Source organism: Hakea prostrata, chromosome 3, assembly GCF_041222555.1.
Source record: "Hakea prostrata isolate BN-2017 chromosome 3, UWA_Hpros_2, whole genome shotgun sequence".
Classification (NCBI taxonomy): Eukaryota; Viridiplantae; Streptophyta; class Magnoliopsida; order Proteales; family Proteaceae; genus Hakea; species Hakea prostrata.
Genome location: NC_142602.1, coordinates 73232754 through 73294102, shown reverse-complemented (window position 1 = coordinate 73294102; position 61349 = coordinate 73232754). Strand labels below are relative to the sequence as shown.

Genomic DNA, 61349 nt, shown 5'->3' with positions numbered 1-61349 from the left:
AGAAGAACCATGCAATGAGATTTCCAAAACAAAATCTAACATTTTCAACGATTCATTGCAGATAAATATACTACATGCAACTGAATAGGTCTTACTATGGTAGGAAAATTTTAAAAAAAAATAACTAATAGGCAGTAACTAAAGCTATCTTCAGTTCAAAATTTATCTATATAAAGCATACGAAAGAACCATGCAATGAGATTCCCCCGAAAATAAATCTAACATTTTCACGACTCATTGCAGATAAATATACTACATGCAACTGAATAGGTCTTATTATGGTATCAAAAGAAAAAATGATAATAAAAAAATAACTAATAGGCACTAACTATAGCTATTTTCAGGAGTGAGTGTTAACAGTAATCACATGGAATACTAAGAATAACAAAGCAAATGTACGAGGATTCTTTTGAATACAAATAAGGATGCAGGAACTGAGACAGCCATATTAGCCTTTCATGCCAGAGAAGCAAAATTATTTGGTCATGATGGACGGGGTGAAATTTCCCCCACCTTTAATACAATAGATTGGCTTATGTCTTTCTTTCTACTCTATATGTATATCCAATAGTTTAGCATTTGTGTTTAAGTAAAGGAACTTTCAGTGTTATCATCCCCCTCAAGCCTCCTCTTTCAATGAACAACCTGTCATAAAAGAAAGGAAGTTTCAAACTAAAACGAACAAAGGCCCACACTCGATGGCTCCATCAGATGTTTTCTTTTTCTGAATTTCTAGAAGATAAGAAAGCAACCCTCAATGGGAAACCTAAAACAGATATATTGTTGGGGGGGGAGAGGAAAAAGAACAAAGAAGAAAGGAAAGAGAGAGGCTTACTTCTTCCATTACAAGTTTCACAGAATCACTTATAACTTTCATCAATCTATCATCTTCTACACCACAATCTCGAATCTCTTGAACAGGAACATCTCCAACGTCAGTTAAAACACGAGGATCCTTTAAATCTTTCCCTGAGATTCCATACCACGTATAACATTGAAATAAGAAAAGCTCACACATACGAAATGGATAAGAAATACAAAGTCAAACATGTTGCTACAAAAAGATAAATAAGCACGAACAAATTTTGGACTTCTGTATACCCTTGTCAGTCTCCAAAGGTCATACAAGCTCTCCAGGAGGCTGACTCGAGATCACATATCAGTGAATTTTTTAAAACGTGACACTACCCTTTTTCTATTTATGATCAGAGCATCATATCATCCTGGATACACAAAATTGATTAGAAAGCTAATCCCTTGATGTCATCCTCACCTTTCCTCCAGCTTATCACTGGAAGACTTTGGATGGGGAAATCAGACAGCTGCTGGCACTTTGGTTCATTGAAATACTCAAAAATTTTGTCTTTCTTTTCTATGCGCTAAACCCCTAAAATTCAATATTATTTTCTTCATGAAATTTTGAGAAGACACTGGCTCAGAAATTGGGAATCTAATTATTTCTAGTCCACAATAAAATAAAAATCCACAGTTAGAATCCCAAACTATCTAGGTGGAAATGAAGTTTCTATTGATATATTAACAATCTTAGAAATATAGTGGTACTTTTTAACTGAAATGACTAAGGGTTTCACCTAAGAATTGTATTGCTTTCACTTTCTAGTATCCTTGCCAATACTCCTGAATGAGTGGGAACAAAGTCACATAACTTTTTACAGATACATTCCTAAGCAGTCAGTGAGTAGCAAATCCTTGTTAATTACTAGTCAAGTATACAATGTGGATAAGACAATTGAACGTATATCCCTTCTTCACTGAGAAGTTGCAAAGACTTGTTTTCCCAGACTACACCGAATGGTAAAATAAACAATATCTGCTTTCAACTTCTTCAGTCTACCAAAACAATACAACAACTAAAAGCCATCATAATTGACAAACATATGAAATGTACAACATTGGTGAGTACGTCACAAGCTCTTCTGTCAAATGAAACAGCATTGCACTTACCTACTTCTGTTGTAGAGTTTGTGCTGCCACACCAGATTGCCTCTCTAATCCGTGGAGGAGCAAATGCAGGTCCTTGAAGAAAAGATGAGTTATGCCCCAAAGGAACCCCAAGAAGTGATGCTGATGCCTTAGCACCTCCTAATGCTCGAACGAGCTCCCCCTGAAGAAATCAATATTAACCCTTCGGCTGTAGCTTATGGAGTCATATTGTAGATGGTGAAAGCTCAATGTCTCTTAAATGAAAGGCAAAATATACATGTATTAATGAGTATATACGCATGAGAAAATTAGAGAACTGAGTCTTTGAATAATATAAACATCCTTTATATCCAGCAATTACAAGGAACATGCCAAAATAGAAGTAATTGCAGAGTGTTCTATCAAATTTGTGATGCAGAGTCCAGTATCATGATCTTTTATCTAAGGGAAAGCCTCGCAGGATCTTTTGTAGGGAAAAGCTTAACTAAAGAACCAAATTGCCCCCTTTGTGATCAAACCACTAATAGGTAGAAGAAAATTAATATGGAATTTCAAAGCAAGAATTCATCATGCACTTCAATGCTGGGTAAAATCATAATAGCTCTTTAGTTAAATAGGGGCATTCAGTTCAGAACAAAAATTTGCACATAAACTCTATACTCCAGTAACTTTAGAACAGTCAGTGATTGTTGCACTAACGGCTGCTAACTGTGAGCTTCGCAAAATTAGAGAGGAGAAAAAGTCTAGTTTTGAAGTCTATTTGTTTTTAAGTTGATTGGCAGGCTAACAGAGATGCAAAGTGAGTGAACAAGACTAGAGTACATTAAAATTTTGTATATGCACCATCTTTCTGTGATCATTCTTCAAGTATATTTTTCCAGGTACAATCACATCTTAGTCATTATTAAACAACAGCTAATATGAAACTAGATGTCATAAAATAATTGACATAATGTGCAGAAGACAAAACCACAGACAGATATGTGTCACAGATCACTCCACAAGTTAAAGGAGGAAAGGTTTGTTGAGATAGTAGTATATTACATGGAACAAAATCGAACCTTGAGTTTTGCCCTCTCACGGATAAGAGTAAGAGATGCTTCAACAACACGATTCTGGCCCTTCTCTGAACTCAGTTGATGTAAGTAGTTAATCCCCTGCTTCCCAGTCTTCCACATGACTGTGAACTCAAACTAAGGCCCTATGACAATTTGATTATTTGATTGTTAAATGTATCTGCAACAAATAAATTAAAGTTCATGCTTCTTTTCTAGGTATTCAATAAATTTAAAGAAATCTAAGGCATAATATTAGCTGAGCTCCTGTAAGAGATACTTAGGAATATATGGTGTATTCTATTATACAGTGCAAAGTTGTACCTTAACTAACTTAGAGAGTTTATAAATATAAGTTCTCATACCATGTGAGATTATAGAGTTGGAAAGAATATGGGACTATATCAGATTGTGTGAGATCAGTCTTTACATTTAAAACTCTCTAAGTTTAGGTACAACTATACACAATATAATAGAATACATATTCCTAAGTTTCTCTAACACTCCTTCACATCATACAAGCTAACAGAGATATTAATAAATCAATCAACATAGAGATAGGATTTTCTACTGAGCTTCTATCTATAACAGAAATTAATCAAAAACAAATCACAAGAAAGTCTTGAAAACCAGTCTCACATTGAAGCAACATTTGACCAGTGGATAGCGAATCAGATCTGAGAGGACAATAAGGAGAGTCTACAGAATTATGTTATCTCGCCACCTTAGATGCAGTTGTCAGTTTTGATATGTTTATATAGTTTAAATAGGTTGCAAGTTTTACTAGATTAACCTATCTGGTAATACAATTACCTTTGAATCGTACCATCTAGTTGCAGGAAGTAGGATCTTAATGAGGAAGTAAAACCTTGATTGTAAATACATATCGGGAAGAAAGAAAACAGAGTACAGATTTACAAGGTTGCACAGAATACTAGTAACCTGTATAATGCTATTTCTTTCAGAAGGCTACCCAAGAGTAGCAGTCTGAAGGACTTGTTTTAAAATGCAACACGATTTTACAGGACATCTGCTTGGTTGGATGATTCAACTTTTCCATAAACGGGTTCAGTCAAGAAAAACCCTAGTATAGAGATGCACAAATAGTAAATCAGAACGAAAATGAGATGCACAATTTATTTATTTACTTATTCGAAAGCGCAGTACTTAAAGCAGCACATTCCAATCGAGTTCCCCAACGAGAGATCATCCATCATTATATTAGTAAAGCATGCAATGGAAACCTCAAAGCATCATAACAACATTAATAGCAGGAAAAACAAACATAAAGACAATAATGGGGCAGATATCTCGGACTCGATTAGTTAGGCATTGTTGTCATCACTAAATGAAAAATCAACAGACACGAAGGAGTAAAAGTTGAAAAAGAAGAAAATTTCCGGAATTGTTACCTGAAATGGTTAGGGGGATTGTCTTAAAACAGAGAAATTTTGATCAGAAGATCGAGAATGGGAAGAGAATATCACAAAACGAAGATGCAGGAGAAAGTAATGAAAGCAAAGATTGAATTAGTACCTGAAAAGACGGCGATAGTTAGGAAGAGATGTGGATGCAGAAGAAGAAGCAACAGCAGCAACCTATTTCGATGCTGAGAGTGTTGGAACAGAACAGTAGTCGATAATTGAAAACACATTTTTCGATGCCCTTTTTCATGGTTAGGTTTTAGGCTGCGTGTGGTTGAAACAAGTGTTTAGTTTACCATTGCTGCAAATCATGAAAATGTGATCAGCTGCTTTGGAAGTTGGCCTCGAGGGAAGGAGAGGAGCACATCGGATGCATGCATGATGCATGGTTGGTTTGTGTGGGCAAGGATGGTCTCAGATCCACGTCATTCGTGAAGAATTGAATCTTTCAATGATTTTATTTCAATCTTTTTTTTTTTTTTTTTTTTTTGGTGAAAAAGAATTGAATCTTTTTTTTTTATTTCAATCTTTCTCTGTGCTTATAAAGAATTACCCTAACCTACCAACTCTAAAGTTGGGTCCAAACTCCAAAAGCAAGAGCTTCAGCTAGATTGGTGCCAACTTTCCTATCTTTTGCTAATAAACAACAAATTACAAGAGACTTGTGCCCAAGTCACTATAAATGGCAAAAAAAAAAGGATTTCATTCAGATCAAATGAATGAATTAGAAGAATTATGGATGGAGTAAACCAAAGATAATAGTGGGAGAAACAGTGAGAAAGGGTATGTATAGCTAAAGCCTTATATGATTGTATCAAGTAATGACCTAGAAGATCCTTGCAGACGACAAAGCCGTCAATGCAGGGTTGGTAGAATGGTAAGATCCATACTTCTCAGTGGAGAGGTCATGGGTTTGACTCTTGCGGACGACAAAGCACCCCTGAGGATGTAATCAAGGTGCACGCAAAGCCGCCCCGATAAATCTCAGATACCAAAAAAAAAAGTAACGACCTCAGAACTAACTAGAAAACAAGAAATCCATGCTAATAGACGGTTAACTCTAATGAGACCAACAAATGCAAGCCTAGCCGAAGCCCAATCCCTACCTAGTAACTTTGTCATTTAATGCCCAGGCTAGCTCAGATGGGTTTTAGGTTCACATAAATAATGTGCATTCTTTTTTTGCTTTTTTTTTTTTTTTGGGATAAATAATGTCCATTCATGTAAAAAATAAATCAAGTTTTTTTTTTCATGCACACCCCAGACTTTAAACTTTTTGACCCCTCTCCTACCAAAAATTACAGATGGATCCAAATAAGTGAACGTCGTCCCTCGGCTGTAAACAGCCGTGGCAAAATGACCATATATAGTCTCAATTAGAAAGAAAAAAGAGAAAAATTAAACTATTACTATACCCCTTTGGCCCTTTCTCATTGCATTGAAAATTACATATACACCCCCATTACCCTATTCTCAAATATTTAAGGTGCGAAATCTCAGCTGAATTCGCCAGTTTCTTATCAGGCGAATCGGCGAAATCTCGTCGATCTCCTCATTCAATTTTAATCCCAAATCCTGATTTCCAAACCAATACCTATAATACCCTATTATCATGAGGTCATGACACGCAATCCCAAGGTCCCATCCACTTTTAAACTTCAAAATCCCAACCCATTTCTATCGTCACGCAACCTCTTTTCATTTTTCAAAGTGGTGTGTCACTTGCATGTGGGATAACCGGATAAGTTTGAATCAAACTTCAGTCTTCACATCTTCGCCCTTCATTGAGATTTTAAACAAATAAAAAGAGAAGAAACAGGCGGTGGTTCCGGCGAAGGTTTATATTTCAAGAAGTGGTTTCAATGATTCCGGCGTTGAGAAAAGAGAAGAAGTGAAGAACAAGTGAACAACAGAAGATGGAAGGGTTCAAGCATATTTCACACTTTCTAAAATGCTACTTGAGTTTGAGTCGTAAAGTTTGATTGTTTTGAGTTCGTCATCGTCTTCTTCTTCAGTTCTTCACTTCTTCAGTTTTCTCCATCAAAGCAAGGATTTCGCTAATGATGGAAGGATTTCAACCATGAAGCTAAACACAGTTGGCAACTTTGCAGGTTCACTGTCAATTTTTGCCAATTTTTTCAATTCAACATTTTCTGGCAATATTTAGCAATTTTCCAGCAATATTATTTAACTTCGTTTTACGGTGCAGCTTTCGGGGCAAAATTCGCCGAAGCGTTTTACCATGCAAATAGTAGCCGGATAAAGAAATTCCCTCTTTATCCATCTTCATTCAGCTTGCCGAAAAACACACACCATCGCCCCCACCATTGCCAGAAAGCGCTCCCAACAAAAGAAAGAAAAAGGAAAATGATACTTGTTGATGTATCTTTAAAACTTCTCAACATATACTTTGGTCATATTTGAAAATTTATTTGAATTCTAACAATCATCTGAATTCTAATAATGGTCTTAAAGATGACTATGGAAATGAGGGAGTTCAGCTTCTGATCTCTTAGGCTACATTTGTTTGCAAAGGTGGGGTGGAAAAAAATATATATATGGGTCCCATGTGTGGTGGAGTGAGGGAAAAGGAAATGAAAGAATTTTGTGAAAAAATAATAATGATGGATCTCACTTTTTATTATTCCAAACTTTCCCACAAAATCCCACCAAATTTATAGGGTTTTAAAATGGCTTGAGATGAGAAAGTTGAGGTGCCACATCACCAGACAACTTGTTTCTCACTTTACCACCCTAAACAACCAAACAATCTACAATTTTGAGATTAAAGGAAAAAGTAAAAAATCTACACTTTTTTCAAGAATTTTCCCACCCCACCTTTATTCAGCAAACAAACACAGCCTAACATTTTTGGAGCAGGAGCCGGGAGGAGGAGCCGGGAGGGGAAGGAGTGGGGGATTAGAAATGATCTCTTAAATTCACGAAAGAAATTTAATGATCCTATATACAAGATTCTCTTTTCTAAAATATGGTAAGATTGCAATGTTAAACCATAATAATATACGTTGGGTAAGGGAAACAAGGGGACCGAACAAGATCATGGATTAGAAAGGATTAAAACAAAAAAAACTCAATTACAGAGATGCCAATAAATTCGTCAAAGTAAACATCTTCCTTGAGCCCAAAATCTTGATTCCGTTGGTTTGGCACCACCAATCCGCTATCCTGTTGAAACCATTTTCATCAAAACTAAAACTAATTAATTGAAATAGGATACATGACATGCTCACACCGAACTCAATAATTGTATTAAATTTGCCCATCTCCAGAGTGAACAGTAACTCCACCACCTTCGAGCACTATACCTTCATCAGGTTTTAGAACCCAATGCCAGAAGTATCTTCTTCCTAGGACCCTGAGATTGCACAAGTGAATCAAAAAAAAATTATGCATAAGATGAGGAAAGGTCAAAATGTCAAAGGTACAAACCATCATGTTGATGATGACAAAGCAAGGGCAGATAAAACCGAATCTGGATCCTCTACCCATGTCTACAGCCTCCACCGTATTTGTGCGGGGAGACTCGAGGGTAGAGATAAGGAGATCTCAGACTCAGATAGACCTGCTTGAGAACACGAGTTCACGTCTCTCCCAACCGATGTGACACAAAAAAAAAAGGAAAAAGGAAGAAGAGTTAATAAGCTCATCAAGGATGGAACTCATAACACAAACCTCTCCCATGAAAGGAGATATACTCCCAAGAAATCAAACTCTTTCCGGCGCATGCAGGGGACAAATGTTTACCTAGTAAACATCATTCTGGGTATATATTCCTAACCAGGCAACACACCATAAAATTCTAAGGCAGGGACAATTAATTAAGAGCTATGCTACTAGTTTGATAGTGCAAGAAATAGATAATTATATCAGTTTAGCAGAAAACTGAAACACTTCATGGCAGCTGAAATTCTTCTTGAGCTCACCATTGGAATCCCCATTGCCTTGAGATCCTCATCAGTCATGTGCATCAGAGCCGTCATGTCAACCTGCCAGAAGCAATGAGAGACATTAAGCTAAATACATAAAGCCCCAAAACACAGGGTTCAACACAGGAGGAGGTAAAAGGTACATACTTCTTCGGCCTGAAAAATGATCTGATATTTTTCAAGACCAAGAGACTGCAAAAACCCTTCCATTGATTTTTCATCCTGCATGGTTCAGCATATGAGTTAACAATAAAGGTAAGGCAAAAGGTCATTTGGATCAGTCTTCAGATATTTGCAACCTAAGAAACTGACCCATTAGGGCAGAACTAAAAGGGAAAATAAAAAGTTTGTTCCTATCCTTGTCCTCCTTGTGATTAAGGATGCTTATCGGCTACATGAGGATAAAATACCTATAGACAATCAAGCAGGTATGGAAAATTAATCTATCAAATATAGGTGTACCATCCAATGCACCACATATGTGCACAGGGTGGTGCATTGACTTGAGAAGATAAGTTTCTGGTACCTGTTATTCCCCAAGTGTAAAAGAATAAAAAATAATAAATAAACAATCCAAAGGGCCAACCATCATTGCATTTTAAAATAAAAAAGAAGATCTTAATAAATCAAATACCGAAGTTTACAGTCTCACAGGGATTTCCCCAGACAAATTGTTCATTGTTCTAACATGTACAAGCGGAGTTTATTTATAGGGAAACAATCCATTGACATGGGATGTTACATTGACTATGATGAATCAGCAAATGGATCCGCCATGCCAATAATTTGACATGTCTCACAGCCTCAGATCAGAACCACCATCCTGCTGATCATGGCTTGATGATTGAATGGGTAAAACTTCAATATTAGCAAATGATTATTTCCCGCATGATATATAGTAAGAATTTTATGCTTTCTATGAACTTTTTACTATCCAATAAATCAAAAAATAAATAAATAAATGGTTCTGGACAATCATTCTTCATCTCACTTCGTTCCATATATGAACTAATATGTGGCCAGCCCCAATAAATAACGACATCTTTAAGATTTACAGACACCTTGTACACCCCCATCTATACCATTTGGCCTTTGGACAATATAAGTCTGTTACTTCATCAAATAAATAAATGTGCTCACAATGTTCATGCATCCAATGGTAACTATCAATCTCGTAATAAAGATTAACGACAAATAGACAATTTTGGTGCTCCAAACTGCTCTACATGTCCTGTGACACAGAAGGCAAGATCATCTCTATTTATACTTATGCCATCAGGGTAGTTAATCCCTGTATGCAGCCCACATGTCCCGATAAACTAAATAACCAATAACAGAAGCTACAAAAAAGCCAAAGGAATACACATACACTCAGATTCACCATCCTGAGTTCCCAACAAGGAAGTTTACACAAGTTGGAAAACCTGATTTTGAAGTTTAGCAAACAAATTTGATCTTCCTGCTGTTGCACTAATTTGATCTACAAATTTAAGGAACTCTACAAGAAAAACTCCCTGACAATGTCGACCTCAGCATAATGGCAAATTGGCAAGATTATTCAATTCATGGATTTGAGTCGAAAAACAGCACCTACACAAAGCAACTGTAAGGCTTCATGCATTATGAACTCAGATTCCATAATGGAAGAGCCTTGTGCACTAGGTAGGTCCTTTTATAAGAAGCAGTCCAAACATATATCAAACACTGACCTAATGAGAAATCCTCTCCATATGATGAAATAAAAATTATTAAAATCACCAACACTGATGTAGCCAAGCATTGCATCAATTTTCCATGGAAAAGACACATATGTAAAAGAAAACCATAATCATTGTAATTGGCTACATTACCTAGTATCATATTAGGGAGAAACACGGATCTGGGGTATAAGGAATAGAAACCCACAACTGGATCAGTCCCAACCAAAGATTGCCTAGGTTAAGAATCAACTGATAATCTGACCATCACCATCTATAATCTGGATAACTAGAAAAAACAAATCCAGTAAAGCTGCCAAAAGAGAATCTACAAATCAGAGTTGAAAATCATCATATCAGGCTTTAATTAGGGCCATGCAATCAATGAGGTGGGACCTATGAATGGAAATCCTAACCCTCAGACCATTAGACACATAAAACCCATGGAGTTCCACAATTGTTATCTACAAATCAGAGTAGGAAATCATCATATCAGGCTCTCATTAGGGCCATGCAATCAATGAGGTGGGACCTATGAATGGAAATCCTAACCCTCAGAACATTAGACACATATAAACCATGGAGTTCCACAATTGTTATATTGCACAACATATGCAAAGATATGGTTTTCTTATCTTGAAATTATGGTACTATATAATTATTGACAACAATGTAACATTTTGATGCATAATATACAACTCATTAGAGCACAGAAACCAGAAAAGGGGAAACTGGGGAAGAACAAAACAGGATATATTAAGAAACTGTTCTACTTCTTTGAGATAATAAAAGAATATCATACCCAATTCTTTTTAAAATCTTAACAAAGCACAGTCATAACATGGATCCAGTACCAGAGATATTTCTATTAGCAATTGCACTTTACGGAACAGGTGTGAACATGAGTGTGGGAAAGACCATGTGAAAATATTGGGGGGGGGGGGGGTTCTGTCAGATACCTTCTGTTGAGTCTTTTTCCTTGAAGTTGAAGGAGCTTTTTTGGTTTCTGGTGCTGGGGTTTCAACTGCAACAGTTTTTCTGGCAGGTTTAGCAATCTCTGCTGCCAGCTTTGATTTTGGGGGATCAGTATTTGGTGGCTGTGATTGCATTGTGCCAGACAGCTTTTCACGTAGATCCTGGACACCACCTGCAACAGTACTCTTTCCACTTCGATATACTTGCAATGAGTTCTTCTTCTGAAGCTTCAACCTAAGGTCTTTGGCATCAACTTTGCGGTCTTCATATCCCATCAATACAAAGTCAAATATCAATTTAACCTCAAGTGAGAAGGACATTTGTAGTAGAAAATTCAAACAGAAGTAACAGGATCAGAGATAATTCATACTTGCAGCACGAGGTTCATTATCACCCTTGAAGAGATCATGTTCCCATTTGTCATCATTTGGCCTCTGCCTGCAAAATATTATGTAGAAAAAAAGGCCAAAATGTTATCTCCTGAAGTCTTTCTTTAAACTGAATAGACTAAGCATGCCCTAATCATGCTACCCACACCATATTCTAGTCCCTTTTCTTTTTTTCAGAACATTGGGATCCTTGGCAAAAAGATAGGGACAGAAAACTATACATCTGGTTAACACAACTAAGAGAAAACAAATATCCATGATGTACTCCACAAGCAACGTGAAATATGGAGAACCAGGGGAACTAAGATTACAGGGATGATCTAAAAGAGAAAGTCATGGCCTTTGGTAATGGTAGGCAAAAATAGGAAATAAAACAGGTTTTAGAATGGAAAAAAAATTTAGCATCTTGGACTCCTTCAAAAAGAATTAAGTTTCAGTTAAGTGTTGAATTACAGAAGACAGTTTAGGCTCTGGGTCACAGCTGTATAGGACTAGCAGATAAATAGAAAAGAAGATATGAAAATTTGAGAAAATTAGAGAGCAGGACAATCCGAGAATCATCAAAATTAGAATTGCCCTATAATGATGTGAAATGGGATAAAATACATGAACTAAAGGTGGCATCTGAAGTTACAACACTACAGCTTTAGACTCTAGATGGATCTATGGCCAACAAAGATCCGCAATTCTAACCAATGACATTCCGAATGTATACATTTCTGAAGTAAGCTACAAGAACTATAACATGAAATGAGATCCCAAGACACATATACTGCCATAAATTTTGTGTACCATGAGAAAAATAGGATGAGACCATGATACAACAACTCAAACCCCCCCCCCCTTGAATAAAAAGTGTTGTAGTTTAGACCCCCCCCCCCTAAAAAAAAACAGTATCTCTAATCATTTTCTATTCTAAACCACCACTGATTTTATTAAGGAGATAACTAAAAGGACTCCAATCACCAAAAAAGCCATAAATCCTACAACACTGCAGGAAGAGAGCATCATGGGGGAGTCGTTCAGCTGGTTCTTTACTGTTCCTATAGATCTGGCCGGAAACCATTACCATGTTTTTAAGGATAAGGATCAGGCATATCCCTGTTGTGTGTTTTCTACAAAAGTTCTAACCAGTTAATTCTCACTGCATGCCAGGAGTCTTCACAATATGCACATTTCGTATTCCATAAATCCGGATCACAAAGCAACAGGAAGAAAATGGAGATTAGATGGGAGTTGGAACTCATAGATTCTATTTCCAAAATTGGAAACTACAAAGATTCAAACCTAAAAGCCATGCACGTTCCCTAATGCTATCAACCCCAAAGTGATAGCTAACTAAACCTTTAGGATGCTCTATATTCCATGAAGATCCTTGTAGTTCCCTAATGCTATCAGTCCCAAAAGTTATACTTAACTAAACCTTTAGGATGCTCTTTATCCCGTGAAGATCCTTGTAGTCATAGGTTTTAAATACCACAAAGCAGTCACATTACTGGGCAGTCAAACTAAGTTTTTCTGAAGTTGACAATCTTCTGACTTCTAGTTTCCACATCAGATTCCTGATTTAATTTTTCCTTTTCAAGACAAAGTTGTTGCAGCCAAAATAGAAACCAAAACACATCCCCCTTATTGTTTGATGTCAGGTCCAGTGTTTAAAACTTTCTTTGTATAAGTTTCATAGAGTTCCATGTCTTCATGTGAGTAATAACATTGATGGAATACAGAAAGCCCATTCTTCCTTCAGCTTCTTTGGAGTATACTAGCCTTTTTTCCATCCAAGGTGTGTTTCTATTCTACATATGGCCCTGGCATTCCATCTGAAGATTGTTTTGTCCTTCTTCTCACTACCCTTTTTTTCCATCATAAATAATTTTATACATATAGGCTTGGCATTCCATCCAACCTGCCACTCAGTCAACAAGGTAAGCTCTGATGGAGATACACATTGCACATTATTGGTCAGCATTGGAGATGACTGCTGGGTGGAAACAACATTATCTTCAGAAGTTAACTCAGATCCTCAGAGATGATTGACACAATTTTTTAGGACAATCAACTTGTTTGTGATTTATTTGAACTTAAGATCCTAAAAGAATTGGGGATGCAATTCCAGCAACTGTGTTTCAGAATTTTGATCAACCCTCAGAGTCTCACACAGCTCCTGCTTGCACATTGGAATGGCACACTCAGCTAAATCTGAGCTGAGGCTTGGTGCCCACTTTGCCTCTTAAGCTATTCCACTTACAGAGGTAGAGTGATTCTCATCAGTATAAATGGGTGCCTCCCAGATAGAGGATCCAACACATCTAATTATAGGTGCTGAAAAGCAAGATTCAGTAGCTCCTAAGCTGAATGACCTCATTGAGATAGGTTTTGAAATGGTGGGGACATTTAGGAAAACCCCATCTTGTCACATGGTTTTCTCCCTTCTACGAGATTTACCTAACAAAGTTTGGGATCTGGCTTGCGTTACTCTAAAAGGATATACATTCTCCTCCATTCTTTATTCTTTGCTTCAATTAATAATGCCATTATTTTTGCCTTTTAATTTTAGTATCCACATAAGATGGATCCTATATAACAACATTGCCTCTTGAGTCTTCATACATTCCTAAGTAAGAGAGAGGAATCAAAAAGATATTAACAAAAGAAAGAAAAAAATCACACTATGATGAGATAGCATAGACTCCCTGAGAAGCAACAAATGAAACTGAAGAAAAACAAAGCAAACCAAAATTTTTAGAAGAATACAAGGGTCCAAAAACAAATCCAAACACGGACAGAGTATTAAACAAAAGAAACAGAAACACTACGGCCTCCAGAAAACTACAGCAGTAATTAAAACCCACCAAAGAGAAAAAGGAAATTAATTCGCGGATCGAGCGGAGTTCCTAAGATAACGAAATTGAAATCATAGATTATGCCAACCTCAAAGGAAAATTTTAGGGAGAAGAAAACACAAACCTTTTGTTATTGGTGTGCCTACTTCGACCAAAATCTTGTTCGGCGTTTCCGTTGAGCCGCTCCTTCACAGACCTCTTGGTCCCAGCAGTCACCCGATCAGCGTACATGGTAGAAGAAATAACAGAAAAATAGTTAACCCTAACCCTAACCTCAACCCTAGTCTTGCCCACCTACTTCCATGAGATTTTAATCAGAGACGATGAAGCGAGATAGTCGAAACGTCGAATCTCGGAAATTGAATATCTCCGATAACCGGACTTCAGAGGAAGATTGAGTCTGTGAAGAGGGGAAGAGGACTTCTACGTCATTCCGACAAAACATAGGATTTTCTGTGGAAATTAGTTTTGATCGCGACTTAAGATTTTACCCGAAGCTCCCCACCCCCTCGAACCGAAGTTTCAAGTGCCCCGTTTCCCGTTTAGAAAAGGGCATGGTGCCTTGGCATGACTTTGCTTTCTCTCTTAATAATATTTTTATTTTTTTATTTTTTTTTTATGGTCGGATTTCTCTCAATAATTAAGGGCATGTTTGGTTACTTGAATCTGAAGATTTTCAAATTTTAAAGATTTCAAATCTATGGAGTCATGGTTCATAAAATTAACTATTTGGTTAACCTAAATCTTTGGAATGAACTCTGTAGATTCTTCCTAAAAAAACATTTATGGAATCATTGTTCAAATGTTTAACGCTTTTTTAGTAAAGATGAAATCTCTGGATTTCACCTCATATCCATAAATCTATAGATTCATGTGTTTAGTGTAAAAACATGAATCTTTAGATTTCATGAATCCAGGGATTCACACAACCAAACGGGTATAAATCTCCCATTTGTGGAATCCAGAGATTTGAAATCTCTGGATTCATGTAATCAAACAGGCCCTAAACAACTCTAATAGGGTTTCGGGTGACCAGGTCCCGAACCTTCAACTTCCATGAAGGAACGTATGATACTCCCTGCTCAACTCTATTCCTCTTGGAAGCAACATCGTCGTCCAATTCTTTCTTCCTCTTGGCCAAGTTGATTTCATCTTAAGTAGACTCAACAATATCAACCGTCTCTTTCCCTTTGGCAGTGGGTTCCTGCCTAATCTTCAGAGCCCCTTGGGGGCAGTAGGGGTGCTGGCCTTCGGAACTGGCGATTCCTTGGGTGCTTTTTCTTTGCCTTTGGTTTGGGCTGCCCGATCCTCGCAGGCTTCAAACCCTTGCTTGGCCAAGGCTTTTACGGCCTTCGGTTATACCGAGAGGCACTGCAATATAGAAGAAAATTAATACAAGTGCGTAGAAATAAATAAACAACATAAGTGTTCGGAAGCTCACCAGGGGCCAGACCCCATAAACGAAGAACCGCCTCATATTTCATGGCAAGACCATGGATCTCTTGACATGGTTTGATGGCCTTGATTGCTCGAGTGGCCTTGTCCTCAGCAAGAGTAATTGGCAAAGGGCGATTAACCCGAGTATAAGGGTTCAAGCGGCTCAAAGTGATCAGGAAGTTAAGTTCAGAAGGGGGCACTCGGCAAAATAGATACCGTTGACGCCACCCCTTATGATTCGAGGGGCAAGTACCTTGGGCTAGAATGCCACCTAACCAGCCTAACGCGCTTTTGGAGCGCTTGGAAAGAAACACCCACCCAGGGGGGTTGGGCTTACTAAGGAAATAAAATTGAGAAAACAGAGCAAGGGAAGGGGTTATTTGGAGTTCGAGACAAAGCCCTATGAAGCCAACGATATGTCTCCAGCTATTCGGGAGGAGCATACCAGGGCAAATTTCCCAATGGTTAAGAATTTCAGCAAAAAGAGGAGAATGGAAGGGAAACCGAACCCCACTCTTGAATGTATCTACATAGATAGAGAATTCCTTAAGAGGATTGGAATTGACTCTCTCATCTGGGTTTGGGACCCAAAGAAGGTAAGAAGAAGGGAGAGAAAAGTTAGAGGATATTTCTTTTACCTCATTAGGATGAATGTGAGAAACATAAAAGAAAGGGCCAGTAGAAGGCCTTTTTGATGGTCGGGAGCTTCCTACAACTATTTTCTGAGGAGCTTTCTACTTTTGGAAAGGTGAAGAAACTCTTTGGTCCCTAGCTACGTTTACACGAATAGAAGACAACCAACGATCAGTGATCCTTTCATTTTGATCACCAGACAGCTCCATAGAGGCTGAAGGACTTACCTGGTTAGCAAAGTCCTCCCATCGATCATTCGATCAACGGAATCTCCGTCAAAGGTCTTATCACTACCCATTGGGAAAATGAGAAACAATTAAGGTTTGAACTAAGGGTTTCTAAACAAAGAAGAAGAATTAAAGAATTACAAGTCTAAGGAAAATGAATCAGGAACCATAAAGAAAAGAAAGGATTTGGGGAAAACAACAAAGAAATGATGAACTTACTTGTCTGTTTTTTCGGAAGAAGATTTGATGCTTGAAGAACGAAAAGCTTGGAATTGTAGGACAGGATGCCAAAAATCTTTAAAGTGAAAGTAAGTTCGCAGAAGCAAATTCGCAGAGCAAAGAAGTGAAAGATGAAAATAGAGAGTGAGAGGGTTTATTAGACTTTAGCAGCTAACGATGGATGAACCAAATTGAATGTGATCGATGAACGAGAATGGGTGACGATGCGAGTGTAATTGATCATCGAACGAGATCAATGTTCATCAACGGCTGATGATCATTGACGGTTCGAGCCTAAGGGTAATGATGAGTACGGTTGATAGAGACCAAGTGGAGTGAGTAACGCATGATATGAGGAGCGTGGGCGGCTTAAGATGTACCATTGTGAAGGATAATAAAAAATCTAACACTTGAGATTCAAGAGGACGTTTGACCCTCTATATGCCTCGTCTTAATGATCGTGATTGGTAAAAGGAAAACCAAGCCCTCGCTTGCCCCGAACGCTTGGCCTGGGGCTCATGATGAGGATAAAAAAAATACCAAATTGGGTCCAACCCCGTTCGGGTCATGGACTCCATTTCTAGACGCTCAACCATGGTCGGGTCAAGAAACTGATCGGGATTGGTCTAGAGTACAAACCAAGCAGTTACGTTGGGGAGAATGAATGTTGCAGTTATAGAAATAAACGTGATCCCAAAGGATTTGGGATACGTGATTGAGTTATACCAGGTAACTACAATTGACACGAGGGGGGCGATCGTGTTGATTAAGGTAACTGCCCTTATCACCGAAAAGATGGGTAAAACCCTAAGATCCAACAGTCACCAAGGGAAGATACGGATGAATCCAACGGTCGGGAAGGAAAGGTAAACCCTATATAAATCATAGGTCCACGCACAATTGAGGTATTTGAATCATTTCCCTCCATTACTACATTCAATTTAAGCTCTGCGACTAGCCAGAGCTCTGTGGTGTTCCATTTTCTAACTTAGCCTTTGGAGATGGCCTCCCGACCCCACAGTTAGACCACATCTAAACTTGTTTTGCAGGTCATTCTTCAAGGATTAAAAGGTTGAAAAGACTTAGATGCATCAAGGATATTCCTCAAAGCGATTGACTTAAGTATCTTGGTTCAATCATAAATAAAAGAAGGTAATACATAGGATGATGTTTCCCATAAAATTAAAGCAGGGTGGATGAAGGGGAGAGTTGTGTTTAGGGTCAGTGTGATTGATGTATTCCTTCAAAGCTCAAAAGAAAATTTTAAGGACTGTTGTTCGACCAGCTATGATGTATGATGCAAAATATTGGGCTACTAAAAAGAATCGTATAAATAAACTCAGTGCAGCAATAATCAGGATGCTAAAATAGATGAGTGGTAAAATTAAGAAGGATAAGATAAAGAATGAACATATTAGAGTGTTAATCTATGAGTAGTTCCAATAAATGATAAGCGAAAAAGCCGTTTGAGGTGCCACGACCACATTCAGTGGAGCCTTGTGAATGCCCCTGTATGGAAAGTGATATAATCTAGATTGAAGGAATTATAAGAGTTAGGTGTAGACCTAAGATAACCTTAAGAGAAATATTGAGAAATGATATGCATAGCTTAGGCCTTGTATCTAGTATGTCCTTAAACAGAGTTAATTGGAAGGTATGATGTATTCAACCCTATTTAGTTGTGACAAGGCTTGATGATGATGACAATAATGCTCGTCATGAGACGATACATCTCTTAAAATCACCTGACCACAATACTTTAGACCTTGATTTCTCTTTCAAAGTAAACTTACACTGTTAGATGTGTCAAATGATTCATCCAATTCTGTTTCGATTGGGTCGAATTTAGTTTAATTTTGATTTTAGTATGTAGAGGGAATGCTCCAACAATAGGGACTAAATGCAATAAATACCTTAAATTTCAAGAGTTCAATGGTATTGTTGTAACAAATTTTGATTGCCTAGCAAGGCTTAGCTTCCATAAAGAATAACACACCAAGTTAGATACGCTCCTGAGATTTTTCGAACACTTTTAAAGTCTACAAATTCGGCCATAACATTGACCACTGGGGGTGGGGGTGGGAGGGGCTAGCTTGAATTAATGGGAAGCTATGTTAAGTGTCTAATCTTTTTACCTAACGTGGGAAGAATGTTGGTTTAAAATCAATGTCACAACAAAAATGGATTAGAGAACATCGTTTTTACATTTCAATTTAGATCACGATAAAATAAATCAAATTTATATACCAAGAGTTTTGGTTTACATGAGGACTGTTGGGGTTCACTACTTTATGTGGAATGGCTGCTTGGCTAAACTTGCTTACAATAGAGTTTTGAATCAAAAGTATGCAATTTGTAGTAATTCTGATAAAGCATGGTGGATATTCATCTGGAAGTTAACTATTCATCCTAAGTTAAAATTTTTTTTTTTTGGCGTTGTTTGCATGCAGGATCCCTGTTAAGGCACTCATCGGTTGATAGACAACAATCCAATCTGATTGTACTCTATGTGATGAGGAAAGAATAAATAGACCAGAATCAGTTCGGTTTAAACCCAGTTCGGTTAGAACAATTAGACCAGTTCGGTCCAAACTTAGTCCGACCAGATCGGATCAAGTTAGACCAACCAAGTCAAGGTCGGTTGGATAAATATAAAGTTGAATAAAAAGGTAAATCTGAATAAGATTCTAGCCAAAGAAACAGTATTCAACCAGGACTCTACTACTTGTGTTCGAGTAGGGCTCAAGGACTAGGAGTCTAATCACAACCTAATGAGGGTTTGAGTCTCATTCAAACTCGTACATAGAAAATCTATAAAAAGGTAAAGGAGCACAAGAGAAAGGTACGCTGAATAGAATTATCACTATTCGTATTATTATTGTTCATTACTTTCTTGCCTTCCTGAGTCGGATTTCTAACTAGATCGTCGGAGGTGAAAACTCGACCTCCACGGTCGAGCTCATCTGTGCAGGTTTAACCGGCTGAAGGGACGAACAGGATTGTGCAGCAACACTATGTGGCAAATGCGAGGAGACGCTATAGCATATGCTTATGGATTGCGAATGGAGTATACTCATTTGGGCGTCTGGACCATTAGGCATTAGAATAGACCATATCCGTCATAATAGCCTTCATCTGCAACTTTGCCTTTATTTTTTTTTCAGTCTAGACTTGATAAATCTATGCTTAAATGGTTTTTTAACATTCTTATTCTCACTTGTTATACAACTTGGTTGTTTCTCAATGCTGTTGCTTTTAATGATACAAATCCAAACCCAATTAAAGCAATTGAGTTTATAAATAAATGATCATCTGATATGCACATACACTCGACTAACATAGGAGGGGAAGAACAAGGAGTCATTCTTAATTAGTTGTGCATCTATAAGTCTCTCATTCATCATAAAAAATGCAATGGTTCAATTTTAATTTTGTGCAGGGAAGCGACAACACAAGGAAAAAAAAGACTGTATGGACATGGGGACTACTTGAAAAAAACAAGATCACATTCCTAGAATGGGGAAGCATGGATGACATTAACACAATGAAGGCAACATTAGAGGGAATGGCACATTGATTGAACCAAATGGTAAAGAAGAAGATTAAGATTCACACAATTTGGAACAACGATAAGCAGATGGATCACATTCTTCTACTACCAATCTTGACAGTTGACACCATGGCATACACAACACATCCTCAGCTCATTACTTTTTTTTTTTTTTTTGATTACAAAACGGGGTCAAAGACCCAAAAAAAAAAAAAATCAAACTAAAGCACAACTCATGAGATTTTTTCCGTGCCGGTCCTTAGCTCATTACTATTCTAAAGAATTTAAGAGACATAAAAATTACACTCTTTCAAGACCATAACATGCAATATTGGGCAAAAAAAATTGCTGCAATGCACAGATTTAGGGACAAAGATAATGCCACAACTTTGTATTTGTAATACCATCTTTAATGAAAAAAATTTTTAAAAAGGAAAAAAAAATTAAAAATTTTTTTTTTAATTATTTTTATATGAAACCTTTTTTATTTTCGTATTTTAATTTCTAAAATTCTGGGGGTTTCTGTAACGTTATATGAAACTTTTAAAAGATGAGATATTGAATTGGGATACAAGTATACAGTAATACAACCTTTGTATTGCTTGTAAGGATCCTAGGTTTCATGTTTTACTTTTACCCCCAAAAAAAAATTTAAAAAAAAAAAAAAAAAAAATTTGATCAGTAACACAACCGATCCAACATCCTGTCCGTCATTCAATGCTATTTGAGCGAGTCGGAATGTTGGAAAGAATCGTTATCGATGCTCCGGTAGAACCGTAGAAGCATGTGTAAAAGTAAAACCCTCCACTGCGCAAGAACTCCGGAGTCGCTCTTTTTCTTTTCGTCGCAGTGGTTTCAAAGAGTTCCAACCGTTTTAAGACCGTAATCACTCCAAAGGTTCGAACTTTAAGCTTCACGGTAACTTCTTCGGTCTCTCTCTCTCTCTCTCTTCTCTCTCTCTCTCTCTCTCTCTCTCTCTCTGTCTTTCTGTATACGGACTGGAGTGAGTTCGAGTCTACCAAATAGTAGCAACCATTATATGGAATTCAGTGAATTAGCATTTTGCTTGGGGAGCTGAATTCTTAATGTACAATTTCTGAAGCATTTTAACCGTATAATGATTTTGTATGCAAACGCGCATGGTTTGTGATTGATTATTCTGGGTTGAAATCTCTCTATTTTAGAATTTTAAGTTTCAGATGCTAGATGTATGAAAAATTTCCTCACTTCTCAATCAAATTGTTTATGGATAGAGTCGAGTTCATTGAGCATCGGGTTTTTTTTTTGCTTGAATGTGCTTACCCCCTTTAACTTATTGGTTATTGAATTTTCTGTTACAATTCGCGTAGGCAAGAGTACTAGAAGTGGGAAGGGGGTGAGAGATGTCAAACGTGGTGGTTCTTGACAATGGTGGGGGGCTGTGCAAGGCTGGAATTGGCGGTGACAGGAACCCAACAGTGGTGGTGCCGAACTGCCTGGCCCGCCCCACTGCCTCCAAGAAATGGCTGGTTGCCGACCAACTACAAGCTTGCGAAGACCTGACTTCTGCCACTCTCCGCCGCCCATTTGATCGTGGATACCTTATCAACCCAGACCTCCAGAAAGAAGTTTGGGACCGCATTTTCCGTTCCCTTCTCCATGTTGACCCTACAGCCTCGTCCCTCCTCCTTGTTGAGCCTCTCTTCAATCTCCCCTCCATCCAGCACTCTATTGATGAGATTATATTTGAGGACTTTGGCTTCCGGTCACTTTATGTTGCTGATTCCCCTTCCCTTGTTCACCTCTATGAGGCCAGCCAACGTCCTGATGGTCTCATTTCCAAGGCCCAATGCAGCCTTGTTGTGGATTCTGGATTCTCCTTCACCCATGCTGCTCCAGTGCTTCAGAATTTCACTATCAACTATGCTGTGAAGCGGCTTGATCTTGGAGGTAAGGCCCTTACAAATTACCTGAAGGAGCTTGTATCGTATAGATCCATCAATGTCATGGATGAGACGTTTCTAATTGATGATGTCAAAGAGAAGCTCTGTTTTGTTTCCCTCAATGTCCCTCGTGACCTCCAGATTGCCAGGTACCCATTTGTTCCTTCTTCATAGGTGCACCTGTTTACTAGCTCGGTTGCTTGAACTTTATAGTATCTGAAGTAACTGGGATTTCTGAAAAACAAAAAATTGATGAAATTTAGTTAGACTTTATTTGTTAAAGAAGGGCTTTTTCTGGTCAATTTAGGAGTTAAAAGGGGTCCCCCCTCCCCTCTTCCTCTTTGATTTCCTTGGAGAGTATGGCCTCAAATTAAAACAATAAGAGGGGCTATGGAGAATGATGTATCCCTTAATTGACTAGGATCAACTACGGGTCAGTCTTCCAAGATCTTAAACCAGAATAGCTAACAAAGGGGTCTTTTTTGGGGTTTGAGAATGATATGATTTTGTAACTTGTATCAAGTAAGGGGTTAATTATAAGTTGTATATGGTTTGATTTTAGGAATGTTCTAATGGCCAGATTGCCAAACTTAAGTTAGAAATTAGGGTTTATTGGGGAATCCAGCATTTAAAGAGAGGATAACGCAAATGGATTTATGGCTTTAGGTTAGTAATTGATTAACTGGAAGCAAAGACTGGCTGAGGTGTGGTGTAACATTGGAAAAGTTAGATTTTGAGGTTTGTTGGAGTGATTCTAGGGATTCAAGGTCAATGTGGGGTTTCAGGTCTGAAACTATAAGGGATTTTAGGGATCGTACTAGGCTGTAATAGATGGGAGCAGATCTAATTAATGCTGGATGTGAAGTAATAAAATTTGCGGGTCTAAGGTTAATGGAGGTCTATAATGGCAGCCAAGGTTGGGGTTCAAATGGGATACTGTATGGACTGTGAATGATTTAGTGAATCTTGATCTGATGGATACTAGAGATGGATGGAATGTGGATGAATTTGAAGCTTAGAAAAGCAAATTAATGGTGGAAGACGACAGGATGGGGTCGCACTTACTTGCCTAGTGATGTGAACAACAATCTAGGGTTTGACTAATTAAGGTAATGCCCTAGATTCAGGCTCACTCCAGGATCCACTTCAATAGAACCAGCAGTCAATTAGGGCTGAGAATACCCTACAGTTGAAGGGAATGGGTTGGTTATGGGGTTCTAGGGTTAGATTTGGCGAGGCTTAGGGGTGTAGGGTTTGAAGAAGGAAGTCTGAAACCTTGCTGTTTTATTAATTTCAGAATTAGATATTCAAGTTAGGTTTTGAGGAATCTAGGGTTTTATGGGAATTTGGGTTTCTAGGCTTGAATCAAGCTAGGGTTAAGGTTCAGTTTTAATTGGGTGTTAGGAAAGTGATGTAAGCCCCCCCCCCCCAAGAACCAACATCAACTGGCCCAAGAACCAAACCCATTGGTGCAATGAAGGGCTGGCCGAACCCTTAGAAGGGTAGTTTTATCTTTACTCCACCTCCTTTGAACCCAAGAACGTCTCAGTAACTCTTTTTTAATAATTTTACGAGTCCATATGTACTTTTAAAAAAAAAAAAAAGGATTAGTAGTGAGAGTCCTAGTCAGAGATGGAGTGCCACATGGAATCAATTTAGAGTAAGATTCCTTATGGATAATTATTTATTGATTTTGGAAGTTGTTTTTAGTAGATTCCTTTTTAGTGGTTATTTAGTTGTAGAATTGTAAAGGGGATCTTGATCTAAAGTAGATTTCCTAGTTTAGTCTAACTTAGTTTCCTTGTTTAAGTCCCAAGTCTATTTTCCAAGTGTAAGGCTATATAAAGCCCCCACCTCCTTGTAAACAATTCAGCTTGCTAGAATTCACAGATGGAAGCTTGAAGAGGTGGTGGGGAAGGGCTGCAACTGTAGGGAAGGGGGTGGGGCTTCTTTACTTACTTGAAATTGAGGGAGTTTGCTGGATCTCACAGAAGGAAGCTTGAAGATGAAGTTGGGGTTCACGAACTTGAAGTATGAAAGCAACAAACCAGCCGCAGGCTATCCAAGAGGGATCCCACGACTTCTCTAAGCCAATTCTTAACTCAATTCAATTCAATAATCAACAACTGCTGATTACATGAAAGAATAGGCTATTTGCAGCCTCCACAAACCATCCTAGATTCAACTAATGAATTCCTACCAAATTGGGACCAAATACTTACTAAAGTAGTACTTTATTAAAATAGAACTACTATTAAGATAAGGTTCCCAAAATTAGGGAACCCTATCCCAACAACTCTACACTAACTTAAAAGGATTGTAACCCTTAAACTACTAACTCAAACAAAAAATAAAGGTAGATCATTGACCCTTGGGTCGAGGAAATTCTATCAAGACCCATATTCAGACCCAAAAGGGAGTTTGGAAAATGACCAAAATACTGCTTGGGTATTTGGCCAGGTTGAAGTGCACTCTCCTGGGCATTGTTTTTGGGCCCAGTTTTAGGGGGCCCAATCCTGGTTACACAAAAAGGTTAATGATTTTCTTTTGCGATTCCAATTTTTGTGAATGTAAGGGCTGTCTAAGATTTTGAATAGAAGTCCACATAGCAGTGGTGAGGGACACTTGTTGAGTAGTGTTCTTGAATGAATCTTTCAACTTCTTTTTTCTTCAAATGGAATTCAAGGTAAAATTTTCCTTAAGTGTTGTGTGTGGAACTACCAAACCTAGGCTGTATTGATTGGATAAACTTTCTTAGCCCCACTCTCTCAGCAAATTATTTTTACTGCTATAAAGGTTCTTAAAACAACATTTGTTCAGATGTTGCTTCAGGGTACTAGTGCAATTTTCACATGCTCACCTGAACTTCTTATGACATTAATTGCAAGTAGCTTAATGATTTTCTTACCATCAAGAGGTTTTAATTTTAGTGAAAAGATTCCAAACACTTGATGCACATTGAGGGGATCGGTAGATACCTTGATGCAATATTGGATCTGTTCAATCGGTTTTGGTCCAACCTCAAGAGAATCAGTCCAATGGTGCTAACAAGAGTTGGACTTAATTAGGTATTTACTTCAGTTTTAGTTTTAGTCTTTTTTTTTTTAATTTTAATTTTTTTATTTTACATTTAAGAGTAAATGAGACTTTGGTAAGGATTTCATTTTGGATTTTGATTTCAACTAGGTATTTTTGTATTATTTCTTTAAATAGATTGCATTAGGATACAGTTGACATATTGGAGAATTTTGTTTTTTATTGAGAGATTTCCTTTGCTCTGTATTACTTTTTGCCCTCTTCCCCTTCCTACTCCCCTCGTTCTCCTTCTATTACGAGATTACAACCCACCTCAATAGACTTATATTAGGCAGCAACACCTAAGAAGCATTAGATTTTGATTGTACCTCCTTAGAACTTGGCTGAGAATTCTTTGGGCAGGAGAACAGAGAACTAATCCTACTTGGTCATGCCCAAAGATTAGGTGTCTCAATGGGCTAGGTTGGGTTTGACCACCCTTGAACCCTAACCTTACCCTAAATACTCAAACTGAAACCCAAGCCCAACCCAATCTTGTCAAGTTTAAAAATCGCCAGCCCTAACCCGAACTTGATAGGGCTTGACCCGACTTGTCCCGCCCTGATTAACCTTGATAGGGTTGGGTTGGCCTTGTTTGACTCTGACCTTGACCTTAATTTTTATTTGCAAATATTTGATTAGAAATTACTAATTAGGGTCAAAATATTTGATTGTTTGAGTAAAAATGATGAACAAAGGACATTGTTGAGCTTTTAGATTCTCATAACCACCTTAAGTTGGGTAATGCATTTTAGAAATAAAACAATTTATTGGAGAAAATATCTCACTTAACCAAAAAATTAAATATGGTTTTTTTTTTGGGGGGGGGGGGGGGGGAGGGACTGAATCAATAAACATCTAGGTTCCCATAGTTGCTAATCCATGAAAGTGCTATTATGATTATCCAAAAAATTCGTCTCTTAAGACATGATTGAGTTAGAAATTCCTTAAAAAATAACAACAAAAAAGTGGACAAATCTATTAATATGAAGTTGATATAACGAGGGTTGGTGCCTCCTGAAATTGGGCCAAAAAACCAGACCCAAAAAAGGGCACTTCAAGCTGGCCAAATACCCCAGGGGTATTTTGGTCATTTTCCAATCCTCTGTTTGGGGTTTAATATGAGTCTTGATAGAATCCCCTCGATCCAAGGGTCAGGAATCTACCTTTGTTTTTCTGTTTGAGTCAGTAGCTCAAGAGTTAAAATCCTTTTAAGATAGTGTCAAGTTGTTAGGATAGGGTTCCCTAATTTTAGGAACCTAATCTTGATAGTATTTCTATTTTAATAAACTCTTATTTTAGTGAGTATTTGGATCCCAATTTGGTAGGGATTCATTAGTTGAGCTTAGGATGGTTTGGTTGGCCTTGTATGCGCTTTTTTTCCTAGTACTCCGAGTCTGGAAGAGTGGGGGCGGTGGTGGCGGTGGTGGCGGCCTATCCATGCAGAGCCCCTCGGGCCACGGCGCCCGGGGCTCGAGCTTCACAAATCCAAATTTTGCGCCATAGTGAATCATAAATGTTCAGGTTCGAGTTCCATAGATAATATAGTATAGATGGGATTCTCTCAGGAAAAAGATGTTTGGTCGAAGCCCTATCTCTTGATTGATTTGACCAGACGCTTGCTTTTTCCGCGTGCTTGTTCTCTTTATATTCTTTCTACAACTATAGATTTGGAGCCAATTAGGTATCATCGCGTGTCAAACTGTGAGATCCCCTTTTCTTAGGAACAAGCTTATGGATAGGCTTGATGGGAGTCACCTTCTTTTTGTTGATTGTGCACGGTTGGTGCTAAGTAGTCTGAAGAACCGGAGTAGGCACGGATGTTGCTAAGGAGCAGTTTGTCTATAAAGAGCGGATCTAATTGGATCTAATAGTGTTAGTGTCTATAATTGATTTCGTCTATGTAATACTAATTGATAGGGCCTCATTGGTATGTGCTACAAGATCTCGTGCAGAAAAATAAAATCTATTAGTAAATACTAGAAAAAGATAAAAACTAGGCTTTCTACTTACGTATTGTCCAAAGCAACGATTTTCATCAGCTATAGCAAAGAAAGAGACTTCATAGAAACCAAAGAAGAAAAAAAATACATTAGATGCTTTATCATATATATTTATATATATGAATGTCCTACTACTATATAAAAGCAAGAACTCAAGGAGGATGGTTACATTTTTATTCCAAGAATACCGCAATCATTCACTGAAAGGATATAATTAATCAATTATGTCTTATATTAATTGTAATTAATCCTCTCCACTAAACCCCAAATTAAGTGCTTCTTGATATTCATGCATGGATCTCAACTGTTTCAATTCTCATTAGAACTAAATTTATTTAAAACAATCCTCACCAAAGAAATTAACCCTTATTAAAAAAAATCATAAGATTATTATAAAAGCAAGAATTCAAGGAGGATGGTTATTCTACCAAAAAAAAAAAGGAAAAAAGGAAAAAGAGAAAAAAAAGAGAGGGAGGATGGTTACATTTTTATTCCAAGAATACCCTCAACATTTACTAAAAGGATATAAATATAATCGATTATGCCTAAATATTGTAATTCTCTATTAATATTAATTATAATTGATCCTCCCACGAAACCCCCAAGTTAGTGTTTCTTGATATTCATGCATAGATCTCAACCGTCTCAATTCTCATTGTATATTTAAAACAGTCCTCCCCCAAGAACTAGCAGTTAAGGAAAAAAAGGCACTACAAAAAAAGGGAAAACCTTAATCATATACAATTTAGTATTAATTATAATTAATCCTGAATTTCAAAAGGTGAAATATTACATTACAAAATATAAGTTATTAGAGAATCGACATAACTTTATTAATAAAATAATGAATATTTTAATGCATATAAATAATACATCGCTTCTATTTTTCCTAAAGACTCCCTCACCAGTAAAATATAGATATAAATATATTAAATCAAAATACACTAATTTTGGTATTTCTGTTAATGAACGAAAAAGAGCAACAAATATCTACGTGCATCTGCACATGGTCCCTTCCCCAGACCCCACAGTGTGGGAGCTTCGGCACTGGGTACGCCCTTTTATATATATATATTTTGCTGGATATACTTCTTGTTATTGTATATGGGTGATTGAGATATTCTCTTGTCTTTTTTTGGTGGTTCATATTCATTGGGTAGTTCCTAGTTGAGAGCAGCAGCTATTGGAAGTTTTATCTGTTTGAAGTCTTTGTTTTGGATTGATCTACCTTGATTAAATTGTGGGAGAAACTGAAAGTGTACCTAGTAAGAGCACCATGACTGAAATCTCTTCGTCTTCCCATCGATTGACTGAAAAGAAGTTTGAAGGTGCCTCTGACTTTCATCAGTGGAGGGCTATAGTAGAAGCAGTCCTCCTGGATGTGGACGACAAGCTCACTTAACTAAACCAGCCCCTAAAGCTGATGATAATTGGGTGATTACTGATGCACGTATACTTGGACAGATGTTTAGCTTTATGGTAGACCACATTGTTGACTTTGGAACTCTGTTGTTAATTGTAAAAGACCTATGGGAGTACCGCAATGTGTTATATTTTGGCTGGTAATCTGTCTAGAACTTATGATTTGTCACATGTTCTTATTGAGTTGATAGTAAAGGTAGACATCTTACTTGGTATTTCTTAGACTTCTTAAATAATGTATGAAGATTAAAACTCAATTCGTTCTTCCCATTTTCTTTGATGTAGGAACAATAGAATGATAAAGAGAACAACTAGTTGTGATAAGTTTTTTGGGAGGTGTCAGAAAGGAGTTTGATGCCGTTCAAGCAAAGATTCTTGGCAGTGATCAGGTTCCCACTCTAGCTGAAACCTGTTTAAGAGTTCTTCATGTGTAAAAGAGTGCCCTCATAGCATTACAGATAGTTCAGCTCTTGCCATTGTTTCCTATAGTACTTCAGGACAACAGAATATAGGATGGAGTTGTCCATTGTTTCCTATAATACTTCAGGACGACAGAATATAGGATGGAGTCATGGAAATAGTTCTGGTTTTCAAAACTCTTTTGATAATTCAGGACAAACCAAAACCTGTATCACTATGGAGGTCTTGGACACAATTCAACGTTTGTTGGAAAATTTCTTGGGAAACTACCACACTTGCTAATGCATTCACCACTTGGGAGTTAAGCATTACAACCAGAAAAGTTCAACTTGGGGGTAAGAGTGTGAATGTCTGATAAAGATTACATTACCCAGCTTTAGGCTACTCAATTGCTGCTTTCCACCATCACCTCTATTCAAATAGGTCATGCTACTGCATACCTTTTGTCCACATATAGGAGCATTTGATCATTGACTGGGGCCACGGGTATTTTTTCTCTCTTTTGTTCATCATCCTCCACCATTACATTAGCTAATGGTTCCCATACCAACGTTAGAGGAATGGGCAATGATCCCCTAACCTTATCTTTAGTCCTTTACATACATAACTTCCCTTTCAACTTATTATCTACTCATAAATTCACTCCCATCCATAATTGTTCTGTCACTTTTATTCCTGGCTTTGTCTATTTTAGGATCTTACAACGAAGAAGACGCTTGGTAGAGGCAGTGAGTTTGTGGGATTGTATTTGTTTGACATATCACATATAGCTTACTCTAGCATCTCCATTCCGCATTAACTCCACTGTTGGTTGGGACATCTTTCTTTAAAAAAGTTAAAATTATTAGATAGTCGTTTTCATTATCTTTCTAAATTAAATTGTGAGTCTTGTAAATTTGGGAAGCTTCATTGTGTGGTATATCTCCCTTATGTTAATAAACGGTCTGGCGAACCATTCTCTCACTATGATGTGTGGGGTCCTTGTCTTGTTACCCCTGCTTTTGGCTTTTGTTCTTTGGTTACTTTCGTGGATGACTTTTCTAGAGTTACTTGGATTTATTTAATGAAAAATCGATCAGATTTATTTTAATATATTTTGTGAATTTATGGCTGAAATTTGCCCTCACTTTGGTGTTGCTATTCGCACTTTTCATAGTGATAAAGGAATATTTTTCTCATCCCTTTTATAAGTTTATGGTTTATAATAGAATTCTTTATCGATCTTCTGTTGGCACTCCTTAATAGTATGGAGTTGCTGGAAGGAAAAATAGACATTTAATGGAGGTTGCCCACACTCTTATTTGAGATGGTGTCTAAACCTGTTTGGGCTGACGCCATTTTAACATCTTGTTGTCGCATTAACCAAATGACTTCTTCTAGTTTGTAGGTTGATATTTTGTACTCTTTGTTATTTCCTTCATCACACTTATTTGTTTTGCCTCGTGCTTATGCTAGTGTTTGTTTTATATCGTTTTGGGAAGTCTTAAGTTAGATCCTTGTGCTCTTAAGTGTCTGTTTATTCGGTACTCTCGTATTCAAAAGGGTTATTATTGTTTTTCCTTTGACTTACAAATATATTTTAATATTGGTAATAACAATGCCTATGTTCGGCATCTAAGAATGAAATAAACACTACCAAACGCACAAGGAGGCAAAGCAAATAAGGGAAATCAAGGAAATAATAGGATATAAGGGATGCCACCTTGTAGCAGAAGAGGGCATCTTGTTAATAAGATAACAAGCAGTCAAACGGCATCAACCCAAAAGGATTTGGGTACCTTCATCTCAATAAAAGAGAATGGGTGACCTCTAGTAAGTTTTTTTTTTTTTTTTTTCCTTCCGTTTCCCTGTAACCCCATTTTGTTGAGTGTCAACATAGGAAGGTTGATGAAGAATTCCGTTAGAAGCCAAATATTTACAGAAGGGATTAGAAAAATATTTTTTTAGCATTATTACTACGAAAAGTGCAGATAGAGACATCAAATTGAGTATGAATTTCAATAACAAAATTATATAATATGTCAAATAATTATGAGCAATTTTTCATAAAATAAAGCCAAGTAACTCTTGAAAAGTCATTCACAAATGTAACAAAGTATCAATGATCTAAGACAAAAGCAACATGACAAAGACCCCACACATTAGAGTGAACCAAAGAAAAATGTTAGTTAGATCTTCTATTTGTACGAGGGGAAAAGCTCATGCGATGAAGCTTTCTATACTTCTAAGACTCACAATCTAAGGGAATGAAAACGTCTATCTAATAATTTTAAGTTTTCTAAGGAGGGATGCCCTAGTCGACAGTGCATTTTGTGGAGGAATGGAAATGCCGAAACAAGCAATAATGGATGTATCCTCGAACAAATGCAGCCCCCCTAACACATGGCCTCTACAAAGCATCTTCTTTGTCATAAGATCTTGAAATAATCAATAGCCAGGAAAGAATGTCATAGAACAATTATTGGTGGAAGTAAACTTATAAACAAATAATAATTAAAATGCAAATTTGGTATGTAAAGAACTGAGGGTAGGGTAATGGATGGAGTGAGTTGAATAGTATCCATTCCATTGGTATGGGAACCATCGGCAAGTGTAACGAAGGAGGATGATGGAACAAAAGAGGAAAATATACATGTAGCCCAGGTCATATGATTGGAAATGCTTGAGTCAATGATCTAAGGGTGAGATGTGGTCGAAAGGCAAGCAATAGATTGCCTATCTGAACAAGGTAATGGCGGTGGATTGTGGTTGAGTGGTCTGGATCTGAGTAAAACGAGTGTACTCTTCCTCGGTCATCTTTATAGTCTTACCCTCAAGTTGAACTTTAGTGGCTGTAGAGGTTTGTGTAGAAGTACTTGCTGCTGTAGCAATGCATGGGGGCTTCCCATGGAGTTTCCAACAAAACCATTGAATATGTCCTAGAATTCCACAATGATGACAAGTCTTAACTTGTCATGTACTATCAAAAGAATTGTGTGAGCCTGAATTTTTGTTTCTTTTTTTTCAGCACTACTTGATTTCGTCATGTATTCTATTCATCAAGGGTCTAGTCCTCTAGAAGTGCCACGGGAAATAGTTGCCAAAGCTAAATTGTCTATAGTGTTATCGGGACTCTCCCTTGCAACCCGAAGAACTCTTGAAAATGTGTTAGCTAAACTGCCTCAAACTCCCTTCCAAGACCTCCCAAGACCTCCCAAGAAACTCATCATAACTAATTGCTCTCTTTGAATTTGCATAGTTTTGACACCAGAGGAGATAGGTAGAATAAAATCTGCAAAAGATTGAGTAATATCTCTACCTTTCCTATCTACTCAATAAAAATCCTAGGATAATTCATAGATTTTAGCCAGATTATTCTGATTAGAATACAACACATATAAATCCTCCCGTAAGTCTTTCATAGTCTGCAAGTGAGTAACCAAATCAACAATAATTTTGGCCAAAGAATTAAACATCTTCCCAAGTATATGGGCATTAGTAATTACCCAAGTATATCATCATCTTTTGGTGTAGTCCATAGTTGTCACAGTGACGAGGTGATGCGAGGCAGTTTTAGCTAGTTGAGGCGATGAGTCGACGAGGCGCCCTCCGAGGCGCTTTTGAGGCGGTCAAGGCATTTTAAGGGAAATTTTTACTTTTTAGTGTACGTCTTATACACTAATTCATTATTCATTATAAACCTATCATATCTTATATAATAAAAAAAACTAATATTAGCCATTTTGCCTACCTCAAGTCATCCAATATACTACAAACCACACATAGTAGGTCCTAAATAAATTCCTAGTATCATAATATAATTAACAAGAATCAAGATACGATAAAATGTGACTAAATAGTAAACCCATAGATGCATGAGCAAAACAAATGGACACTAAACAACATACCTTCATTAAATGTCACCAACACTAGCACCACCTACAACTCCACGGCTCCACCTCCACCAGCACCTACAACTCCACCTCTTCTACATTGTTGAGCTGTAGCCAAATATCCTCACAGGTAAAAGAAGAAAATGAAACAAAGCATATAGCAAAATATCTAAATAGAAAGTTTTAAATATTTAAGCAAACAATCCCACTTATATCTAAAATCTAAAGTCCAAATCCCAAATATTACAACACATCCATATCCAAAATTCCCAATAAAAATCCACAATCCATATCCAAAATTCCCAATAGGAAAGTATAAGTTAGCTAGTTATAATCATCATCAAGCAAATTGGTAGCAAGTGGGAGATCTTCTCGAAGTTGTTGTTGCTCCAAAGAGGTAGACCTCAAACCAAAATCATCTACAATGTTCTCATCATTATGCAAATCTTCCACTTCTTCCATGTCTCCATCAGACTCAGAGTCATGTTCCTCAACCACCCTCTCCAAAGACTTGCGACGTGAGTAACATATATTAACTCCAGCGGATGTTGATTCACTTGGTTGACATCTCCTCGGTCTGTTGCACTTAAGTGATGTAGATGCCCCTATAGCTCTATCAACAGTGCTCCAAGTAAGATCACCCTCAGGATGGACTAAATCATTAGGCTGATTAACCATCCACTCATTGCTCCACTCAAGCTCATCAAGGAGTAGTGGATCATAATTTCTACTCTTTAATCGCCTTTCATTGAACCGTTCTTGAAGACGGCGATTGTACTGAATAAAAACTAGATCATTCAACCTCTCATGTTCCAGCCTATTCCTCTTCTTGATGTGAATCTGAATTCATAAGCAATTGAAAAGAATCCCAAGTCATTCTTCTAAATTTAAATTTAAAAGTGTTTTAAATACTTGAATCACTTAATACTTACAAACTCAAATGTGCTCCAATTCCGTTCACTACCAGAGGAAGAACAACAAAGGCCTAGTATCCTCCGTGCAATCTTTGTAAGCTCAAAAGCATTTCCTCCATATGTATCACACCATGTAACTATAGTATAAAAAAAAATAGATTAACATAAAAGCTAGAGTTATAAACCATACAACTAAAAATAAAAAACATACAAGTAAAAACTTATGAGGATTCATAGTTGTACGCTGTCTGATAGCCATAGCTGTGGGGAAAGGTCTCTACCTTGCTTGTATTCATTTGCCCAGGACAATATCTTATCTTGTAGATGTGCATCAGGCACTAGTCTTCCAACAACTTCATTGAAAGAAGTTTGGAGAGAACTGATCTACTCACCATTATCTACAATATTTAAGTTGTAGAACTTCCCAGGATTAAAAAATAAGGCTGCACCATATAGAGGTCTCTCTATCTGACATTCCCATCAACTATCAATTATTTGTATGACTTTCTTCTAGAGTTGTTCTTTGCCTCCAAAATTGTCCTTTATTCTTCTCTTAGCCTCTTGCATGCTACAAACACTTCAGGCAATGCAGGTCTTTTATCAGCATCCACAATCCTCAATACAATCATAAGAGGTTGTGATGCTCGAATACAATCCTTCACACCATGCCAAAATGCTGTAGAAAAAGTTGTTTCAGCTACTTTCTTCCTTGCTTCTGTCTTGGACAAATTGGATTTTGTCAACTCCTCGGAAATGAATAAGTGCCTTAAAGTCATCCTTGTGTTTCAATAAGCTTTGCAATGTCAATAATGAAGTGGCAAACCTAGTCACTACAACCCTCACAAGATCCCTGCCATTTGTCTTCTGTCTCAAGGCCTCCAACAATCTTGTGTGCCTATAAATAAAAGTGGTTATTCTCTTCCCTTGAATTATCACTTTCTTATATTGTTCAAATTCCCAATGTCCTCTAGCATCAAATCAAGACAGTGGACTGCACAGGGAGTCCAATATAATGTAGTCCTCTTCTCCATTAATAATGCCCCTGCTGCTTTATAATTGGAGGCATTATCACTCACCACTTCAATTACATGCTCTTCCCCAATTTCTTCAATTTTGTTATCCAATAACTGAAAGAGCATTTTTGCATCTTGCACATGGCTAGATGCATCCACAGAACCAAGGAGAATGTTCCCTCTGGACAATTGACAAGAAAATTGATGAGGTGCCTACCCTTTTTGTCAGTCCACCCATTAGACATGAGTGTGCATCCATGCATCTTCCAATACCTTTCATAATTTTTCCTCATCTCTATCGTTCTTTCTTTTGCACTCTTCAATAAAGGCACCCTGACTTCATTGTAAGTTGGGGGCTTATACCTTGAACCATATTGGGCAATAGACTCGACCATCACCTCAAAGCTTTTAGCTTTAACTGCATTGAATGGAATGCCACACTGATACATCCAATCAGCGATGTGGTTATCCACTCGCTTCTTTTCTTCGGTGGATCTCATTTTATTCAAGATTGTTGTTTGAGTAGCACTCTTAGCCCTCCTTTCTTCAACAACTTCTTCAGGAGTGCGTCTAACATGCATATCCATGGAGCCCCTTACTGGTGCCTTATTGAGGGCACTTTTCAGTCTCTTTGATGCAGTCCCAGAGCTTGGTATCTTGGAGCACACCTCAACCTTAGACCCTACACTAGGTAATGTACCTCCTTCAGTAGAGGCTGGAATAGGATGTTCTCCAATTACTTGTTGAATGTCATCATACTCCTCATTATCCAAATCAGTAACAACTGCCCTCTTTTTATTTTTCACCAACATTGCATTTATCACTTGGGCAATTTCTGCAGTGGTCTTAGTGCACTTCACAACATCCCCATATCCACTCATTAGATGTTGCTTCAATCTTCTAATTCCTCCTTTAAAGTATCTGTTGCACAAAGTGCACCTGACTGTATTTCTATCAGCAACATCCAGCCAATACCCATATTTTTACCCTAGGTCATTTGACTTGGCCTTTCTCTTCGGGTCTTTTGAAGGATCATAACTACCTTCACCCCCACTAGGAATAGGATGTTTAGCAGCATCCGCTGGATTATCAGTTGAGGGCCTTGAGGTCATTGTAAATAACTAGTAAATATCTACAATAAAAAACATGAAACTTACACAAATAATCAACCAAAATTAAAAACAATAATAAAATTGATAATGATACCATATAATTTTAATTTTGCACCATACCACACCCCAATAAAAATCCTATGCATTCATCTAATCATCTCACTGCATGATAAATTGATAATTAAACTTCTAAATTAGAAAAAATTATAGAAAAGATACATTGAAGCTAATAAACAACAATAATCATTAGGCTAGAAGCTATTAAGCTAATATTAGCTGGTCTCGGTTATACTAACAAGTTATAAGTCCCCAATAAGAGAACAATCTAAGGGAGAGAGAGATTCCAAAACTAGTCAAATAGAACTTGGTCAAAGGAATAGATGAGCAAACAATTATGGTTGAATGCCATTTTATGAGAATACAATCACTGTTGAAACCTCACCTAGATCCAATGGCTGGACCTAAAGTCATGGAAGGTACCTCATGACAATAGGAATATAGGATAGGTCAAGATCTGTCAAACACTCAAACTAGGAATCAATATAACTACCAAGTTGCTGAACTAGCAACCTCCATAAAAGCTTGATCTCAGGAACCATAACATAAACTTTAATTGCAATTTGCAAGTCACAGAGAAGTAAATAATCAATTAATAATCTCCAAACAGAAATTAAACAACGAGTAGCAACTTATAACATTGTTAAAACACACAAAAAAAAAAGAAAAGAAAAAAAAAAGCATGCCGTCGACATACCGGCGCCTGAGATGGTGAACAAAATCACTGGAGGCCACTGCAACTTGGTCGCTGCAAGCCTGCAATTGCAAAAGGGATTTTTAATTGCCATTTGCTAGACTTTTTAGGGAAAAAAAAGCAGAAGAAAGAACAAAGAAGAAGAAAGTGAGCGACAAGTACTGAAGTACAGTGCTGCTGCGTTGCTGCCGCGAAATTGTTGCTGCCGCTGCAAGCCTGCAACTACGGTGGCTTTTGTACGAGGGAAAAAAAAAGAAAAAAAAAGCAAAAGTAAGAGAGTAGCAGCAGGCGTCGATAGCAGAAGTACAGTGGTGTAGCCGGTGATGTTTTTGGCTGTGGCCAGAGTTGCTGGCTGTCGCCGGTGTCACTGGTTGTCGTCGTCGATCGAGTGAAAGTCTGGAAGAGAGTAGCAAGCGTCAATAGCAGTAGTAAAAAGCTGAAAGAGAGTTGCAGGCGTCACTGGCTGTCGCTGGAGTCGCTGATTGTTGTTGTCGATTGAGTGGAAGTCGAAGGGAGTAGCAGAGGGAGAGGCAAAGAGGACGAGAGATTAGGGCTCGGAAAATTGGGGATGTCGAGTGAAATTCTCGGTTTTTCCTTCTCTCTCTCTCTCTTTTTTTTCCTTTCCGGGTAATGATTTAATGTTAGAAATGATCCCGTGTATCCCATGTAAAACTTATATAAGCACTCAACCATTAGATGATTCCCAATTGGAATCTAATTTCTAATTCATTTTTGGCCTTTGATTTGGAATAAAAAAAATGGTGGTTTTTAAAATCCACAAAGGTGGTTGCCTAGGGGTCCTATGCGTTCAAGACGATGCATCGGCGATGCCTCAGAGCCCGAGGTGACCGCCTTATGGACTCCACTTGAGGCGCTTCTCGCCTCAGCCCCTCAATCCCGCCAGGACGCCTAGGCGACGCCTTGACAACCATGGTGCAGTCTTAGTCAAATGATCTTTCTATCTCCGTCTAGTAAGAATAAATCTAACTATAGCTCTCCATTGGTGAAGAAATTTGATACACCCTCCAGTTTCTTTTTCAGTCAACCAATGGGGGAAGTTGATGAAATAATTTTTGTCATTGTATTTTTATTGTTGCCTTTAATGGATGAGGTTTCTCCTATTACCAACAAAAGTTATTCCAGAATAACAGAAAATACTTCCTTTCTTCTTTTTCCCCCTCCTTCTCTCTTTCTTTATTTTTTCACTCAAGGAGTATTCCTCAATCGAAACTGAATCAGAACAGAATCAAGAATTGAATGTGAAACTGAATCATAAAACAGAATCAGGAATTGAATCAGAAACTGATTTAAGGAATTGAACCAGAACCAGACCTTTAATGAAATCAACAGAACCAAACCAATCAACTCAATAACCACCCAAAATTGATAGCAGAAAGTTGCACGACTCCTAGGTTATTTTGGCAACAAAAGGCTTCAACAAGATGTTCAATTGATGCTGCAAGGATCACTATTCTGGCAATGAAAACTCTAAACAAGACCGCAATGAACAAGTCCATTCAAATCTTCCGTAAGAGTGTGAAACAGGGTATGAACCCCTAAGAGATAAAAAACTAGAAATTGTGCAACCATTCTTCAATAAAAAGCAGAAGCTCTGAAGCTTCTTTATCTTATTGAGTCTTCAATCCATAGAATTGCAGCATCAAGTGTGGCCGCCCTTGCAAATTGAAACCTAGAAGGCTGTCAAACTTGCAGCAATGGTTCTTCAGGGTAATGGTATGTTTTTGAACCTCAAAAGCTTTGAACCAATGGTATTCTAGAGAACGTATGGCTCTGATACCATGAAAGTTAGAGAGAAAAGAGAGAAAGAAGCAGAAGATGAGTCGTTGGCTTGGTGTGGAGGCTTAGTGTGAGAATCATGAGCGCTTCTTAAAATAAATCCACTATATATAGGCTGTTTATACTTTGAATCTGTATAGGAAACAAAATAGAACACAAATAGGAGAGAACTCCCAAGTTGACTGGACTTAGACTCCTAATTGCTGCCTCCTTTTCCCATTCAAACTTTTCTTTTCTCAAAATCCCTTCCTAACAATAGCCTTAGACATCAGATTCAGGATCGTGTTCCTTCATCCTTTGGGATGACCTATTGGCTGCCAACTGATTTTCGTGGTGAAAGTTAAACTTGATGGTACTTTGGCTTGGCTGAAGGCAAGGCTTGTTGCAAAAGGTTATGCTCAGAAGTATGGGTTGATTGCTTGGATACCTTTGTACCTGTTGCCAAGTTTATTTCTATTCATATTTTGATTTCTCTTGCTACTACCAATTGTTGGTCGTTATATTAGTTGGATGTGGAGAATGTTTTCCTCTATGGGGATCTTCATGAGGAAGTATATATGGAGCAACCTCCTGGGTTTATTGCTTTGGGGGAACATGGTATGGTTTGTCGTTTAAATAAGTCACTGTATGAACTAAAACAATCACCTTGGTCATGGTTTGATTTGTTCACTATAGTCGTGTTAGGAGTTAGGGTTGTCATGGTGTGAGAGTGATCACCTTGTATCCTTTAGACACTTAACATAGGTAAATATTTTTTGTTGTTTATGTGGATGACATTATTATTATAGGAGATGATCAGTTGGAATTGCAAGTCTAAGAACATATTTACAAGAGAAATTTCAGACTAAAGACTTGGGTAAGCTCAAGTATTTCCTTGGTGTTGAAGTTGTTCAGTCAAGAAAGGCATCTTTTTTGTCTTCATGGAAATATGCAAATTATCTAATCTCTGAAATGGGTAAGCTAGGTCAAAAGTTTATATACCCCCATGGAGAACAATTTGAAGCTTATGCGAGATTATGGGACTGATCTTGACAATTCTGAGAAGTATTGAAGACTTACACGTAAATGGTAAATAAATTATCTGACTATAACTTGAACTGACATTGCCTTTCCAGTTAGTGTAGAGAGTCAACTTTTATCCACTCCATGGACGTTTTATTGGATGCTATCATACGGATTTAAGATATTTTAAGAGAGCTTCTGGGCGTGGAATTCTTTACAATGATTAGGAGATACTCAAGTTGAGGATTTTCTAATGTAAGAAATGAAAAGTTGTGACAATTTCAAGCGCAAAATCAGAATATCATGCCATGGCATATATTACTTATGAGCTGGTATGGATAAGACAATTACTTGAAAGAACTAGATTTTGTTGATGCATCACCTATGAAGTTTTTGTGCAACAACCAAGCTGCTTTGCTTATAGAATCCAACCTGGTCTTTCATGAATGGACCAAGCATATTTGAATTAGATTGTCACTTTGTGCATGAGAAACACTGAAACAGAATATGACATCTCCCAGCCATGTCCATTCAGGAAAACAACTAGTAGATTTATTTACCAAAACTCTGTGAATGGAAAAGATATATGCTCCAGCTTGAGGGGGAGTGTTAGAAGGGGGAAGTTGTCCAAATTAGGACCATCGAGAATTAGCGCTAGTTCTTGATGGGACTGGAGGCAGTAGTTGAGTCCAATTTTGATTAGGATTTGGTTAGTTATTTCCCAAGTTAAGTCAGTCTTGGCTTCCTAGTTGAATTCAGCTTATATTTTGCTTCTATAAATAAAGACTACTGATCTGAAGTCTTCAGAACGAAACAGTGAAGCTTCATCTTAAACTCTGGCCTCTTTCCTCTCTTTCTCTCATCTACATTCTACAATTTACAGTTACTTTTGATCCGTTACATCTAATCAATATACCATAGAAACTGAAAGGACTGTAGTAGAACGGAGCAAAAAGTAATGGAAAATAAAGCATTTAACCTTAATTATCTTCTATTGAATAATCTAACATTCTATAAAATTACTGTGGAATAATCAAAAGAAAATTTGGGTGAGATTTCCTTTACTTGAAGCATATTACAATATTACACCTTGCATGATTGATTGGCAAAGTGAAGATCTAGATCCATCAATTATCTTCAATGGCAATTGGAATCTTGGAGAGACTTGGAGTCTCTTCAACAACAGTTGGAGCAACGGAGTTGACGAGCAGATATGGTACTGAAGTGGGAAATGGGAATATATTTAGGTACTTAGGATTAGTAGGATAGTTGATCATTCAAAACCAATTTATATATAACTTTAATTTAATTAAATTAACACAGGATTAGGTAGGTCCCCGGGCAGTGTTGGCCTGAGGGCAAAACCCAAACCTGCCCTTTGGGTCGACAAATTGGGCTGGGCTCAAGGTGGGTTTGGGCCTGTTCCAGCCGGCAGGGTTTTATTGACACCCCTAGTGATGTATTGCGAAGGGGTTTGGTGGTGCAACTTTTCTTTCTGTTGCTTCCAACTTGGCCATGTGTGATATTTGTGCTCCAAGTTGAGGGGATTTTTGTAAATGGTTACGAGGTTTGAATTGTCTTATTGTGTTATAAGCGTATCTTGGTCCTTCTATGAATTGGTATGTGCTTCTAAAGCAGTCAACCTTTCTGTGAGATGAGCAAGCTCAGCTTGGTTTTCCTCCATGTAGGAGTTGAACTGCTGAATAACTCACTTTTGGTCATCAAGGTGAAAGTGGAAAAGAATTCTTTTGTTGATGATACAATTGATCCGACCTTGGGTTCAGCAAGATATGGTATGAGTCACTAGGAGCCCACCCAGGTATGTAAGTGGTGATTTCATAATTATGGTTTCAAATCAGAATCTTAAGAATGAGATAACAGAAAGGGAATTTAGTGGGTTTATAGGAGAGACTGAAAACAAACATGAATGGAAGGGTATTTATGTAACAACAGCTTCTGGAGTGTAGTTTCGATATTAAAAGACGATCTTCTTCTACCTTTGACCATGAGAGTCACAGTACAATTCAAAGTGGTCGATCGACATACAGCTATTGAAGTCAGTCTACCAGAGTATCAAAGTATCAAAGTTGGAATTTTCTAAGCCTTTATGGTTGAACAAGACCAATAGCCCTTGATCATATAGGAGCATTAATAGTTGACTTGGACTGATTCAGAAAAGAACTGTAAACAAGGAAAGTCTGATATTAGACAATTATCTCACCATCTAAACAAAATGTGAAAGCCAATCCTGTACCTAGAACTGCCCAAATTGGGTTAGTGAAGCTCGAAGATCCAGCCCAAGCTGATGCTAGTCAACAGATTTTTGTTCCCAAGGTTTAGGATTGCTAATAGCTTAGAATAGAATAGACCAGAGCAGGAGTAGCTAGGTTGAACAGCATAGGATGAGTAAAAGAAAGAATTTGTGACGCAGGAACCAAGCCCTCCTACACCAAGTAGAAGGCCAAGAGAAGTCGCTAGGTTTGCTGCTCATCACCTAGGGCTATTGTCCTGCAGCATATCCATCTTTCTTTTCAGTTTTCTAGCTTAGTTTGATTGTAGTGGCAGAATGGTACTTCTGCCGAATATGAAGGGCGTATTAGTAATAATCTTAATTAAGTTTTGAGTCATAAAGAGGCTCAAGACTTAGGGTCCTAGTCCATGTACAGGTCCGAGATATAAAAGCCTCTTAGTATCCTAAGTCCTAGTTAGGATAGTTTCTATTTTGAATTAGTTTCTAATTTTCAGTTAGAGTCCAGCTTAGAGTTCAAATTGAGTTAGGACTTCAGCATATGATGTATAAATTAGCCCCTCCATTTTAGAGTCCTGCTTGGATCCAGATTGAGTTAGGACTTCAGCATATGATGCATGGTTGTCAATGTGTCTGCCTGGGCACCTAGGCTCATTTTGGGGTCAAGGTGACCTACTGTCACCTTGGTTTTCGTTGCCCTCTATTGCCTCGCCTCATCATGTCGCCTTGACAACCATGATATGATGCATAAATAAGCCCCTTTACTCGAATAGGAAGGCATCCAGTATTGATACGATTAATAAGCTTCTCAGTTTGAGTATTCTCTTGTGTTTTACTGCTTCAATACTGATTTTGTTCAATTTGGTCAGTGAAGGCCCAAGATTGAAGAGACTCCTAAGGTTCAAAGGTGTGATCAAGCCTAGATACTTGCTTTGGCTGAAAGGACAGCCTTCAGCGCTTCACCTTCGCTTGAATCCCAGCATCTACAGGGTCTCCATCCAATACTGCTAGCACCGTACCCTATCCCCCATCTCATTCCCATTTATTAATCTGTTTGAGATACCTTTCCATTGGTTTGATCCCTCTTTCATCCAATATCAAGTAATGTCAGAAACCCATCGCCAGTCATCACTTTCCATCCAAACATCAGCCACAGTACCACCATTGTATGATTAACCTTCAATCCATATTGCAGCCATAAACAATCTCCCATACTCCAGATCTGCCCCATTTTTTTTGTTTTTTTGGGGTGAATAAATATGTTATAAACAGCCTAAAAGGGAGAAAAATACAAGGGGGGGGGGGGGAGAATGAACCCTCTGCTAATGGAGGCTAGGGGGAAAAGCGAAGGTTTCGAGGCCCTAGTTAACAACAACATGCCTGTTCCTTGGGAAGTTTGCAAAAGGCTTATGCTTATGAAGAGAAATCTTGGAAATATGGCTGTCCATATCTAATTGTTGGGGAATCTAAAGTTGGAAGACCATCTGCAGAAGTTCCTCTCTATCGAGATGTGAGAGATGCACATGCCGAGAAGGAGCTTCCCCACCACATCAGTGATTGTTGAACCTTGAAAGGAGGAGGTGAACCAGCAGCATTCCATCTCGAAAGGGTGACAACTTCTGCAATAGGGCTAAATGGAAGCAAGGGCTCGGGACTAGATAGGCTTGCCAAAGGGGCAGCCAAAGAAGAGGCGGTTGAAGTCTTCCAGCTCAGTGCAAAAGATACTGGATTGGAGAGGCTTGGATGGAGCCAGCTAATGAGTAAAGATTGGTTGGGAAGGCAACAAGAAAGGGTTCACCAGACAGTGAAGGCTTGGCGGGGGATATGGCCTTTGAACCAAAAGAGGTTGTGTCAGGGGACTTTAGGGGAGGGGAAGTGAGTGAGGTTCTAGGCGGAGGCTGAAGAGAAGGAGCCATTTTTGGAGGGGAGCCAAAGAAGCCTGTCCCTAAGAGGGGCAGGCGGGGCAGGCGAATGGAGAAGGGGAAGGAGTTCCATATCTGGTCTAGCTCAATCGGGTGGGGTAAGGGAAATTCTAGATTCCATTGGAGATGAAGGAAGAGAGGGGAGTCTTTTGGAATTCCGGAGGAGTATATGGCTCTGGCACCAACAACAACGGAGAGGATATCAATAGGGTGGGTCCAGCCAGAAGAAGATCTTGGAATCGTAAGCAAAGGAGGAGGAGATGGCAGAGAGGGCTAGCTGGCGGAGGGAGAGGAGAGCTCTCCATGTCCCTAGAGGAATGGTGATCCAGATGGAATGATTCTTGAGGATTTTGTATCACTGTTTTTGTGAGTGAAAGTGTCTCACCCTATTATTTGATTTGTGGTCAATCTTGCTCCTTTATGTTTGCCATTTGTGTAAGAGGCTGGGAGTGTGGTTATTTCCATGGTCAGAGAATTCTTGAGATCTCGCGAGATATCTCTCTTTTTCCATTTAATGAGGCAAGATGGTGTGCGAGATGAGACGATGTGCTTATAGCACCTAGGGTCAAGTGTTGCTCTTAAGTTGTAAATTTGATGACTGGATTATCATCTGAATTGTGACACGTTTAATTTATTAGTTGTTTGAATTTAGAATTTTGAGCATTACTGTATGAGTATATGAGGGGTGGGCCGGTCACAATGGTCGGGGGACCACACTTGTACCTTGAGGTCAAGGTTTCAAAACAGCTCTCTCGGCAAAACTTGCTGGGGTAAGGCTGCGTATGAAAATTACCCATCTGGACTCTGCTTGTGTGTAATCCTTCGGCACCAGGTTTGCCAATGTGTGAATATATGATCTGTACAATAAGACATCTTAATCGTAGTACTTTCACACTTGGGTTTTGATGTGCAACTCACATTTATGCTATTTTTTTTTCTCATAAGATTGAGTTTACCAGTGTGTTCTAGAGGGCTGAAATAGGTTGGGCAAGTTTCAGCCCCAAATGAGTCTTAATACCCTTCAAGGTGGAGCGTTGAGTTGGGGAAAAATTTAACCAACTTGGCTATAGCTCTTCAAGATATCTAGTCAACTCTCTTTTTTGAGTTGGCAAGATGGCTGTGGAGATCGAGATGTTGAACCATGCTTGGTTTTGTGGCCACATATTGCCATGGGTGTAACTATGTTAGTCTACAAAGTATTTTTTTAGATCCATAAATAAATTGTTGGGACAAATTTTCAATTTAAGATTATTTTGTACTTGGTTCTTGTTTTAGTTTGGTTTTATCTTTGAATAAAATTAATCAATGCGTGACTTCCACTGATTATCAAAAGAATTTTTTAAAAATGATGTTTACAGGAGTCGTGGAAGGGACAATCTTTTCAGATGCACTTACGTCCTTCCTGATGGTGTAACACATATGAAGGGTTTTGTAAAGGACATGGATGTAGCGCAGAGATACCTCACTCTGCCAGATGAGGTCCTTTCTTCAACATTGGGAATGGAGGAAGATGGTCATCCTGAATCAGTGGGAAAACCTGAAGACAGAAAGAGAGTCGATTTAACAAAAACTGTAGTATCTCTCAACTTCTTAGTTCTTATAAACTGCAAACCCCCTCCCCCCCCCCCCCCACACACACACACACAAAAAGCACCGCCACCACCCAAAAAAAGAAAAGAAGTTCTAGCTCATGGAGAACATTTGCATCTTACTTTAAATTTCTGTACAGGAAGTTACCTTGACAAATGAGCGCTTCCTTGTTCCGGAGATGATTTTCCATCCTGCTGATTTAGGTCTGTGTTACTTTCAAATGGTACTTAGAATGGATCTTATTGTTGTTCGATCATAGCAGCATTTTTCTCTCTTTGATGGATTGACTGGCGAAGTGAATACTTCAGCATCAGAATCTTTTAATCAATCAGCTTGTTTTACTTGCGTCGCTTATCTATGATCTTTCTATTTTATCCATAAATGCAATGTGTCTAGGCACCTTTCATCTTGGAGAGGATATGCTTTTTCACATCTTTACAATAGATAGTTGGGGAATAATTAGACAAATTTTGCATGGTTATCCATATTGAAAGATTGTTTGGAATGTCTAGGAAGAATTTTGATGTTTGGAAGCTTTATTTTCTTAAAACTAATTTTACCTGTAATGGAAGATGTCTCATTTAAAGATCTTGATTTGCTATGTTTTTATATACTGATCTTGATTTGCGACTTCCTTTGCAGGAATGAACCAGGCTGGACTGGCAGAGTGCATTGTTCGAGCTGTAAATTCTTGCCATCCTCATCTCCACCCAGTACTCTATGAGAGGTGATTTTTGAAGGGCTTGCACTGTTTATACTAAAGATAGTGTCTTAATTTTCCTGATATTAAGTTGATTCTTTGTTGCCAGCATCATCTTGACTGGTGGAAGTACTTTGTTTCCACGATTTGCTGAAAGACTGTAAGTTTCTTCTAGACATATTTATGTTTTTGTTTCCCATCATCTGGAAAAAGAAAAAAAATCACTTTTTTAATTCCAAAATTTCTACTTGGATGTAGGGAAAAGGAGCTACGGCCTCTTGTACCTGATAAGTTCCAAGTGAAGATAACAACTCAAGAAGAGTAAAATCTCACCTTCAGACAAGGGTTTGGTTTTTTGATATATAAACATCATTTCATTAGCCTCACATGTACTCCGTGACATTTTCAGTCCCATCTTGGGTGTTTGGAGAGGGGGTTCACTTCTGGCATCTAGTCCAGATTTTGAGGAAATGTGTGTCACTAAGTCTGAATACGAGGAGCTTGGATCTGCACGTTGTCGTCGCCGTTTTTTCCACTGAGCATTGATATGTTGGATGTATGCATCGAAATCCCTGTTTCTAATTCTTTTGTTTGGTACTGAATGATTACATGAATGAAAATTATATATAAATGTTTATATTCATGCTATTGTTTATTTTTCTTATCTTCTGTTTCTATTTCTCCTCTGTAGCATTGGCTATCTGGAGTCAAGTTTTTGAATTCCATCTATCAAGGCACAATCTAATAAGTGAAGACAGCCATCATCTCAAACTGGTTGGAAAAAGTTCCAGTTTCCCTGCACCAAGGTCAAGAAACTTCTGCAATATTTCATGGGAAGAGAATATATTGTAGGGAAGTACTCATTGTCTTCAATGGCTCCTCAAGTTCATTTTATACCTCAAAGGCTCAAACATGAAGATCCTGAGTTGCAGAACCAACAACAGCAAAGCGTGCATGATATGCACACAGCGGAGCACACTGCAGCATTTGCAGCCAGTTCTCAGAGCCATTCTTATACTTGAGCTTACTGCTGCTCCATCATGTGCAACGAGATTTCACTTTTCATAGTTCTGAGTATGAAGCATGGTTTGCTGTTGTGAAATTGATTCAAACAAGGATATGGTTTGCTAAGTAGAGTGATGTGTTCCACTCTTCATCTCCTTCCCAGTTGACAAGTTACAGCATGGTTACCATCTGCCTTTCCGTTTTCAGTGAGTGGTGGTGTTTGGAGAGAAAATCAAAATTTAAATGTGCATATGACTAATGTTGACCAGGAGATCCAATGTGTGCCTTTACCAGGAGATTAAAATACGAGCAAAATATGTTGAAAGAAATCCTGTGAGTGACTCTTTAAAGATACCAGGATTTGCTAGTATATTTCCTCTCTGCTAAAGTTCCTTTGTTTTGAATAGTTTTTTTTTCTTCTTTTTTAAAATTTTGTATATTAAACAATAAAAGAGGAAAATATCATTCCTCCTCTACCTAGGGGTGTAAATGGATAACCGGAATCCGCTTTTGAATTCACATCCACATCCGTTTAGGGGTATCCGAATCCGTCCGATTATTAATAGGATGTTGATATGGTATACCCCTTTCTTATCGATTATTATCCATCTGATAAAATTATCCAATTAAGTTATTTATTTAGATTTATTATTATTATTTTTTATAGATTTTACCCATGATATGTGACTATTTTTCTAGATGTTATATTAAAATAGTTACCAAAGTTGTTAAATACTTAAATTTAAAACTAGCCCTCACAAATAAAAAGGTAAAGATGTAAATAGGTAGTCAAAAACTTGTATTCAATCTATATTCATGCCCATTTAGAAGAATCTACTAAATAAAATAACTATCCGATTATCATCCGAATCTGACAGAATCCGTTCGAAAACCGATAGGATATTATCCGAATCTGTTTGAATATAATAGGATGCTGATATGGATATTACCACTATCCGATCCGAATCTGATTCCGTTTACACCTCTACCTGTACCATGGCTAGATATCTGGGGATTTTCCTATACCCTGAGCGCCTATCAATATCCTATCAAATGTATCATGATAAGACACACTTTTAAACCTCAAAATACCCTTATCGGATGTAATGTTCTTTGTGTGTGTTTTAGTTACAAACCATCCCTTAAATTAGAAAAACCGAATATACCCCCATGTGGTTTTAAGAAGGGTGAAGAAATATTTTCCTTCACTCATTTTCTTTCGAAGTTTTTCCCATCACACCATCGCCATGCCCCTTACCTCAATTCCTTCCAACTCTGCCTTTGCCCCTACTCTTCTACCAAAACTCACCCAACTGCACCTAAAGCTATGAAGTTGCTACTGTATGTTGAGCTTGGTACCCGGATAGAACAAACAAGACTGAATGGTTGGGTTTCCATGAATCTCCAAAAAAGAAAGAAATAGTTGTCAAGGTGAACACATTGGTCTTTGTCCTTCAAACGTGTGGTCAGGGGTTGAGCTCTCCTACATATCCTTTCTTGCCACTTGTCCACTGGTCATTTTAGGCCTACCTTTATACTCATTTGACCCTATCAAACTAAATTTGATCACTGTTCCTCATTGGTGAAGAATGTTGCTCAAAGGTTACCGAAAGAAAAGAAAAAAAAAAACAAGAATGTTGCTTAAATCCTGCATGTGGCTACATGATGTGTATCAGCCTTACAGGGTATCAGGTAAAAGCTTTGCTGATCCTGCAATCCATGTTGAATGTAGTGCTCAACCCGGAGATCACTACTTAAATAGAAGGAGGATTAGCTAGCCTAAGCCTATAATTCTATGAAGCTCTGTTTCATCATTTTCCTGGGAAAAGAAACTGTAGTGCAAGCAAAACAAATCATGTCACCAATAATCTCCACAACTGCAAATCCCGCCCTTGAAATGATGAAAACGCTTTATATCTCTTAGTATGATCTCCCTTTGGCTCATCTCACTTGCAAATTTCATCATAGAGTGGCAATCACCACAGACTCTAAGGTTCTTCACAATCCTAAGGGCCGTTCCAGGAGGAGTACTGATAAGCCCATAGGCAAGTGCCAACTTCTCACTGTGACTTCCCAGTGCACTTTCCTTCTCTTCTTCCTCTATGTTATGAAGTACTGACTCAGTATTGGGCATATACCCTTGAGCTCTTGCTCTAGCTGATAGCTCCTCCAGCTTAGCATAAATTTCTCCAGCATGGTCATGAGTGTCGTCACCTGCAACAAAACTATGCACTCGACCTGCCACCTCAATGTAACTCCACCCAGGGGGTTTTTCAATACCCTTATTTTTCATTGTGATTCTTACCCTCTCCACATCTTCCCATCTCCCAACCCCTGCATAAATGTTGGACAAAAAGACATAGCTCCCTGGATGCTTGGGTTCAATCTGCAACAGCCTTTCTGATGCTGATTCTGCCATTTTTATGTTCTTATGCAGCCTACAAGCACAAAAGAGTGCTCCCCATATCACGAAGTCGGGCTCAATTGGCATGCTCCTGATGAAACTAAGAGCCTCTTCTAGCCGACCTGCCCGACCATATAAATCCACCATGCATGTGTAATGCTTCACATTAGGCTCTATTAAGTAATCATGTCTCATGCTATTGAAAATACGCAACCCTTGATCTACCAACCCGGAGTGGGAGCATGCATTTAAGACAGACAGAAAAGCAACCTCGTCGGGACGAATTCCTGGAAACATTGTAGATTTTAGTAATTTTCAACTATAATAATAATATGAATTGGAGGAGATATCAGCACATCTGATTACCTGAGGATTTCATCGCCTCAAAGCATTGAAGAGCTTGCTTGGAGCATCCATGGATTGCCCATCCTGAAACCATAGCACTCCAAGTGAGAAGGTCCTTCTCTACTGTGTCATCAAAAACCTGACTGGCACAATCAATTTTGCCACATTTTGAATACATATCCACCAAAGCAGTCCCAACTATTCGGTTTAACTGAAAACCATGTCTTAAGACATATTCATGTATTCGAACTCCAGCTTCTAAAGCACCAATTTTAGCACAAGCTGAAAGTGCAGATGCAATAGTAAGGTCGTTAGGCCTCCCCCCCTCTCGCAGCATCCTATTAAACAGGTCCAAAGCCATTTCATGGTTGCCCTTCTCTGACAACCCCGAAATCATGGTCGTCCAGGATATTACATTCTTGTCTGGCATCTGATCAAAAAATATTCTTGCCTGCTCGAGTTCTCCCTGTCTTATGAACCCATTTATCATAGAATTCCAAGAACCAGTATTTCTCTCAGGCATTGTATCAAAAAGTTCCCTTGCTTTTCTCAAGTCCCCAGCTCTACTACACCCATTAATCAGAATATTCCACAGGAGTATGCTGTCAAGCTTGATTCTGTCAGGAGTTTCATCAAATAGTTGTAACGCAGAATCCAATGACCGGAGTTTCACATACATATCGACTAAAGAAATGCGCACAAAGGAATCAAGCTCAAGACCGTACTTGATGGTTTGTGCATGAAGCAAATCACCGAGCCCATCTGCAACCAGTGATGCAACCGCTTTGAGAACAAAGGGGAAGGTGAGCCTATCAGGTTGCACATTAAAGCGTAACATGAGAATAAAATGCCCAATTGAGCTCTGATATTGGGAGCTTTCACAGAGGCCTCGGATCAAGGCATTGAAGACAAAAGAGTTGGGATCATGAAAATGGCGGAAAACCAAGACTGCATAATCCATGGATTTAAACAGAGAACAAGCAGAAATCAACTGGGTTACGACGCGGCTGCTCTGTGCAAAGTTATGAAAGAACAGCTGCGCATGAATTTGTTTGAGATGTAGAGTGGTTCTACAGGCGTGAACGAGAGAAACGAAATGGTTTTCCGAGAGACGGATATCTCCATTTTTGTGGGTTTCAGCTAAGAATTGAGGGTAGAGAGCTGTTGCTCGGGAAACTGTAGCTCTGGCTGTGGCAGTTTTCGCCTCCGAAAGGAAGGAAAACGTTCTCATGTTAACGGTACTTTTCAGATTCGAAAAATCGTTAAATCTTGAGGCAATAAAATGCGTGGACTAAAAAGACACTGATTTCACGTTTTATTACGAAAATACCATTATTCTCTGAAGCTCTGTGAAAAATGATAAAGCTAAAAGTCACAGATTTAGTCCCAGATTTTCTTTTTAGTCTATAACAGTTTATTCACCTCACCTTAAGGAGATTCAAACTCGGATTTTTATATGTTGCAGTGGCTGCAGCCTGTGCCGAGCCTTTGAGATTACGCCACATGTACAAGAAACCATCCTATGACATAAATCAAATTGTGGGAATATAGATGTAAATATAATTTTCTTTTATTTTTACATTCGAGGATTTAAGTGACGAGAGCAAAACCTTCAGTTTGTAGCAGGTGAGAAGGCTACCTAGAATCCAAATTTTGACGAAGCTGCCATTTCTGATGTTGACGAATTTGTAGCTTAATGCTATAAGTAACACAAATAAATAAAATTTTCAGATCTACACAAAAGAATGAATCATGAACCATAATTCTTGTTTAAGCACACAGACTTAAAGAATTAGGTATGGAAAAGGTAATACACTTTCAGTGAATGAATTTTTTTAGTTTTTCATATTTAGCTTCTATAAATGTGACAAGCAGATCCAAGCTAAGAAAAAAAAAAAAGAGTGGCTTGTGTATAGAGGAAAGAATAGATGAAAAGAAGTCCCCAATCCTCCACCAATGGCTTCTCTTCTTTCTTTCTTTCTCCGAAAACCAAAACCAATTTAACTAGAGCATCATCAGATTCATCCCGATAACAGGAACAAGCCCAACTAGTTTCTAGACTCTCAATTAGAATTTCAGCTGGAAAAGGGATCAAGTTCATCGAATCAGGTGATGCTCCGGTTGTTGAGCTGATAGTTAGAAATGGCAGCTCCATCAGCGTCCGTATTCTAGATGGCCTTGTCACCTACTACAGACCCAAGGTTTACTGGAAGTTCTGTTTCGTCACCTTAGGGCTTGCGAAAAAGGGGTTGAGATCCGGTAGAGGTAGGGGTTTCATTTTGTAAAATTGTAATATTAAATCATTAAATATAAAAGTATAAAATTATATTTACATCTATATCCCCGCAATTTGATTTACCACTCTCGGATTGCTCCTTGTACATGTGGTGCAATCCTGACTGCTCCGTGCAGAAAATTAAAATCCTTCAAACTTTTTGAATTTGAAGCATTGGTTGTTAGAAAAACTCCAATTCTTTGAAGCTCTTTGACCTATGATTGACCAAAATCATATATGATCCATAGATCTAATTCCATTTTTCTTTCTCTCTTTAAGAGCTATACCCGAAAAAAAATGTGGTTTTGCAACTTGACCTCAAGGAGATTCAAGAAATGTGTGATTACATTGATCCAAGGAGATTCAAATTGTTTGACCTCATCACTACCAACCGGACCAACCCCTTGGGGTTCTAATCCCCAATTTCTAATGCTACGTTCAATTGTATGATTCTACAAATCTCAAATCTGTCGAATCATTAATCCAATTTTTAATAACCGTTTGGTTAATTTTGTTAAACTATTCATTAGTGTTATGAACGAGCCAGCACGAACCATTGAACTAGAACGAACCAACCAAGTCGGACCAAAGACTCTAGGCCCGAGGAACACAAGACTTGTTGAAAAGGTCCAACCAATGGCACTTCTCGGGACAGGTGATAGTGAGAAGGGCAAGAGTCGCGGGGCTCGATGACAATTGCTGTCATGCAATGGCTTTTCAGCCGAATTAACGTTGGATAAGGGATTCGGAATATCCACTCCCAAACGTCATACCTCAGCATTTAATTCAGCATTAAATGTCCTGAATCCCATTAAATGTCAAGGATTAAGCTTCTCATTCGCTCCGATGCTGTCTCGAGTACTATGAAGTTTTCCTTTGTCTCCTTAACTGAGGAACAATGTCACATCGAGGTCAAATTCAAGATGACTCCCTAATTCACCTGAGAAACCAACAGCTGTCCTGAGGATTGTGCAATCAGCCTACAACATCATTCGCATCTAGAAGCCATCTCCGCCGCCCATTTCCATCGCAGGGCCAAAGCGTATCTTGAAGCCACCAGGGCTAAAGGTTCATTATAAAAGATGGACAGTTATGGAGGTAAAGGGAGGCTCTTCAGCCATTACTCTCCTTCATAAATCCACCAAGAACATTCTCTCCATTACTCTCTTGCATACTCCTTGAGCATTTACTTCTCTAGGAGTGATTCGCAGTTTCTTCTTCAAGGACTGACTTAATCATTGGAGGTGGCTTCTCGTCCCAAGAGGTGGTCCACTCTCACCTCTCTTTTGATTTTAGGAGACCTGGATCTGGAGTGAACCTGAGCCAGTATGAGCAAGATCAATTTTCCCCCAACATTTGGTGCCGTTTGTGGGAACTGCTACGAAAAGTGCGGTAGCTTTCCTTGTAGCTGAGAAATATTAAGTCTCGCAGAGATGGTTGGAGACAACTCACCAGATCGAGGGTCCAAGTCTCAGGAAGTCTTTCGTCAAAAGAAGAAGGGGCCCAGTTGGAAGGCTGGGATTTCAAAGGAAGTGCAACCCTTCGTGGAACGTGAACAACAGGAGACCATTCCTGATCCACCTGCTGATCATCCCCCACCAGGGCTGGCCCCAGCTCTAACTTCCAACCCCGAAATGTCGGCAAACATGCAACAAATGATGTTCAAGATGCTTGGTTCCCTTCACTACATGGCGACCCAGGGAGGGTATTTCAGACCTTCTCCAATTCCTGCCACGGCCTCCTCGAAACTGCAAACCCTACCCTCATCGGCATTGCTGACAGGGCCCTGGGAGATGATGGCGAGATGCTTCATCATCGACGAACTAAGCGTAAAGAAAAGGAGAAGGCCAAGGTAACTGGGAGAGGGGCTAATGGATCTATTTTTTACAGACACAGAGCTCTTAACAACACATATTCCTGTCCAGGAGCTATCACGAAGGTTCCTCAAGTTCCTAATGCAAAGAAAACCCCGAAGGAGCACATGGAGGAGTCGAAAGGCCCCTAGTGAGATGATAGAGCCTCTGGAACATCCACATCCGTTTGTGACGAAAGCCTCTATCAACAGGTCCAGGATATGAATGAGCGTCTTTTCCAGCTAGATAAAAAGGTCCTTGACGAGGTCCAACTTGTGCTAAGTTAGGATCCTTTTGTACCAGAGATAATGGCGGCACCCCTTTCAATAGGCTTCCATACCCCTACTTTCACTTCTTACAATGGGACTACAGACCTATGTGTAACAACCCTCATATTTCTAACCCGGGATCCGTATTGCAGGTCCGAGAACCCGAAGGTCTAGTCGGGTAAATTTGTGGAGTGTCCGGATAGAAGTCCATGATCCATACCCTGAACCAATGGATCTGGATTCTTTGTCTGAAGAGCTTGCCTTGCTTGGTAGTTGGACTTCTGGAAGGCAAGTGATGTATCTCCCCCATCTCTTCTTTAGGGCTAGGTTGTACTTGGACATCAACCCCCTGGAAAAGGCACCCTTGTATGGCAAAATACATGGGGGTGGTTGCTACTAGTAGTTGATTGAACCAAGCGACCGCCTGGAGCGACCACCTGGTTCTAGTTGCTGGGTTTTGCCCTATTTTGCCCCCTGACTTCTATAAATAGTAACCCTCGACTATTTTACTAATATTTTATTCGTGGTTACCGTTTTTGGAGGTTAGACGGCTGCGGAGAAGTTCCGAAAGCAGATTTGAAGTGCTGTTGGAGTCCTAGAAGGTTCTACTGTTATTCATAGTCAATCTAGTTGAGGTAAGTGGTTCCCTGTTCACTTATGTTTCACCACTTGCTATGATTAAGGTAGATTAGTATTCATCTTTGGTTGTTCTTGATCCTTCCATTGCATTGTCTATCCTTTTGATGATCTTGGTTAGATCAGATTGAAAACGAAACCCTGCTTTCGTGAAAAGGGCTGATTTGATTAAGGGAAGGTTTCTGGGTAATCCAATTGTGATGATTGTTAGGTTTCCTTTCACCCATTGGTTATAGGAGTGTTAGATTCGAGATTCAGACTATGATCACTCGAAATCCGAATTGAAAACGGATGATCAAAAGCCTGAGTTTCGGATCTGAAACTTACTGTTTTTGAGGCGGTCACTAGTGGCGGTCGCTCAACCTAAGCGACCGGCCCAAGCGACCAGCTGGTACACAATGACCAAATGGCTTTTGGTTTTGATCCCATTTGATTCAATTGACTTATACCTTATTGTAACCCTGTGTATAGGTGTTCTCTGTTTGAAGAGAAAGTTTTATAATTGTGTACGGATTTCCTTTTACGGACGAATTACTTATATGCAGGTAAGGGCATACAATCCTATCTTTATGAATAGACTTGAACATGCTAGTCCAATGTCTGTTAGTATTAGTCTTTCATTTTATAAGCTGCTGTAATCATGTTTCACATGTTGATCTTGTTATATTACTGTTGTTTATCTTGTTTATATATACACTTTGTTGGTTATGAATGTGATATACTGATGATGGTTAGTATGTGGTTCTGATGGATGAGGCATTCCTTTGGGATATCTTAGCTTGGGATATCAGAAGGCTGTGGTATGGGACACATGCCTGTTGATGTCTCCAGTACTGTCATAACTATTGGATGACATTCTTAGATAGAGTCTAGAGTTGCATGGCTAGGTACCCTACATGCTACTACCCTTTTGGTAGGGGAATTGAAACCGGATGACCCATGATGACAGTGATGTGACGTTGGTCCACTGTTAGTCATATAAATGGTAGGGTTGCATATATTAGGGTTGGGCTCATGGACGTCCAAGGAACAGACCGGGTGTCGTGAGGAGTCATGAGAGCATTCCGCCCCAACAATATGTGGATGACCACAGGGTTATGGAATGAAGTCCAATAGCGGTAGCCAGTCCATGAGGATTTCTCATTCCTAGGTTGCGAAGGATACTGAACCGAGTTGGTTGGTGCCATAGGGGATGTATCTGGACTTCATGTAGACATGTTACCTGTATGACCTTGCATTTGATTAGAAACCCCGACATGCGCCAGTACTCATTACCAATGGTCGTGGTGAGAGAGTGTTGACTTAACCCCAGCCATGGTTTGAGAGCCAGGTGTGGACTTTCCATTTTACCCAAGATCCCTACAGAGGTAACCAGTCCTTGCCGGATCAGAGTGACTAGACTTACCCAGAGGAGGGCTGGTGTATATCTTAAAGCATGTCAGCTGTTAGAGACTTGCATAGTTAGATCTAGTAGCATTCATACTTTGCACTCATACATATCATATATGCATTTCTGATTTGTTGGACATATGGATGGGAATTGTTATTGTTCTTACTGAGTTCTCCAGAACTCACTCCTTTATTTGTATATGTTTTATTAGTCTGCGCAGATGGAGGAAATGTGTCAGAAGATGGATTGGTTTCCTATGAAGGAACCTTCCAGTATGAAGAAGATGTGGCACCGGCAATGGGAAATGGAGATAGCCTGTGTGGGAGCTCCTGCAAGTGCATGGAATGCGCTTATCGCACCCATTGATGGGCAGAGGAGACAAGTTGCCAGGCAATTCGCTCAACGAATGGAGAAGAACTGGAGGACCCCCTTTCTAGAGATTCATGAAAAACACGACTTAGCCTTAGAGAAGGAATCTGAAAAGAAAATAATTTAACTCTTTTTGATTGCTTCCGCTGAACTCGTATTCATTTTGATTTATTATTCTTTCATTGATTATTTTATTGGAGTATTGGGACTCCTGTAATCCTTTAATTCATTAATTGAACTATTATTGCTCTTGATTGTCTTTATTTGTATTTATTATTGTTGATAGACTAAAACCGTGGATCCTGTGACGGATCACTCCCACGGGTTGTCGGGCGGGTAACCGAGACAGGTGGGTGGGGTGTGACACTATCTCCCACATAAGTCATTTCATATTTATCATGACCATGTGGGGAGGAGGAGATCCCATAAAATGCAGATGCTTTCCAGCATCGTTGACGGGTCTGGCCACTACTTGGTTTTCCAGGCTACCTAGACACTCTATACACAACTTCACAGAGTTGGGGTACGCCTTCAAAGCAAGATTCAAAAACATCATAAAAAAAGATAAGACGGAGGACAACCTATTGGCCCTCAAGCAGGGACGACATGAGTCCATTAGAGATTTTATTTCTCGTTTCAACGGCATCTCCATTATGATCAAGGATCTCGACGATAAGGTGGCATTCACTGCTTTCAGAAGAGCAATGACCAGCAAAAAGTTGATCACGTCCATCGTGGAAAAGAAGCCAAAAACCCTAGCAGAACTTCTTGACTTAGGGTACGAGATGGCCACGGTGGAAGAAGTTTTGGAGGCCAATCGAAGCCATTATAAGGACCAGGAGGGTCCGCCTGCCAAGAGAACCCCTGAGTCCAGCACCAAATCTTATTTCTCGAAAAGAGATTCAAGGCCTAGGCAGGAATGGCGCGGCAAGAAGATAGTGGAAGAAGATGAGGAAGCCTTTACTCCCCTTAATAAGTCGCAATCTGCAGTTCCGATGTAGATCCGAGACTCAGGAGACTCTGGGTTGTTGAAAACCCCTAGGAAGTTACTCGCGCGCCCACAGAATAGGGCTGATATGGGGAAGTGTTGTTAGTACCATAAGGATAGGGGACATCATACCAATGATTGCCGCATGCTGAAGATTGAGATTGAGAAGCTGATTGCCAGAGGACATCTGGATTAGCATGTGAAGGCCGCACATCGCCGAGAGGTCTCACCCTCGCCGAGAAGGCACAATAGAACCCCTCCTACAGAAGGACTAGGATTTAGGGGAAAAGCTCCAATGGCCTTAAGGGACGAGGACCTTTCTCGAATAAATACAATATTTGGAAGGCCCACTCCTGGGTCAATCAGGAAAATGAGGCAAGGGACACGTGTTGTAAGCACCGTTAAGCCTATTGCTATAACACATTTTGTCCAAAGCGAACCAATCATATTTTCTGAGAAGGATCTTGTTGATGTTTATACCTCGCATGTGGATGCTATTGTCATCAAGGTCAGATTGGCAAATCATATGATTTACAAGGTTTTGGTTGATTGGTTGACATTGGATCATCAACAGACATTCTATCTCTGGATGCTTTTCGACTGCTCAAGATTGACCAAGAAGCCCTTATGCTTGCTCATGATTATCTAGTACTTGCATTTATTAGTATTGATGGTAAGACCGTGGATCCTGTGACGGATCGCACCCACGGGTTGTCGGGCGGGTAACCGAGACTGGCGGGTGGGGTGTGATAGTCTACATCAGCACTTCTCCAGTTACATAGGATGGCAATGCACAGAGTGATCGCAGATCTTCTCCCAATGGGCATGACTATGATAAGGGGCCTAATTCGCAGGGAGCTTTTTAAGGAGGGGGGGGGGGTGAGGGCGTCAACTAGAGTTGTAAGCGGCCTCATGTCGGCCCTCTTGATGACATTCCATCACCTTTGAGTCCTTTCGCCTAGCTCTCAAGACTCTCCTTGTTGTGTTTGGTAATTTTATACTTGAGATAGCTTGATTTAAGAGTATTTTATCTTTGTTTTAGTGTTAGTTGTCATTAGATGTTGTTTTAGTGAGTCTTAACATTTTAAATCTTGTAAAGGTCCTTTATGTCATTCTTGCATGAATTTCTCTTCAATTAATGGATGAATTTGATTAACCCTCTTTCTCTTGGCATTGTAGGTGAAGACCCATAAGAGAAAAAGAACGTGTCTTCTACTTTGTTGTAAAGATGCTGCAACATTACGGAGCATAATATTCCCAGATTGAATTCACGTAAATGACTAAAAAGGGCTAACTAAATGGGATTTTCTTCTTGTCAATACGTGAATGATCTCAGTCTTGGGTATCAGAAGGGAATGTTCTAAACCTACAGCCCAGGTTCTACCCTATGATTGGAGGAATTTTTGGGGGAAAGAGAAAGAGGGCTGTGGATGGAAAGGAGGCAGATCACAGAAGAGGAAAGGGGAGGAAGAAGTTGAGCTCGTGGAAAAAAAGCAGACCTGCTGGATATAGGAAGCTGGAGTAGTGTGGAAGTATCTCCTAGTTTTCTGTTCAGTTTTATAATTCTAAAATCTTCATACTCTAGCTGAACTATGTTGATGAGTGTATATATTTCTTTGCTTTTGAATTATGATATGAGAAAAATTCTTATTGTGTTGGGATGATAAGAGTACCTGAACCTGTGTTTTGAGCTATAATTATCCAGTGTTATTTAGCTTTGTTGCAATACAATCTATTATCAATGAATTCATCATGTTAGTTTATGATTAATTTTATTTATTGACTAATCATCCATGAATGAATGCTGTGATTTTAGTTAACTGGAAGTTAATTAAGTCTAGATAATTGCTGAATGGCATGAGTTAGCTTAATCCTTATTTAGGTTTAGCCATTCAATGGGTAGAGTAGGAATACTCACCTGCCTCACGTAATAATGATTGGAATTTGGCATAATTTGCATTCTCAGTTTACTTCTCCATAGGAATATGAGGATTATGAGGATTATGAATTAGCATGTTAACGCATATGTGGATTGGAAGATACCTGTATGTAATTTTGTTCTAGGTTCTTTGATATATGTTGTACTGCAGTGTTGCTGTAGTTTTGATAGTATAAATTCAAAGGAGGGGAAATTGATTCCCAACACTCATTCCATCTCTTATAGTCCCTTCTATTTCATATTTTCCATTTAGTATGTCTAGTTTACTTCACCTGTCTTTTGTCTATTTAGTTTGTTAATCACAAAGTCACTTTATCATTCTTGTTTAAATTAGTCTTCCTTTTCCATTGATATTTGAAGATAAAATTCTCCGTGGGATTGATACTCTACTTACTATATATTACTTGATTGCGACATGTGCACTTGCGTAGCATTTTTAGACACAAGCAACACCTCTCCTGAACCAATCTCCCAATTTCTCACTTTCTGGGAGGAGATGAAAGCACGCTACGTCGTGATGTTTGGCTACCTGTTGAATGATCCTCTTTTCACTCCTACAAACCAGTTGAACAACATGGCATCAACGTCAAATAGCCTTCAAGGTTTCCCTTATCATCACTATAAAGATTTCTTTAATCTGTGCATTGTTTACTTTGTCTCTATTTTGGGCAATTATCTACTACTAGTATAAGGATTCTTGTTTGAAGTCTAACTCTATTTCTAGAAATAGGTTTTTTGCCTCATACATACCCCTCTACATGCTCCAGTCTTTGGTTTGTCGTTTCCTTTCTCATTGGTTATGATTGTAGCCCTTTTGTTTGCCCCAATCTATATTACTTCTTATGTTTTGTTTAGCTTCTTTATTGGTATTTTGTTACTTCTTGTTCCGACTCTTTTTCTGTCCTTCAATTTGCTGCTTTTGTATGCATGTTATTCGTGCTCTCTTTGTTGTCTTGAGAGCTTTTATGCACAAATGAAAATATTTTCTTGGAATATCCTAGGTTTGAATGGACAACTTTCCCAACAAACCTTGAGAAAGTTAGTTTACAAACATAAACTTGACCTCATTTTCTTGTGTGAAACAAAGATTTAGAATCATTTAAATTTCTACTCTTCAAGAAGACAATTCCTTCATGGCTACAAGTCAGTAGGTTTTTGGCGTTTGGGTGCTTGCATTGGAAAATGACAAAACTTCTTATCTTATGCTTAACAACCATTTTATTGCTCTCCGCTTGGTGGAACCCTCTCCTTGGACTGCTATATGTGTCTATGCCCCCCCCTCTTCATCGCATGGATATCCTTTCTAGAAGCTACTTGGAAACTTTGTTGATAAGCTCGATTGTCCTTTCATCATTTTTAGGGAATCTTAATGAAATGCTTTCCGTTGATGACAAAGATGGGGGATCTTTTGAACCCTCCCCTTCCTTTCTTGCTCTCCAACAAATCATCTACTACTTTGACCTTTGTGAGATTTATGCTCCTGGAACCTACTTTAATTGGACTAACAAAAAGAAATATCCCAATTTATTCAAATAAAAGCTTGATCACTGCCTCGTGGAACCAAGATGGCTCTCCCTTTACCCAAATGCTAAGTTAATAAAATTATCCACGTTATGTTTAGATCATAATCTCGTTCTCCTTTCTACCTCTGACCCTGGCTCCAGGGGTCGTCGACTGTTCCACTAGCAAATTGCTTGGCAACTGCACCCTAAATTTCTTGATGTCTGTCACATCCACCCAGCCGGTACCCTACCTGGCATACCCGAGTGTGTG

At 38.7% G+C, this 61349-nt stretch overlaps 4 protein-coding genes across 7 annotated transcripts; 1 reads left to right on the top strand and 3 right to left on the bottom strand.

Annotated features, from left to right (window-relative positions):
* Nucleotides 1-633: 633 nt before the first annotated feature.
* Nucleotides 634-4853, bottom strand: LOC149023023 (arginase 1, mitochondrial-like). Its single transcript, XM_089147745.1, has 5 exons — nt 4536-4853; nt 3006-3145; nt 1966-2125; nt 836-969; nt 634-645 (listed from the first exon to the last, which is right to left on the bottom strand). The coding sequence occupies exons 2-5, from the start codon at nt 3120-3122 to the stop codon at nt 634-636; spliced, it is 423 nt and encodes a 140-aa protein (XP_089003871.1). The 5' UTR covers nt 3123-3145; nt 4536-4853.
* Nucleotides 4854-7332: 2479 nt separating this feature from the next.
* LOC149023022 (Sterile alpha motif (SAM) domain-containing protein) lies at nt 7333-14819 on the bottom strand. The gene is made up of 6 exons (XM_089150895.1): nt 14399-14819; nt 11413-11480; nt 11027-11304; nt 8518-8592; nt 8368-8430; nt 7333-7799 (listed from the first exon to the last, which is right to left on the bottom strand). Exons 1-6 carry the CDS (start codon nt 14503-14505, stop codon nt 7755-7757), a joined length of 636 nt encoding a protein of 211 aa, XP_089007021.1. The 5' UTR covers nt 14506-14819; the 3' UTR covers nt 7333-7754.
* A 6240-nt stretch (nt 14820-21059) lies between these two features.
* Nucleotides 21060-47947, top strand: ARP6 (actin-related protein 6). 4 transcript variants are annotated; one of them, XM_089150892.1, is made up of 9 exons: nt 21060-21237; nt 21690-22411; nt 45172-45385; nt 45543-45606; nt 46046-46130; nt 46213-46263; nt 46362-46424; nt 46513-46659; nt 46795-47947. In XM_089150892.1, exons 2-8 carry the CDS (start codon nt 21723-21725, stop codon nt 46640-46642), a joined length of 1296 nt encoding a protein of 431 aa, XP_089007018.1. In that variant the 5' UTR covers nt 21060-21237; nt 21690-21722; the 3' UTR covers nt 46643-46659; nt 46795-47947. The 4 variants fall into 4 exon arrangements, with proteins under 4 accessions (XP_089007018.1, XP_089007017.1, XP_089007019.1 ...); XM_089150891.1 differs by having other exon boundaries at nt 21060-21258; XM_089150893.1 differs by having other exon boundaries at nt 21060-21270.
* Nucleotides 47948-48628: 681 nt separating this feature from the next.
* LOC149023020 (Tetratricopeptide repeat (TPR)-like superfamily protein) lies at nt 48629-51088 on the bottom strand. The gene is made up of 2 exons (XM_089147390.1): nt 49879-51088; nt 48629-49799 (listed from the first exon to the last, which is right to left on the bottom strand). Exons 1-2 carry the CDS (start codon nt 51086-51088, stop codon nt 48967-48969), a joined length of 2043 nt encoding a protein of 680 aa, XP_089003516.1. The 3' UTR covers nt 48629-48966.
* Nucleotides 51089-61349: the final 10261 nt, after the last annotated feature.

What these genes read in the sequence shown, in the direction of transcription:
- LOC149023023 (XM_089147745.1), bottom strand. Translation starts at nt 3,122, where the DNA reads ATGTGGAAGACTGGGAAGCAGGGGATTAACTACTTACATCAACTGAGT. An exon ending in GTGAGAGGGCAAAACTCAAG is followed by an intron (nt 2,126 to 3,005) that starts GTTCGATTTTGT and finishes TGATTTCTTCAG; the next exon opens with GGGGAGCTCGTTCGAGCATT. An exon ending in AAACTCTACAACAGAAGTAG is followed by an intron (nt 970 to 1,965) that starts GTAAGTGCAATG and finishes ATGGAATCTCAG; the next exon opens with GGAAAGATTTAAAGGATCCT.
- LOC149023022 (XM_089150895.1), bottom strand. Translation starts at nt 14,505, where the DNA reads ATGTACGCTGATCGGGTGACTGCTGGGACCAAGAGGTCTGTGAAGGAG. An exon ending in TCATTTTTCAGGCCGAAGAA is followed by an intron (nt 8,431 to 8,517) that starts GTATGTACCTTT and finishes TGCTTCTGGCAG; the next exon opens with GTTGACATGACGGCTCTGAT. An exon ending in AGGCAATGGGGATTCCAATG is followed by an intron (nt 7,800 to 8,367) that starts GTGAGCTCAAGA and finishes GTGCAATCTCAG; the next exon opens with GGTCCTAGGAAGAAGATACT.
- ARP6 (XM_089150892.1), top strand. Translation starts at nt 21,723, where the DNA reads ATGTCAAACGTGGTGGTTCTTGACAATGGTGGGGGGCTGTGCAAGGCT. An exon ending in CGTGACCTCCAGATTGCCAG is followed by an intron (nt 22,412 to 45,171) that starts GTACCCATTTGT and finishes TGATGTTTACAG; the next exon opens with GAGTCGTGGAAGGGACAATC. An exon ending in CACCCAGTACTCTATGAGAG is followed by an intron (nt 46,131 to 46,212) that starts GTGATTTTTGAA and finishes CTTTGTTGCCAG; the next exon opens with CATCATCTTGACTGGTGGAA.
- LOC149023020 (XM_089147390.1), bottom strand. Translation starts at nt 51,088, where the DNA reads ATGAGAACGTTTTCCTTCCTTTCGGAGGCGAAAACTGCCACAGCCAGA. An exon ending in TGAGGCGATGAAATCCTCAG is followed by an intron (nt 49,800 to 49,878) that starts GTAATCAGATGT and finishes CAATGTTTCCAG; the next exon opens with GAATTCGTCCCGACGAGGTT.